Source organism: Pelobates fuscus, chromosome 5 (assembly GCF_036172605.1).
Source record: "Pelobates fuscus isolate aPelFus1 chromosome 5, aPelFus1.pri, whole genome shotgun sequence".
Classification (NCBI taxonomy): domain Eukaryota; kingdom Metazoa; phylum Chordata; class Amphibia; order Anura; family Pelobatidae; genus Pelobates; species Pelobates fuscus.
In genome coordinates this window covers 107263117-107335205 of record NC_086321.1, presented here as the reverse complement: position 1 = coordinate 107335205, position 72089 = coordinate 107263117, and the positions used below count along the sequence as shown (strand labels likewise).

The following is a 72089-nucleotide window of genomic DNA, read 5'->3' as shown; positions in this document are numbered from 1 at the left end:
TCTTTTTGCGGATGATACTAAGATATGTAACAGGGTTGATGTTCCAGGAGGGATAAGCCAAATGGCAAATGATTTAGGTAAACTAGAAAAATGGTCAGAGTTGTGGCAACTGACATTTAATGTGGATAAGTGCAAGATAATGCATCTTGGACGTAAAAACCCAAGGGCAGAGTACAGAATATTTGATAGAGTCCTAACCTCAACATCTGAGGAAAGGGATTTAGGGGTGATTATTTCTGAGGACTTAAAGGTAGGCAGACAATGTAATAGAGCAGCAGGAAATGCTAGCAGAATGCTTGGTTGTATAGGGAGAGGTATTAGCAGTAGAAAGAGGGAAGTGCTCATGCCATTGTACAGAACACTGGTGAGACCTCACTTGGAGTACTGTACACAGTACTGGAGACCATATCTTCAGAAGGATATTGATACCTTAGAGAGAGTTCAAAGAAGGGCTACTAAACTGGTTCATGGATTGCAGGATAAAACTTACCAGGAAAGGTTAAAGGATCTTAACATGTATAGCTTGGTGGAAAGACGAGACAGGGGGGATATGATAGAAACATTTAAATACATAAAGGGAATCAACACAGTAAAGGAGGAGACTATATTTAAAAGAAGAAAAACTACCACAACCAGAGGACATAGTCTAAAATTAGAAGGACAAAGGTTTAAAAATAATATCAGGAAGTATTACTTTACTGAGAGGGTAGTGGATGCATGGAATAGCCTTCCAGCTGAAGTGGTAGAGGTTAACACAGTAAAGGAGTTTAAGCATGCGTGGGATAGGCATAAGGCTATCCTAACTATAAGATAATGCCAGGGACTAATGAAAGTATTTAGAAAACTGGGCAGACTAGATGGGCCGAATGGTTCTTATCTGCCGTCACATTCTATGTTTCTATGTTTCTATGTTTATCTGAATGAAGTGTTATTAGTGTATACATCATGACCCTGCAGTCTCACTTTACAATTCTCTGCCATTTAGAAGTTAAATCACTTTGTTTATGCAACCCTAGACACACCTCACCTGCATGTGACTTACACAGCCTTCCTAAACTTTACAGCCTTCCTGTAAAGAGTCAAATATTTTAGCTTCCCTTATTGCACAGTATATGTAATTTAGACTTCTTTATCCCCTGCTCTGTAAGTAGCCTGCTAGAACTGCAATAGCTTCTTGTATGTCTTCTAATTCATAATCCATAGTTATGACTTGCATAAACATTATTAATTACTGAGATAAAATGTATATTAATGGATTTAATATCACGCTTTATGGATGAACTACAGTCTTAAATTTATTATTACACCATACTATTGATGAACAAATTAATCTATTTTAATGTCATAGAACAACTCTTTGCAGAGGTTTTGATATGTTTGTGGAGAAGTGAGTTTAAACATTTCAGGTCAAAATTACTAAACTGGAAAATAATCTGTCACTTGGCTATTGTGGCCTTAAAATGGAAATTGCTGTATTATTGTATTAGGAATGTTGCATATGCTAGTTTCACTTTTGTGCATGTTTTGCTTGGATTTACACACTTTGCAAGCAACACCATCTAAGTGTAGAGGGAGCTAAATATACAGCAGTTATGAATCATGTAAGAGTGTAGGATAAAAACTCTTAATGAGGTGGTGTCTCACCCCATAGAGCAGGGGTTCCCAACCAAGTCCTCAAGTACCCCCTGACCGTCCAGGATTTAAGGATTACTCAATTGTTTCTATGGTGCTTTGGGGGGGGGGGAACAAAAAAACACTACACTGTGTGCAGAATTATTAGGCAAATGAGTATTTTGACCACATCATCCTCTTTATGCATGTTGTCTTACTCCAAGCTGTATAGGCTCGAAAGCCTACTACCAATTAAGCATATTAGGTGATGTGCATCTCTGTAATGAGAAGGGGTGTGGTCTAATGACATCAACACCCTATATCAGGTGTGCATAATTATTAGGCAACTTCCTTTCCTTTGGCAAAATGTGTCAAAAGAAGGACTTGACAGGCTCAGAAAAGTCAAAAATAGTGAGATATCTTGCAGAGGGATGCAGCACTCTTAAAATTGCAAAGCTTCTGAAGCGTGATCATCGAACAATCAAGTGTTTCATTCAAAATAGTCAACAGGGTCGCAAGAAGCGTGTGGAGAAACCAAGGCACAAAATAACTGCCCATGAACTGAGAAAAGTCAAGCGTGCAGCTGCCAAGATGCCACTTGCCACCAGTTTGCCCATATTTCAGAGCTGCAACATCACTGGAGTGCCCGAAAGCACAAGGTGTGCAATACTCAGAGACATGGCCAAGGTAAGAAAGGCTGAAAGACGACCACCACTGAACAAGACACACAAGCTGAAACGTCAAGACTGGGCCAAGAAATATCTCAAGACTGATTTTTCTAAGGTTTTATGGACTGATGAAATGAGAGTGAGTCTTGATGGGCCAGATGGATGGATTGGTAAAGGGCAGAGAGCTCCAGTCCGACTCAGACGCCAGCAAGGTGGAGGTGGAGTACTGGTTTGGGCTGGTATCATCAAAGATGAGCTTGTGGGGCCTTTTCGGGTTGAGGATGGAGTCAAGCTCAACTCCCAGTTTCTGGAAGACACCTTCTTCAAGCAGTGGTACAGGAAGAAGTCTGCATCCTTCAAGAAAAACATGATTTTCATGCAGGACAATGCTCCATCACACGCGTCCAAGTACTCCACAGCGTAGCTGGCAAGAAAGGGTATAAAAGAAGAAAATCTAATGACATGGCCTCCTTGTTCACCTGATCTGAACCCCATTGAGAACCTGTGGTCCATCATCAAATGTGAGATTTACAAGGAGGGAAAACAGTACACCTCTCTGAACAGTGTCTGGGAGGCTGTGGTTGCTGCTGCACGCAATGTTGATGGTGAACAGATCAAAACACTGACAGAATCCATGGATGGCAGGCTTTTGAGTGTCCTTGCAAAGAAAGGTGGCTATATTGGTCACTGATTCGTTTTTGTTATGTTTTTGAATGTCAGAAATGTATATTTGTGAATGTTGAGATGTTATATTGGTTTCACTGGTAAAAATAAATAATTGAAATGGGTATATATTTGTTTTTTGTTAAGTTGCCTAATAATTATGCACAGTAATAGTCACCTGCACACACAGATATCCCCCTAAAATAGCTATAACTAAAAACAAACTAAAAACTACTTCCAAAAATATTCAGCTTTGATATTAATGAGTTTTTTGGGTTCATTGAGAACATGGTTGTTGTTCAATAATAAAATTAATCCTCAAAAATACAACTTGCCTAATAATTCTGCACTCCCTGTATAGACACAACAGGGTAATAGAGGATAGTCAAAATGTTTTTGGCCTCCTTTCCAACTTGCGGGAGGTGCTTCCCACCTGACTGTACTGTGCTCCATATTTTTCGGGGATTCACGATCTTGACACAATTCTGGTCCTCGGTAAAATACATAATCGCCCTCACAACAGAGGCGGAGCTTCCACTCCTTCCTAAAGCTTGTTTACTTGAAATGTTCCCGAACACAACCCAAGTCTCTGTTAAAACTATTATAGTACATATTCTAATCCCAGTTAAGAAAGCTACTGTATCTTTATGGAAAACAACCACAATACCCACAACGGAAATGGTCCAAGACTTCTTTGTCAAAATCAGAATAAACAAATATAAAGTCACTGTGAATAACTCTTATAACTTAATAAACATTTAAATATGAAAAAGTATAGTATAATGCTCAATAATTATATTGAGTTATGCTCTTTTAGAAGACTAAGTAGGAATTTACCTCTACTTATAGATTAGCAATTCATTCGTTGACGATTATGGGAAAATTGCTATTCCGTAAGTAGAGTAAACACTTACCCTGCTAAGATAAACCACTCCATGTTTTTTGTATTGTATTAAAATGATAGGTCTGGATTCAATGTAATATTTAGCTTCTTACTAGTAAAATTATTTTACTTATTTCATGTTTGTTATAAAAAAAGAACAAACCCACATGTATATTACATGTAGTGACTGATCAAGTGCTTTGTAACATAGAGCAGACGTTTAAAGCATGCAGCCATACTGCCATCTGCTGTTCAGCTCTGAGTAATTCAGTAACAAGCAAACACATAGGTGGGGTTTATTCACTAAACGCTAACTTGTAGTGTATTGAAAAACACATTGTAAAACTTGGGCAAAAATTACAAAGTTGTCACTGTAGTTGAGTTGAAGATTTGTTCCCAAATGCGCAATTTTTCCCCTAAATTATGTCACTTTGTTTTCAATACACTGCAATTTAATTTAGTGAATAAACTATGCAGGGGTTTTTCAGTTTATCACAATTCACTGTTTAGTGAATAAATCCCAAATAGTCAGTCAGAACTGCATCTCAAATAAATCAAGACAAATGCATTTTTTTATGCCAATAGCTGTTTTGGTGATTTATTTATTGAAATCTGATATTTATTATTCCTTGTCCAATTTCTGCCTATTTCCTGACAGTTTAGAGAGTAACTCAGACAGGATTTATTACTAATTATAACATTCTTTGCCGTTAAAGAACTGAATCTGCAAAACATTCTAATTATTTCACATTGCATTCATTTTCATGTCATTTTACATTTCATTATACTTGAAAGATATTATTTAATCCACGGGTATAAAACGAATGTGTTCTGGAGGGCTAAATTGTACACTGAAATAGGTATGGAAGACTGAATGCATAAAACGTATGTATATACACAAGTGCAAACAAGTGCCACACATAGGCACACACATATACACAGACACAGATATGCACACACACTCAGACACACACAGGCACTGATACACACACAGACACACACACTGACACAGATATGTACACACACTCAGAGACACACATACAGAAACACAAACTGACAAAGATATGCGCACTCACTCGGATATACACACAAACACATAGGTACACATACACACAGAACACACACATAAGTAACAATTAACACCCTACTGTTTCCTTATCTTTTGGGTGCAGGAAGGTGGCTTCCCTGGGGTCCAATTGGAGCTTGATGGCCAAGATTGATGGAAGTCTGAGGTTCCAAGCTTCCCTCCCCCACCCTGCTCCTGCCTCCACGCATTTGAGACTCATTTAAGACTGTGGCCTTGACGCTCATCAAGCTCGAACTCCTTCTTTCCGACCGGTGTGCAGTCTCTGGGTGCTGGATTTTGTGTGGAATCCTCAATTCATAGTGAGTAGTTTCCTGGTCTTGACATCCGTGGTGACCAAAAGTTGCTATCCTCCTTGCTATTTCCTCATGGTTGCCATGTGTTTGTAGTACAAAAAGATACTTGTAGCTGATCTCTACATCTCTACAGGACTTCAAGTTCTATCTGGTACTTGAACTCCTTCTGTCCTGATCATCTTTCCTCTTGCTATCATTCCCCCACACTTATCCAGTCCAAACGACATTCCAATGTCCTTGCTGTATATCCTATTAGGTGGATCAGTTAGTTAATGTCCCACTTGTGATGGGAGTCACCATCTCTTGGGATGGAAGACAGACACTATGTGTGGGTCCCCAGATTCCTCTTGTGTTTTGGCACCCTGTGTATATGATGACTGTTGTTACGGACCGCCTTGCACCCCGACCTGGTATCTCCATCAATCGCTGCCTCCTAGCACTTGCGAGCACCATCAGCACCGCACTGGAACACCATAACCACCGTAAACCCCACGAACCACCGCAGCTTGGTTGGGGTTTTGCCGTCCTCCACCCACCCTGTGCCCAAGACCAGGATCCAGCTTCCAGTTGGGTAGGCCTCTCCTAGTTCAGAGAGCATAGCAGGAACAGCTCTTAGAAGAGCTAGTGATTATACTCAGGGGAGTATTGTGATATAGCATTCCCCAGGGTAGATACAGACGTTTCCCTCACACATGAGATGAGACTCTATGTTGAGGGTAAGCAGGAACTCAATTTTAATGGAGGCACACAGACCTTTTATGCAAGTTTCCCAACAAGGGTGACACCCACGTGGACCTTGTTGGGCACAGGGACACAAAGTTAACAAACCAATAAAAACAGAGTTATACAGTGAGACACTCCCATACAATATACACAATCTCTCCCCTCTGCCAGGGAGATAATTAAGGAAGATAATGCATTAACTTAATTATCTCCATCTGAAAAATAAAATAAAACAGTTTAAAACAGTTGAAAATTGGGGTACATATGGGACTATTTTTTTTATAAAGTCCCATAAGTACCCCAAAACACAACATATCCCCATAATAGTTACATCCCCTGAAACCCCTGATCTGGGTGAACAACATATCCAAAATTTACCCAGATCAGATTAGGGGTTCAGAAATGTTATGGAAGTCATAGTTTTGCCCAGGCGCAGGCATGGTCCCATGCCCAAAACACTTCCATAGAATCGCGGCTAAGTGCCTCTGGAGGACCGACCGGGAATGACAAGGATATCAGGCTGAAAATAGTTCCAGGGAATTCACGGTTTTGGTGCATGAAGTCTATTTGCGGTTTTGGTCCATGCGAACAAGATGGCCACCACCACGTGTTCGAATGTCGAATGGCGGCCACTTCGACTGTTCAGGAGTTTGAAGTGCCACTTCGAAAGTTCGAACTGTGGCCATAAAAATCCAAAAAGGCATGAACAGTGATTTAAACCAAGTTTTATCACCCCTTCAGCAACCGGGGCTGGGGGGTGGGAGGGAGAGGGAACCTGCAGTGCCAGGAAAACTGATTATTTTCCTGGCACTGGAGTTTCCCTTTAAGCATGCTTGGGGAACAAAATCATTGAGACAACATGTAGTTCAGAGCTTAGTCCGCCCGTTGGTAGAACAAAGGTTTTATACAGAGAAGGTGTGTCTAGGTGGATCCCAGCCACACCAATAAAAACAATAATACTTATCAATAAATTAATACAATAATTATGCCTCATGAAACAGAGCTGTCTCAGTGCCTGAACCAATGGAAAGTGCTTATGTGATGTAGAAATGCATGTCGGCCTTGTGCTCACAACATTGGTGAAAGTATATGACAAATCATTGCTATACAACTTATCTAGGGGGCATTTCTAGGTGGGTGTACATAGCTGCAGCACGGTGAGCAAGACCATACAGTGGTTTCACAGGACAGGTTCCACTTAGAACAGGCCTCGCCATAGTCGACCAAAGAAATTGATCGCAGCGTCATATCCAAAGGTTGTCTCTGGGAAATAAATGTATGAGTGCTGCTAGAATTGCTGCAGAGGTTGAAGGGGTGGGGGGGTCAGCCTGTCAGTGCTCAGGCCAAATGCCGCACACTGCATAAAATTGGTCTGCATGGCTGTCATCCCAGAAGGAAGCCTCTTCTAAATATGATGCACAAGAAAGCCCGCAAACAGTTTGCTGAAGGGCAAGCAGACCAAGGGCATGGATTTCTGGAACCATGTCCTGTGGTCCGATGAGACTAAGATAAAATTATTTGGTTCAGATGGTGTCAAGCGTGTGTGGCAGCAACCAGGTGAGGAGTACAAAGACAAATGTGTCTTGCCTACAGTCAAGCATGGTGGTGTGAGTGTCATGGTCTTGGCCTGTATGAGTGCTGCCGGCACTGGGGAGCTACAGTTCATTGAGGGAACCATGAATGCAAACATGCATACTGAAGCAGAGCATGATCCCCTGCCTTCGGAGACTGGGCCGCAGGGCAGTATTCCAACATAATAACGTCCCCAAACACACCTCCAAGACGACCACTGACTTGAAGATGAAGGTAAAGGTGATGGACTGGCCAAGCATGCCTCCAGACCTAAACCCTATTGAGCATCTGTGGGGCATCCTCAAACAGATGGTGCAAAAACATCCACCAGCTCCGTGATGTTATCATGGAGGAGTGGAAGAGGACTTCAGTTTCAACCTGTGAATCTCTAGTGAACTCCATGCCCATGAGGGTTAAGGCACATAGGCGTGCGCAGCCTATTGCATTAGGGTGTGCACCCTAAAGCACAAACACACGCCAGATGTGTGTGTATATATATATTTATATATATATATATATATATATATATATATATGCATACATACACACACATACATATACTGCTGTTTGTGTGTGCGTGTGCTGTTAGTGCGCTGTGTGAGGGTGCTGTGTGTGTGTGAGGGTGCTGTTAGTGTGATGTGTGTGTGAGGGTGTTGGTAGTGTGCTATGTGGGTGAAGGTGCTGTTTGTGTGCTGTGTGTGAGGGTGCTGGTAGTGTGCTGTGTGTGAGGGTGTTTGTGTATGTGTGTTAGGGTCCTGTTAGTTGTTAGTGTGCTGTGTGTGTGAGGGTGCTGTTTGTGTGATGTGTGTGTGTGAGGTTGCTGTTTGTGTCGTGTATTTGTGAGGGTGCTGTTAGTGTGCTGTGTGTGAGTGTGCTGTTTGTGTGAAGGTGCTGTTAGTGTGCTGTGTTTGTAAGGGTGCTGTTAGTGTGCTGTGTGTGTGGGTGCTGTATGTGTGTGGGTGCTGTTTGTGTGCTGTGTGTGAGGGTTCTGTTTGTGTGCTGTGTGTGTGAGGGTGCTGTGTGTGCGTGCTGTTTGTGTTAGGGTGCTGTATGTGTGTAGGTGCTGTGTGTGGATGCAGTATGTGTGTGTTGTATGTTTGGAGGGATTGTGAAGGTGGGGGCAGATTAGTAAATAACCCCCTCCCTTCTTACCTTATGTAGGGAGGGGGGATCTTTGCTGTCCAAGGGAGAGTGAACTCTAGCCTGCAGGGCTAGAGTTCACTCTCGCGAGATCTGAGCATTGCGGCAACGCTCAGATCTTGCGAGAGGAACCTGGCGGAGCTTCTGTCTAGAGCTCCCCGGGTCCTCTCCTGCCTCCCTCCATACTGCTGTGGGCTGGTGAGGTAGAGCTTTGATCTCCCCGCCGGCCCATGGAGGCTTAGAGCAGAGCCGGCACTCAGATAATGCCAGCTCTCCATGAGCCGACAGGGGAGATCCGGAGATCTCCCCTGCCGGCAGGGGTCAAGTCCTGGGGAAGAAAGTGTGGGAACTCTCCCAATACTCCCACCCCCCCAAAAAAAAATATACACTCGTGTGTGTATATATATATATACACACACGTGTACACACACATACACTCACACACACACACATACTCAGACACACACACACATATATTCACAGACACACATATACACACACACAGACACATACATTCACAGACACACACACACATTCACAGACACACACACATACATTCACTGACACACATACACACACACTTACAGGCACACACACATACATTCACAGACACACACACACTTACAGACACACACACATACATTCACAGACACACATACACACTTACAGACACATACACTCACAGACACACATACACACACATACATTCACAGACACACACACTTACAGACATACACACACACACACTCACAGACATACACACACATACATTCACAGACACAAGCATACATTCACAGACACACACACACTCACACACAGACACACACACATTCACAAATTATTATTTTTTTATTAAAAATTGTCCACCCAGCCTCCCTACCTGGAGAGCTGGCGTGGACTTGTCCCTGTGGTCCAGTGGGTCGGGCGCCTATCTCCATACAACAAGCGGTGAGGGAGCTGTGTGCTTTCTGTTTCCTCTCGCCGCGCGGGCTGTCTGCTGTAGCTGGGAGCTGGAATATGACGTCATATTCCGGCTCCCGGCATCAGCAAACGGCGCGCGGCGAGAAGAAGCAGAGAGCACAAAGCTCCCTCACCGCTTGTTGTATGGAGATAGGCGCCCGACCGGGGGAGGGTGTCCATCACCTCTTAATCCCCCCCCCCATGACAGGGGGAACACGGGGGGGGAGGAGGAGGGCATTTGGGGGCGGCAGAGTGCCTGCAGGAACAGCGGGAACGCGTTCCTGCAGGACTCACAGGCGTGCCGCGGGGATTAGGGTGTGCCCAGGCACACCCGGCACACCCCGTGTGCACGCCTATGTTAAGGCAGTGCTGGAAAATAATGGTGGCCACACAAAATCTTGACACTTTGGGCCCAATTTGGACATTTCCACTTAGGGGTGTACTTACTTTTGTTGCAAACAGTTTAGGCATTAATGGCTGTTGAGTTATTTTGAGGGTACAGCAAATTCACACTGTTATACAGGCTGTACATTTACTACTTTACATTGTAGCAGAGTGTCATTTCTTCAGTGTTGTCACATGACAATATATAATAAAATATTTACAAAAATGTGAGGGGTGTACTCACTTTTGAGAGATACTGTGTGTGTATATATATATATATATATATATATATATATAATATGTGTGTGTGTGTTTTTTTTATGCTCCCTCCCTCTTGCCTACCTTTTGACAAAGGAGCGTGGCATGAATCTTCATTGATCCCTGGTGGACCAGTGTGTGGTTTTGCCACATTTGTATCTCTGTTTCCATTCAGGCCTATTTCTGGTGAGACAGAGAGTGATATGGTAACTGTAGGCTGGTTGGGGGGATCCTCTGATATCCCCATTTGGGTCTGGCAGCCTCAGTGCCATGCAAAGTCACCATGCATTCCATAGGTTGCCAATCTCTGGTCTAGGGGCCTACCAAGTGTGTAAAGAGTAGTATGGAGATCAGAACAGAAGACTGATATGCTATGAAAGAATGGGAACTTCCAACAGCCAGTAAAAGCAGGAGAATTTGACAGTGAAAGGTGTCTTTTTGGGTGGGGATGAGGGTGGAATTTGAGAAACAGAGTAGATAAATGCAATTGGAAAAACTGAGTGAGGAGATGAGAAGTGAAGATTGAAAAATATCTGGAAAGCAGTAGGGCAGGAAAATGAGAATAATGGGCAGTGAAAGAAAGAAGAGTTCTGTGAAACTACACAATTTGTATAGTTTGCTGCCACCTAGTGGTTGTTACAGAGTTTCTGTACATTACAGGATATTAATTGGAAATACTGGCATATAAGGAGTTGAGCATACTTGTTGGATTTAATTAACAAAGCACTATTGATATGATTTAAATGTAGTCCTGCAATAGAAAAATTAGCTGGGAATACACAAGTAAATGGAGTGGTTGAACTGTTAGTAGTTAAACAGTTAAAAATAATGACATCTTTGTTTTTATCATTCTAGTAATAAGCAGAGTTAGAACTCAAGAAATGTGGTTTAATTCTTTTTTCTAAATAACCGCAATAAGGGAATATGGATCATAACAGCATATAGAATATCAGAAGACAATGTGTAATCTTGGCTGACAGATCAGGGAAATAATGAGGTAACTTCCCAAGCATAGTGCAGGCCGGGTACTGGTCAAATTGAGGTCACAGGCTTAAGGTGAATTAAGGAAGAGTTTAATAAATCTTTAGATTGCAAGGTTACGGGCAGGGCACACTGCCTTGTGTATTGGTCTGTTATTGTACTGTCTTTCTTCCAATTGTACAGCGCTGTGGAATATGTTGGCATTTTATAAATGTGATAAATACAAGTGACTGATGAAAATGTTATGCTATTGGGTCCCTTGCTGGCCAAAGATAGGCTACTTGTGGCTCACGCTGTGGAACATATATGACCTATCCCATACCTACATGTAATATATCCAGAGAGAGCTGGGACCATGTTCTGCATGTTACCCTGTTACCAGCCTTATTTACATCCTTATTTCTGTTTTTTATGCTTTTTGAATTGCGTGAGGTTATTTCACATACACTGCCTGCGATTTCCATCATGTAGGAAACACCTCAAGTAGCAAATTCACGATTTACATCCAATAGCAATGACCGTGAAAAATAATTTAACTTTTGATCCAATTTTTACTTACACTGTCCATGAGTTATTTGCATAATGTAACCATCTTGATTACTGCTCACACTTAGTGTGCGTATCAGCAGCCATGTTAATAAGCGTCTGTCAGAGATTCATTCCTGCATGAAATGAAGGCCTCGAGTTGAAATAGTGGGTGCAGCAGTAAAAGAAAGGAAAACATTAAAAAAAAAGCCCAGCTGGAGATGCTGGTAGATAGTCTGTCGGCATTTTGACAGACTTGTTGGATGGTACATTGGATAGCTGGGGCTGTTGTGTTTTAATGGCTTCCTGGGATTAATAGTTTTTTTATGGCTGTCTAGGGCTAATGGCTGTTAATGAATGGCTAAGGCAAATGGATGGCATTATAGGTGTGGATAGATGGCAGGTGTAATAAACATGGACGAATGACTGGCATTATGGGTGTGGATAGATGGCAGGGGTAATAAACATGGACGAATGACTGGCATTATGGGTGTGGATAGATGGCAGGTGTAATAAACATGGATGAATGACTGGCATTATAGGTGTGGATAGATGGCAGGGGTAATAAACATGGACGAATGACTGGCATTATGGGTGTGGATAGTTGGCAGGGGTAATAAACATGGACGAATGACTGGCATTATGGGTGTGGATAGATGGCAGGGGTAATAAACATGGACGAATGACTGGCATTATGGGTGTGGATAGATGGCAGGGGTAATAAACATGGACGAATGACTGGCATTATGGGTGTGGATAGATGGCAGGTGTAATAAACATGGATGAATGACTGGCATTATAGGTGTGGATAGATGGCAGGGGTAATAAACATGGGCGAATGACTGGCATTATGGGTGTGGATAGATGGCAGGGGTAATAAACATGGACGAATGACTGGCATTATGGGTGTGGATAGATGGCAGGGGTAATAAACATGGACGAATGACTGGCATTATGGGTGTGGATAGATGGCAGGGGTAATAAACATGGACGAATGACTGGCATTATGGGTGTGGATAGATGGCAGGTGTAATGTTAATGAACTGCACCCTGTTCATGTATATTTGCTCTCTCCTTCTACTTTATAAAACATGTTGCTGAATAAAGAATAATAGCACCAAGCACAACATCAATGTCCAAAATGTGAGCTGGTGCTAATCTATTTCACTTTCTAGGACTCATCTCCGCTGTAAGTTTTTTCTCCTCACTTTCTCCTACAGCTCTAAGCTGTAAGGCAAGGGTGCCCAAAAGGTAGATCCCAGGATGCTTTAAAACTAGAACTTCCATGATGCCTTGTCATTCCAAAGTAATGCAAAGACACCCAAAGCATCATGAGAGTTGTAGTTCTGCAACATCTGGGGATCTACCTTTTGGGCAACCCTGCTGTAAGGAATTATGTGGGGGATTTACTCAACTTTTGCTCAACATTTTAGAATAATAAAAGTTTGATTAAAAAAATTCCACGGTGGGGTACTTGATTACTGGAAGTGAAACCAGCTTTTTCTCATCATGAACTCTTAAAATGTGAGCAAGAAATCAAGGTGAAATTGTTCTAGTAAAAAGCACAGCATTGAAGTGCCTACAGGATTTAAATACATTAATATTATCATTTTTTTTGCAAAAGTCACTTACAACATTTTTGCTCAAGCTGGGAGTTGTGTGTCCCATCCACTCTCTTTTCAGACCCTCCTGGTTTCATGTGCTATAGAGCAAAATGTGTAATCAGTAGAGTAAAGATGTGGAAAGCCTTCAAGCATCTCAAAAGTTGAAATGCTTAATTAAATTGCGCTATAACCTTTCCTGTCCTCCCAGTTTCATACTTCAATCCGCTGAAGATTTCTGAGAATCATTAAAGTCTCTCCATGCGTATCAATGTCCTATCAAAATTATAGATCGGGTGCATTAGTAAAATATACAATAATAGCATTAGAGATAAAGATGCTAATAAAATGTCACAACCATCTGCAACAGTATTCTGGATTTGTAAAGATGTATTAATTAAAGGGACACTATACTGTCAGGAATCCAAACATGTATACCTGATACTTTAGTGCAGGGATCATTGATTAAACTTTAGGATTACATAATAACACATACTTGTATACAAAAATAAATCCATGAAATCCAAGATATGCATGCTGGAATGCTTAATTTCAAATGGGGAGAGAGCATAGTCCCCCTGGATGCACCCATTCAAGGAGCTTCTTAATCATTATGCTAATGCAGCATGCTCTCTAGAGTCACCATCAATTCTAGAGCCATTCTACATTGAAGCAGTAAATCAGGGAGATCAGCCATAACATTTGTATGGCCACCAGCGCAGTTGAGCATTGTTCAAACCAACAGGTATAATTGCATAAAACATCAATGTCAGTCAGTTCATAATGTTCTGAGGCTAAAAAGTTTTGTAGGTCACTAATCTTGTTCATAATAAATAAGATCCCATTTTTCCAAGACCCTATCAGAAAATGGATAAGGCAAACATTGGGTTAGGAAGACTCTGATTAATTGCCATGTTAATCTGTGATGATCCCCCTCTTTCCTGGCAAGTTGGTGATCAAAGCCACATACTTCTTGTCTGTATATTTGGATATTTTCTGGAGAATTTCATCAGTAACCATCATTACGGCAGATTAGCAAGAATATGCAGTCCAATTTGGTGTGTAAAGGCTATGCAAAACATTCTTTCAGGAATGCTGATGGTATTAGATGGAACAAGTGGAAAAGCCTACTATCCTGCTCTGCATCTAAGCTGCATCTGTGGTTATTGTAGCGGAGAGCTGATTTCTCGCAGCTATTCTCCACTTTAGATCCAAGGAAGGCTCAGGAACAAGTCATTAGTAAATCCACAGCAGAGTTTCCAGCAGGTAAAACGGTACAGCAATATCCCCACAGCACTCCCAATAACTGGACGACACACAGTTTCAGGAGTAGAACTAGCAATCGTTTATTCCAGGGTTTCTTATAAAGCCTGCTCCCATGCAAGGGAGGGAACTACAACAATTATGATAGTAACCAATAACATTCTTGTTACCTCCCACACATCTCCTCCCCTCAGAGTGGGTCATAATCCCCTTAAGTTGTACAGTAGTTTACCCCAAACTTGGATGTACCTCTAAAATATCATATAGCTTTAATATCAGGGTACCGCTGGGTAGCCCTGATCTGGGTGAATATAATATCCAAAATTCACCCAGATCGGACCAGGGGTTCGGCAGTTACCGGCAAGTGAAGTTTGACCGACCGCACACGAGTTGGTATCCGAAAAGGGTTCCATGAGAATGGGCCCTGCGGTCGGTCTCCGTTCAGTAGTTAAAATAGACATTTACAATTGCCATCCACATTTATATTCGCCTAGATAGTGATTCCCTCATTCGGTACTTTATTACTACCGAATGGGGATTCGTTATGTCTCTCCGTTCGGCAGTTACGGAGCTCTGGAGGTCTCAGCGGTGTTTGGTTGTCTGAGTGTCCGATTTGAGTTCCAGGCACTCGACGACCAAACACCGCTGGGATTTTCATGCGTAAGATGGCCGCCGCCACGTGTACGCATGCCGAATGGCGGCCACCCAGACACAAGGTTAATGCCGGTTAACTTGTGGTTTGGGAAAGAATGTGAGCCTTAATTGCTGGCACACTTCTCTCCGGGGTGGCCCCTCCGTTCGGTAGTTTCCATAAGTATGTAGTACGGATGGAAACTACCGAATAACATATAATTCACATAATAAACAGACGAACAGCAATTTTAACATAGGGAAAAATTATACGGACACAGTCACACAGGCCTTTTGCAGGACAGGCTTACTGCATTCCGCTACACTGCTCCCCCTTGCCCACAAGCCGGCATACACAGTCTGATCCACCACGGATCGGCTTGGGGATGACCGGGGTGCTCACGGATCATTTCTCCAGATCAGTTTGTCGCGACAACCCGTCGGCGTTTCCATTTTGCTTACCCGGGCGGTATTGAATGTTAAAGTCAAAAGGCTGTAGCGCCAAACTCCAGCGCAGCAGCCTGGCATTGTCCCCCGCCACCCGGTTCAGCCAGACTAACGGGTTGTGATCCGTGAGCAGCGAAAAAGCCTGTCCATACAAATAGGGTTGCAATTTCTTCAAGGCCCACACCACAGCCAGGCATTCCTTCTCGATGGCGGCGTAGCTTACTTCCCGGGGTAAAAGTTTGCGACTGATGTAAGCCACGGGATGTTCTCCGCCATCGGCCCCGACTTGGCTTAATACTGCCCCCAATCCAAACATAGAAGCGTCTGTGTGGACAAGAAAACGTTTAGTTGGATTGGGAGCGGCCAAGACAGGGGCATTAACAAGTGCATCTTTCAAGTTTTGGAATGCCTGCTCACACTCCGGGGTCCAGGTTACTTGGCGGGGAAGGTTTTTACGGGTCAGGTCAGTGAGGGGCTTGGCCAGGGCACTATAATTGGGGACAAACTTCCGATAATACCCTGCTGTCCCTAAGAAGGCTAACACCTGGGTTTTAGTCGTCGGGGTAGGCCACTGGGATACCGCCTCTACTTTGGCGGGTTCCGGCTTCTGCTTACCACAGCCCACTCGGTGGCCCAGGTACTGTACCTCGGCCATCCCGATACTACACTTAGCTGGCTTTAGGGTCAAACCAGCCTCCCTGATCCTGTCTAGGACCGCTCCTATATGGGCCAAGTGTTCCTGCCAGGTATCGCTAAATATGGCAATATCATCGAGATATGCGCAGGTATAGTCTTGGAACCCATCTAGGAGACGGTCCACCATCCGCTGGAAGGTAGCTGGCGCGTTTTTCATCCCAAACGGCATGACCTTAAATTGGTACAGGCCGAATGGGGTGACAAAGGCGGACTTGGGGATGGCGTCCGGGGCCAGGGGAATCTGCCAATACCCTTTGCACAGATCAATCGTGGTAAGGTATTGCCCCCTGGCCATCCGGTCTAGTAACTCATCGATCCTAGGCATCGGGTATGCGTCGGATACGGTCTTCTCATTCAGTCTCCTGTAGTCCACGCAAAAGCGGGTCGTGCCGTCCCGCTTTGGTACGAGGACCACTGGAGATGCCCAGGGACTATCTGAGGGCTCAATCACTCCTAACTGTATCATCTCCTCAATTTCTTTGCGCATATTCTCCCGGACCGCTTCAGGGATGCGGTACGGGGTCTGGCGCATGGGGAGTTGACCTGGGGTGTCTACTCGGTGGGTAGCCAGAGGGGTGTATCCAGGTACATTAGAAAAGGTTTCCTGCTTTTCCTGCAGTAGCTGCTGTACCTCGATACGCTCCTGTGGGCTCAACCGATCCCCCAATACAACTGCTCCTAAATCCCCAGCCAGCTGTCCGTCTTCTAACAGATCGGGGAGGGGTAGGCTGTCGCTCTCTTCAGAGGTGGGGGCGCAGATCGCTGTCACCTCCTCTGAACGTTCCTGGTAAGGTTTCAGCATGTTCACATGGATCATGCGTCGCCCCCCATTCCCTGCGCAGTGGCCAATTATATACGTGGTGTCACATCGTTGTTCTACCACTCTATAAGGACCTTGCCAGGCGGCCTGTAGCTTATCGTGTCGAACAGGTTTTAAAATTAAAACTTTCTGTCCGACCTGAAAGCTGCGGTCCCTGGCGCCTCTATCGTACCAGGTGCGCTGCCGCGTCTGAGCTGCCTGTAGGTTTTCCTTTACCGTCTTGGTGAGTGCTTCCAGGCGATCTCGGAGGGCCAACACATATGGTACAATAGGGGTACCGTCCACGCTACGGTCTCCCTCCCAGTGCTCTCTAATCAAGTCTAGGGGTCCCCTTACTCTCCTCCCGAATAGCAGCTCAAAAGGGGAAAATCCCGTAGATTCCTGCGGCACTTCCCTGTAAGCAAACAGTAAGTGCGGCAGGAATTTTTCCCAGTCTCGGTGAGTCTCTGCGAAGGTTCGGAGCATTTGCTTTAAGGTGCCATTGAACCGTTCGCAGAGCCCATTAGTCTGGGGGTGGTACGGAGCACTAATTATAGGCTTAATTTTACAGAACTTCCAGAGTTGTTGGGTAACCTCGGCCGTGAACTGAGTGCCCTGATCCGAGATGATCTCCCTGGGTAGCCCCATCCGGGAGAAAACCTGCATCAGCGCCTCAGCCACCGTCTCTGCATGTATATTAGTTAAAGCTACCGCCTCGGGGTAGCGCGTGGCATAGTCCACTACAGTCAGGATGTACCGTTTGCCCGAGGGGCTAGGTTTCCGGAAGGGACCTACAATATCTACGGCAACCCTATGAAAGGGTTCCTCAATTATGGGTAGGGGGTGCAGCTTCGCCTTATGCTTATCCCCCCTCTTTCCCACCTTCTGGCACGTGTCGCAGGTATTACAGTACCTGCGTACCTCCTGGCTAATCCCTGGCCAAAAGAAACTCTGGGTCAATCGATATCTGGTACGGCTGACCCCCAAATGTCCGGATAGCGGAATATCGTGCGCTATCCGGAGTAATTCGGTTCGGTACCTCTGAGGTACCACCAGCTGTCTTGTGGTAATGGGGTCTGACCCGTCTATTTGTTTACTTGATTCCCGGTATAATAACTGTCGGTCCCATACAAATCTTTCCCCCTCCGCCCCCGGTTGGATAGAGGTGACCTTGTCTCGGTATACCTGTAAAGTGGGGTCAGTGACTACCTCGGCTACAAACTCGTCAGGAGGGGCCCAAGGGATACAGTCTAGGGAAGGGGAGGAATCTCTTACCTGGACCTCCGGCAGTGCGTTATTTTGTTGGGTGCGGGCCTGTTGCCTGGTGACTACTGGGTGTGCTTCTTCAGTAGGTTGTGGTTCAAATGCGGAGGTGAGTTTGCCCAGGTCATTCCCCAGGACTACCTCAGCAGGTAGTTGCGGCATTAGTCCCACTTCCACATTCCCGTACCCCGCACCCCAATGCAAATGTACCCTGGCTGTGTCTAGCCGATACACGGCTCCCCCTGCAACCCTGACAGCCACAGTCTTATTCAGTTTAGCCTTATCTGGAACCAAATGGCTTTGCACCAGGGTGATGGTGGCTCCTGAGTCTCTGAGCCCCTGCATAGGCTTCCCTTCCAGATATACGGTTTGCCTATGGTGCTGGCGGTTATCCGCCTGTGCCTGTAAGGGGTTGGCCTCATGCAGCACTTCCCACTGTTCCACAGTCGTGACTGGAACGGCAGAGCTGTAGGGAAGTGGTACCTCGTCCTGGTAATGATGCGCTGCTGCTCTCGGTGGTGGTGGTGGGGGCCCTGGTCGGATCCAGGTGTTGCGTTCCCTGGACTGCGGACAATCTCGTTGGTAATGTCCCCACCTCTGGCATCGGTGGCATTGCACAGAAGCAGGTGTGCGGTATCTCGGCTGCGCTGCGGCTGGTGCTGGTGGAGGAAGGGATCTTGGTGGGGGTTGAGGGTTAGGAGAAAATGAATTTACCCCCAGTGGCCGCATGGCCGGTTTGTTACCCACTGTCTTGGTTTGTCTGCGAGCATCCATAAAGTCATCTGCCTTTTTGGCAGCCTCGGTGAGGGTGGTGGGGTTACGGTCCCTCACCCACTCCTGCAGTTCTGAGGATATCCCCTCATAAAACTGCTCCAACAGCAGCATTTGTAATAAGTCCTCCATGGACCTCGCTTTACTCGACTGCATCCACCCAAGGGCTGCCCTTTCTAGTCGGCAAGCCCACTCCGCATGTGAATCTTTGTCCACCTTTTTCAGTTCCCTGAAACGTCTCCGGTATGCCTCTGCTGTTATTGCATACCGGGCCAAGATAATCTCTTTCACCCGGTTATAGTTCCTAATTTCCACATCTGGTACAGTGCGGTAGGCTTCCGCTGCCCTTCCTGACAGCCGTCCCGCTAATATGGGTACCCACTCTTCCCTTGGTATGTTATGCAGTGTACATAGTCTCTCAAAGTCCTGTAGGAAGGCATCTATATCCTCCTCTGCTTCCACATACGTTTTAAAAGCTTGGTAGGGAATTTTGGGCTTACCCTCTTGTGCTATAGCTCCTGCGGTACCTCTTTCTGGTGTTTGTGGTCTCCTGTTTCTCTTTACAAATTCCTGCACCTCTGTCATGGTTTTAGAGATGATTTCTGTGGGTGGGTTTTCCCCATAGAAGGCCAGTCTGTATTGTAATTGCCTTTGGAACTCCTCCTGTTCTGTTTCAGGTCTTTGTTCCGTGGCCTGGACCTCCTCTGCTCTGTATTCTGCCATTACTTCGGTGATAAGCGTTGCTTTGGATTTGCTGCTGGCAGAAACACCTTTTGCTTCCAGAAGATCTTTCAAGGTGGTTCTTTTTAGCGTAGAAAGGTCAATCTCCATCAATCCTTGTTCCTCTGTGAGTCTGGATCCCAGCGCTGCCAACCAATGTAGCGGAGAGCTGATTTCTCGCAGCTATTCTCCACTTTAGATCCAAGGAAGGCTCAGGAACAAGTCATTAGTAAATCCACAGCAGAGTTTCCAGCAGGTAAAACGGTACAGCAATATCCCCACAGCACTCCCAATAACTGGACGACACACAGTTTCAGGAGTAGAACTAGCAATCGTTTATTCCAGGGTTTCTTATAAAGCCTGCTCCCATGCAAGGGAGGGAACTACAACAATTATGATAGTAACCAATAACATTCTTGTTACCTCCCACACATCTCCTCCCCTCAGAGTGGGTCATAATCCCCTTAAGTTGTACAGTAGTTTACCCCAAACTTGGATGTACCTCTAAAATATCATATAGCTTTAATATCAGGGTACCGCTGGGTAGCCCTGATCTGGGTGAATATAATATCCAAAATTCACCCAGATCGGACCAGGGGTTCGGCAGTTACCGGCAAGTGAAGTTTGACCGACCGCACACGAGTTGGTATCCGAAAAGGGTTCCATGAGAATGGGCCCTGCGGTCGGTCTCCGTTCAGTAGTTAAAATAGACATTTACAATTGCCATCCACATTTATATTCGCCTAGATAGTGATTCCCTCATTCGGTACTTTATTACTACCGAATGGGGATTCGTTATGTCTCTCCGTTCGGCAGTTACGGAGCTCTGGAGGTCTCAGCGGTGTTTGGTTGTCTGAGTGTCCGATTTGAGTTCCAGGCACTCGACGACCAAACACCGCTGGGATTTTCATGCGTAAGATGGCCGCCGCCACGTGTACGCATGCCGAATGGCGGCCACCCAGACACAAGGTTAATGCCGGTTAACTTGTGGTTTGGGAAAGAATGTGAGCCTTAATTGCTGGCACACTTCTCTCCGGGGTGGCCCCTCCGTTCGGTAGTTTCCATAAGTATGTAGTACGGATGGAAACTACCGAATAACATATAATTCACATAATAAACAGACGAACAGCAATTTTAACATAGGGAAAAATTATACGGACACAGTCACACAGGCCTTTTGCAGGACAGGCTTACTGCATTCCGCTACAGTTATTTATTTGAACATGCTTTATTTCCCGTTCAGCAGCACAGAAGAGAACACCAACAATGTATAAAATGACCTTTAGATAAAAGTTAAGTGGCAGAGCAATATTGTCACTATTCAAGAGAATGTTTACAATTGCTATGTAGAGAGGTACACCACAATAACAGTACACATATGCAAATAGTACAGGAGCAGATGAAGTAAAGCCAAACAATCTATTAAATATAAGGCCAACAACTAGAGACATACAAAAAAGAAGAGGCCTGACTGTTATCCATTTTATTATTTCAACAACCTATTAAACCTATTTAGTTTAGAAAAACGTCGCCTGAGAGGGGATATGATAACATTATACAAATATATTCGGGGCCAATACAAACCATTGTGTGGAAATCTATTCACAAACCGGACTTTACATAGGACACGAGGCCATGCGTTTAGACTGGAAGAAAGAAGATTTCGTCTAAGGCAAAGGAAAGGTTTTTTTACTGTAAGAACAATCAGGATGTGGAATTCTCTGCCTGAAGAAGTGGTTTTATCAGAGTCCATACAGATGTTCAAACAGCTACTAGATGCATACTTGCAAAGACAGAATATTCAAGGATATAATCTTTCAATGTAGGGTAATAACTGCTTGATTCAAGGATAAATCTGACTGCCATTCTGGGGTCAATAAGGAATTTTTTGTCCTAGCTTGTTGCAAAATTGTGCTTCAAACTGGGTTTTTTTTTTTGTTTTTTTTTTCTCTTTTGGATCAACAGCAAAAAACAGGTGTGAGGAAGGCTGAACTTGATGGACTCAAGTCTCTTTTCAGCTATCTAACTATGTAACTATGTAACTATGTAACAAAGCTATTGAACTATATTTCTGTGTTCGTTGTCACTTTAAAAAAAAACTTTCCCACTCTCTCACATTGTACTCCTTAACTCCTATTCTCTTTCAGCTTGGTATAGTTGACAATAGACAGTCTTTCTGTGTTAGACGTGACCCCTCCAGTTATATTTCAGATGATGAGCTACATGTGCTCATGCCTGGGGCACATAATGAATGGCTAGATTCAGAGGTGTAACAATGCCATTTGGAACTTGGGGTTTGCTGATGGCAGTGGCCTCTTTCAGCAGGATAACGCACCCTGCCACACTGCAAAAAATGTTCAGAAATTATTTGAAGAACATGAAAAAGAATTCAAAGTGTTGCCTTGGCTTCCAAATTCCCCAGATGTCAATCCGATTGAACATCTGTGGGATGTGCTGGAACCAGAAATCTGATCCACGGGCTTAAAAGGATCTGCTGCTAATGTCTTGGTGCCAGATACCACATGACATGTTCAGAGGTCTTGTGTAGTCCATCTTCGATGCATCAGAGCTGTTTTGGCAGCACAGGGGGGTTCTAGACGATATTAGGCAGGTGCTTTAATGTTGTGACTGATCAGTGTATGTATATGCACATTTTTGCTATAAATGCATTGTCTTGGAATCTGTGTATATAGTGAGTGTATGTAGCCATGAGCAGGGTTACATATAATGTGAACAGTGCTTATAGTAAAAAGAGTGTAGTTAATTTACATAAGGCTCTTTGAGGTATAAGGGGAGTTTAGGATTAGGGATTCAGTTGTTTTAGGTTAAATATTTATATACAGAGATACTTAGGATTATTGAGTTTAGGTTTACAGTTGGTTTACATGTAGTAATGGGGCACATAGGGTGTTTACATGTGTTAAACCTAGAATTGTGGTATTTTTGGGGGTTTGAGTGGTTAATGTTTAGACTAGAGAGAGAATATATTTATGGTTTTGGGGGGGTGAAAATTAAGGGTTTGAAAAAGTGGTGTTTAGAGTATAAGACTTAAAGAATGGAATATAGACTTGAGTTTGAATGGATAATTGCAAAGTTCTCTCCCTCCTATCAGTGCTTGTTAAGCTACAGGAACTGTCAAACAGTTTGCATCCCTCAATGCTGTCCATGATCCTCCAGCCATTTATTTAATGAGGTTGTTAGTGGACAGATAGGAAGTGATCCCTTCCACTTCCTGTCCAGTCTCATGCACAGACACTGGAGGAACTGGTACAGCACTGATGTTTACACCTTCTTCAACTGTTCCAGCAGCTCCGCTATCAAACATAGGAGGCTGAGTGGACTACAGAGGACACATGTCAATGCTTGCTGTGATTATGTCTCACCACCACCCACTTAATCTGCAAAAAGGCACATTACAAGTGCTGAAAAATAGTGCCTGTAGCAAGTGCTAACTCTGCCTAATGGGAAATTCAGCCTTGTCTTTAAACCTATAGTCTAAATGTACACAATTCAGTAAACAGTTAATTTAATATACTTTGGACCTGATGCTTAAATATCCATTATATATATATTGTTCTTTACCGTACATATGGGCATGACAAACTGCAGGTGTGAAAATTAATATCTTTATTAAAGTAATAGTGATTTTAACACTTACATAAACATCACAACACAATACAAATTCTTTGCACCAGTTAAATGGTGACCAAATGTCTGCATATGTAATCTCAACATATCACATGTTATCCTTAAGCCATGCTTACAAACCAGAGACTTTATTGTTCCCTTGGTGACTTTATGACATTATCATGCAGGGCTGTGACTCTGGCTACTTTGGTTTTTTTCGGTTTACAGGACCGCTGGTGAACGAGGAGTCTGTCTGGCAGGAATGTACGTCCACAAATTTCACATGGAAGCAACTGGTTCTGGGCACTCTGCCAGGCAGCCTCATTTAAAGCACCAACATCATACGAACCTTTAGCTGAGGAGAACAAAAAGAAAGGTGGTCATTTTTCATTTTAGAAAAACAATGTAGGAAAATATTTTCAGGAAATACCTGCTGACCAAACACTAGCATAACAAGACACTGTGCTTGAACAAGATGTTCTGGGTTTTTTCTCCTGAGAATTAATTGAAAATAAAAATGAATTTTGTTTATTCTGCATTGTTCAGAGAGGAATGTTCTAGAATCAGCTATGTCTTGTTCACATTATTTACACAAGAAAAACAAGCAAGGCTATTTTATCTAAATATATATATTATTAGTACTATTATAGGACATAAAAAAAAAAAACTAGCACTAGGTTAATTTATTACTGTATATATTGTATTATAAATATTCCGTATTTGTGTTGTGAAACCATTCCAACCTTTACTAAATTCAAACGGAAAGTCTTAAATTTCCAAAACGTCTTGATTACTGTCTTTTTAATCTTAATCTTTTTGACTTTATATTTTAACTTCATGCATCCAGTCACACTATGGAAAAGTGTATATTTTATCTATATTTGCAGGAGATTTACAAAAACCTTATACCTGGGGAAATACTGAATCTGTTTCTTATTTTATAATATTCCAAAAATGTGAATTCACCAACAGGAAAGTCTTAACATTTCAAATATTCTTGGTTGCTGACTTTTTAATCTTTGTTTTGTTTTTATATATTAACTTAATGTAACCAGTCACATTATGGAAAGTGCTTTTTTTCCCAATTTTCAGGAGATTTACCTCGAGAATCAGTTGTGTTCCTTTCTGATTTTATTATATTCCAACAGAGTGAATTCATGAATAGACATGTGCAATTTGTTTCGTTCCGAATGTACATTCGGCCGAATTCCATGCAATTCGGATGCTTACGAATGTCCGAAGTTCGAATTGCCAAATTTCCGAAGTGCGGAACCGAATTGCCAAAGTTCCGAAGTAGGTTAGGGGTAGGGTTAGGGTTTAATCTTGACCTTTTTGACTTTATATTTTAACTTCATGCTTCCAGTCACACTATGTAAAAGTGTATATTGTATCTATATTTGCAGGAGATTTAAAAAAAAACTTATACCTGGGGAAGTACTTGAATCAGTTTTTTTATTTTATAATATTCCAAAAATGTAAATTCACCAACAAGAAAGTCTTAACATTTCAAATATTCTTGGTTGCTGACTTTTTAATCGTTGTTTTGTTTTTGTTTTTATATATTAACTTAATGTAACCAGTCACATTATGGAAAGTGCTTTTTTTTTTTTTTTAAGGAGATTTACTTCGAGAATCAGTTGTGTTCCTTTCTGGTTTTATAATATTCCAACAGAGTGAATTCATGATGAATAGGTGCACTGGCCTCAACCAGTATGAACAGAATAACTGGAATCCAAATGAATTAACTCCTATTTAGAAGTGGTACTTACAGTACAAGCCACCAGTATGTCCACCAGAACTCAAGTCTCTGCTATTATAGTAACAAAATGTAACAGAGTTGATACTGGCTGGCCCCACTGTGAAACGTCCTTAACTATTCAACTATGCTGTTATAGTAAATCCACAATTCTCTGGAAGCAGCTCAGTCAGCATCTAATAAATAATAAAATCCTAATTTATATTTCGTATAGTGCATTACATTTTTTTTTCTAAATGTAGTGATATTGAACAAGAACTTCAATAAAGATAACTATTTTAATATTCCTTTATTTTTATTTTTATTTATTTTTTATTGCATGCTGACAAAGGTGTTTCCAGAAAATTTAAGTTGAATGGTGATCAATAAGATTTTCCATAAAATACTTGCTGGAATCAAGATGATTGTTACATTACTCTATTAGGAACCATGGAAAATAGAAAATCTACAATACAATAACAACAGAAAAACATTGCAATAATGCTATAACTATTTAAAATGGTGAGTAAATGCAAAATTGTCACACTCACAAACCAAAATTGATTGTAGGCGTTATCATAAACCTCAGGACTTGTGGAGCATCATGGCAGATATAAAGGAGAAAAAATATAAAAATAATAGTGCAGAGTATCTTGATAAAAGTGAACACTTTAATATACAAACACACTTACAAAAATGAAGTGGAAAACAGGCACATCAATAAATCCAATCTCGGGATCCCTGGAATCAGGAACACCAAAATGACCAATATCCAGAATATAAAAAGATGTGAAAGTAAAAATAAAAATACAAAAAAAATAAAACCAAAGTCAAAAGTTCTGCACTAAAATAGAAAGCCCTACGCGTTTCGTTCAGTAACCTGAACTTCCTCAGGGGCAAGTGAATCTCCTAGTCTGCATGCAACGTCCTTCAAGTCCCGATCTCCTTTTAAACTCATCTGAGTTTGGCGCGCAGTAAGTCCCAGCCTATCCACAGCATACTTCCGGGTTCAGCATTTTCTATACTTCCGGGTGCGTCCCAATGACGTCACCGGAAATGCGACTCCGGTTTCATTCTTGGACTAAACCGGATATGATGATGCGTTCCATTCGGCAATTTTGCGTTCCACCACTCGTCAAGGGGGCGGAAAAGAACCATAATACAAAGAAACAATAATTACCAAATCGAAAATCGATCTCATATCCCATAAATTAAATAATTCACCAGGATATCAATAAACAAACCTTCCTCTATATAAAGTTATTTAAATACATAACACAAATAAAAATTAAAATAAAACAGCTTAAGACATATACATAAAGTCTTAAAGGAACAAACCCATCAAAAAATAAAACAGCTTAAAACATATATACGAAATCTTAAAGAAACAAATCTATCAAAAAATCATATATTAAAGAAAACAAACCAAATCAAACTCTACATTCAGCCCCCTTGGTTGCATAGTTTGCAAGGTGTATATCCAGTATCCCTCTCTTTTCCTCAATAGTAATCCAAGGTCACCGCCCCTTTCATCCAAAGACACTTGTTCAATAACAGTACATTGGAGGGTACTGAAATTGAAAAAAGGGCATTTATTACAGTGCACTGGCACTGAGTGTGTTACCATTTTCTTTTTGATATTATTTCTGTGCTCTTGGAATCTAATTTTAGCCTTCCTCCCCGTCCTCCCCACATATTGCAACCCGCATCCACATGTGATCAGGTATACAACATGTGTTGAGGAGCAGGACACCAAACTTTTGATTTTGAACTTCTTTTTGGTTTGAAAACTACTGAAACTCGAAACAACTTTATGTTGGTGATTGCAACTAATGCAGTTGCCACATGTATGGAAACCTATTTTATTAATGACCTTTTTATTCTCCAATCGGAAAGTGCTGGGTGCCAGGATTTGTTTAAAATTCGTTCCCTTCCTGAAAATGATTTTCGGAATTTGGGGGATCTGCATATTTAAATAGTCATCTTCAATTAATAGACCCCAATGCTTCTTAATGATTCTCTGTACATCAAAGGCCTTCGAGCTATACTGTGTATTAAAAGAGAAATCGAACATAGGGTTTCTAATGTCCGTCTTTCCTTTATTCATTAGAAGATCATTTCTATTTATGTTTCCCACTCTTTCAATCTCTGCATCCAGAAGTTCCAGACTGTATCCCTTTTCTAGAAAACGATTCTTCAAAACATCTGCTTGTGAATAAAACAGATCCAGATCACTGCAGTTCCTACGCATCCTAATGAACTGGCTCTTAGGAACCCCCTTGAGCCAGTTTGGATGGTGTCCGCTTGCAGTGTCAATAAAACTGTTTGAATCAGTAGCCTTAAAAAATGTTTTAGTCTTGATTGCTCCACCCTCAATGAAGATGGATAGATCAAGAAAATCTATACTGGAAATGCCTATCTTGGGTGTAAAGACCAAAGAAAGAGAATTTTGATTAACATACAGAAAGAACCTTTCTAATTCAACCAAAGGACCACGCCAGATCACCAGGACGTCGTCTATATAACGCCTCCAGAGCACCAAGTTTGCACCATATGGGTTGTTGGACCAGATAGACGATCTTTCCCAGTAGTCCATAAACACATTAGCATAACTTGGTGCAAACTTGGTGCCCATCGCCGTGCCCTTTACTTGAAGAAAAAATTCCTTGTTGAAACTAAAAAAATTATGGGTTAAAATAAACCGAATAGCATCCTCCAAAAAAAATCGAAAAGCAGGTGTTAGATTGACATCTCGTTCTAAATTATTTCTAACTGCCTCCACACCGAGATCGTGATCGATCACAGTGTAGAGAGAGGTCACATCCAAGGTAGCCCAAACAAAATCTTCCGCCCACTCAATAGATTCCAACTCCTGGATAAGATGTTTGGTATCCCTGAGGTAAGATTTTGCTCCCTGAGCATATTGTTGTAGATGGAAGTCAATATACTCAGATAACCTAGAGGTCAGAGAGTCTATGCCACTGATAATTGGCCGGCCAGGGGGTTTTTCTTTACACTTGTGTATTTTCGGGAGAAAATAAAAAGTGGGTACCTTAGGAAATTCCGAAAAAATAAAGGAGTAGGTAGACTCATCTAGAGTGCCTGATGTTTTAGCCGTATTTAAAAGGGTTTTTAACTCTCCATTAAACTTGAAATTCGGATTGTATGTTTTCTAGAAAAGGGATACAGTCTGGAACTTCTGGATGCAGAGATTGAAAGAGTGGGAAACATAAATAGAAATGATCTTCTAATGAATAAAGGAAAGATGGACATTAGAAACCCTATGTTCGATTTCTCTTTTAATACACAGTATAGCTCGAAGGCCTTTGATGTACAGAGAATCATTAAGAAGCATTGGGGTCTATTAATTGAAGATGACTATTTAAATATGCAGATCCCCCAAATTCCAAAAATCATTTTCAGGAAGGGAACGAATTTTAAACAAATCCTGGCACCCAGCACTTTCCGATTGGAGAATAAAAAGGTCATTAATAAAATAGGTTTCCATACATGTGGCAACTGCATTAGTTGCAATCACCAACATAAAGTTGTTTCGAGTTTCAGTAGTTTTCAAACCAAAAAGAAGTTCAAAATCAAAAGTTTGGTGTCCTGCTCCTCAACACATGTTGTATACCTGATCACATGTGGATGCGGTTTGCAATATGTGGGGAGGACGGGGAGGAAGGCTAAAATTAGATTCCAAGAGCACAGAAATAATATCAAAAAGAAAATGGTAACACACTCAGTGCCAGTGCACTGTAATAAATGCCCTTTTTTCAATTTCAGTACCCTCCAATGTACTGTTATTGAACAAGTGTCTTTGGATGAAAGGGGCGGTGACCTTGGATTACTATTGAGGAAAAGAGAGGGATACTGGATATACACCTTGCAAACTATGCAACCAAGGGGGCTGAATGTAGAGTTTGATTTGGTTTGTTTTCTTTAATATATGATTTTTTGATAGATTTGTTTCTTTAAGATTTCGTATATATGTTTTAAGCTGTTTTATTTTTTGATGGGTTTGTTCCTTTAAGACTTTATGTATATGTCTTAAGCTGTTTTATTTTTATTTTTATTTGTGTTATGTATTTAAATAACTTTATATAGAGGAAGGTTTGTTTATTGATATCCTGGTGAATTATTTAATTTATGGGATATGAGATCGATTTTCGATTTGGTAATTACTGTTTCTTTGTATTATGGTTCTTTTCCGCCCCCTTGACGAGTGGTGGAACGCAAAATTGCCGAATGGAACGCATCATCATATCCGGTTTAGTCCAAGAATGAAACCGGAGTCGCATTTCCGGTGACGTCATTGGGACGCACCCGGAAGTATAGAAAATGCTGAACCCGGAAGTATGCTGTGGATAGGCTGGGACTTACTGCGCGCCAAACTCAGATGAGTTTAAAAGGAGATCGGGACTTGAAGGACGTTGCATGCAGACTAGGAGATTCACTTGCCCCTGAGGAAGTTCAGGTTACTGAACGAAACGCGTAGGGCTTTCTATTTTAGTGCAGAACTTTTGACTTTGGTTTTATTTATTTTGTATTTTTATTTTTACTTTCACATCTTTTTATATTCTGGATATTGGTCATTTTGGTGTTCCTGATTCCAGGGATCCCGAGATTGGATTTATTGATGTGCCTGTTTTCCACTTCATTTTTGTAAGTGTGTTTGTATATTAAAGTGTTCACTTTTATCAAGATACTCTGCACTATTATTTTTATATTTTTTCTCCTTTATATCTGCCATGATGCTCCACAAGTCCTGAGGTTTATGATAACGCCTACAATCAATTTTGGTTTGTGAGTGTGACAATTTTGCATTTACTCACCATTTTAAATTGTTATAGCATTATTGCACTATGTTTTTCTGTTGTTATTGTATTGTAGATTTTCTATTTTCCATATTAATCTGAGGACTGTGAGGAGTCCTTATCTACAAGACTTCAGTACAAGGGTAATTGTTTTTAGAGTTTTTCTCTATCTATTTGCCCACTAAGTGTGTGTCTTTTCTTTTCCACGCTCTGGTGTATCTGGACATTTCTGTATTTAGTTATCTATTAGGAACCAAGCTAGATTCATAAGATCAACAAGAGTATAAAACCCCAACACCTGTCCCATATATGTACACAACTTTCCAACTAAATAAGATCTTTGTGAAGATTATGTCGTAAGTTAATACAAAAATTTAGAGAAACTAAGAACACGATTATGTGACATGCGTGACATGTATGTAAAAAACAACCAATGAATATTCAGGCATCTGATACAACTATTCTCTGCTTACAATGCAGAATATATATTTGCATTTTACTTACAGACAATGAGATCCTTTTAGTTTTTTGTGTATGGTCAAATAAAAATGTGCCATATGCCCTGTTTTAATGGCTTCTCACTCTATAGAGCAGGGGTAGGCAAGCGTCGGCATTTCAGGTGTTGTGGAATGTCGAAGGTTGCATACCCCCATTATGCATTATGGCAAAGCATCAGGGGAAATGAAGTACACAATATCTGAAGTGCCGAAGGTTGCCAACACCTACTGTAGAAAGTGTTGCAGTATTTACAGTAGCTGCTTGGAGTATTTCTTCTGTGCCAGATTTGCATATTCTTAATGTAATATTTTTTTTTTACTAAATACGTTTTATTTCTCTTTTTTTGAAGACAGAACGCATTTAAAAACCATTAGGATCCAATGTCTGGTTTTTCTTTTTTTTTTTTTTTTTTTTGTTCTCCAAGATTTATTTTGTATACAGCTAATTCTACCACCCTTTAAACTTCTATTAATCATGAAGACTAATTACTTTCTGTAAATTCGTATGTTTAGTGTCATCACAAATTGAATAATGATAGCTATAATATAAACACGTATTTCTTGGCTACAATAGCATGGCTGTAAATACATGTATTAATATTCCTCCTGACTGTATAATTCAAAATCCTGGTTATAACAGCTAGTAATGTTAACTGAAGGAGTGCCTATAAAATGAAAATAATGTGTGTTTTTTACAGAGCTGTATTAATAATGTGCCATGTATGTGTAATTGTAGTGTTTGCAATCTATGCATGAATGTGACTGCCCTCCAGCATTGGCCTATTGTGAACTAACAGAGCCAATGATGTATCTTTCTAATTGGGATGTCTCATTTCCCAGCAGTTGTAGTTAGATGCCCCCAGGATGTGCTTAACCCTGCTTTGTTCATTATAGAACCCTACAGCCAGCTTGGCATCTCTTTCCAATTGTTTATATTTTGTTTATTTTCTCTCTCTTTCTCACTTTTATTTACATGTCCTCTACAGTGTATCCTTTCCCTGGATGTGTATTTCAACATTTATATCAATATTTTGCTGGTTTTCTTGATTAAAAAAATATATATTTTTTTATAAAGCATGATGTTGAACTGTTGCTATTTCTACCATATTGCACTCTACAGCAGCCACTGGCCATTTAAATTATTTGTTAATCGGCATGTATGTCTAAATATGAACTAAAAGCATCCTAATAACCACAGAGAACCAATGAATAGACTCCTCACCCGGTACAGAACTTAAGCAGGTGGAGTATCTCAATCTACTTTCCATTCCTGACACTATAAAACGTGTAATGGTGTGATGTGAAAGGGGTCCCCAAACCTAGGTCAAAAAATATTGTATCTTATTTTAATCACTTCATGTCAGATAATGCATCTGAACTGTCATGGTATCAAAGGATTTGCCTTAACTCTTGTCCTGAATAGGCTGATAAGGACTTAGTCATATGTCTTACTACACTACAATATAATACAGAACCAGATACAGTCTATACCCATGGAGCTATAGGTCCATTCTATGTACAGTGACTCCTGCAAAACATACCACAAAGGAAATCTCAGTGCCATTGTAAGTGTGTGCGTCTTATTTTTGTTTCTGACTCTATATCATTATTATTATGACTCTATATTATTATTCCAGAATAATGCTAACACTATATCACAGAGATAGATTTAAAGGAACATTACCAACCCCATAACAGCAACAATTCAGTGAAATTTATACCGGGCAGTATTGTCAAGGCTCCATTTTACCTATGTGGACCAACCATTGAAAGTATGGGCACTATTTCTCTCAATGGGCAGATAGTGATAGGCTGAGAGTGTCAGCTTTATGTGCGCATGGAGAGATTATTTGGTTTGGCCAAAACATTTTTCTGAAAACAAAACATTTTTCGGGACAACTGGATTTTTGCCAAATGTCGATTCAGCTTGGCAGAATTTCAGCACTGAAAACACAGTTCAGGAACCGAATCAGACATCAGTGTACTGCAAAATATATGAGTAATCTAATAATAACAACTTTCCCGCCATTTTGTTTACAGATCAAGTGAGACAGAGTAACAAATAGAGGGAAAAACAGGAGGAGATGTAAAAAAAAAAAAGATATTGATATAAATTCATATATATATATATATACACATATTTATTAAATATATCAGTTTTGATTTTTTTTCTTATTATTTGATCTGTGAATAAAATCAGCATTTAGTGACCGTCTTCTAACCATCGATAATCTTTTTTACCCATCAGTAATCTCTTTTTTTCATGCCATGGGTGGAATTCAGAAGCACGACAAACAATGAACATTGGTTTGATTCGGGTACTTTTTTTGCTCATTGTTTGCAAATTTATCCAATCACGCGACTGTCTTAAATTGGGATGAAATGCAGTTCAGACTAAAATGAATCTTCATGTCACTTGATATTCTTAGCCTATCACTGTTCACCCAGCAAACCTTCCTCATACTGTGTCAGCCTGGAGGAAGGAAGTAAAGGGGCAGCATTGTTGGGTGCTGGGGATCATGTTGGTAGTTTACCAGTATAAAATTGGTTTAACTCCTGAAGATAAGACAGTGTCCATGCACTGCTGCCCCCATAACAATGTCGTTAAGCTGAAGTTGCTGTGGGGGTGAGAGTGTTCATTTTAAACTTAATTTTAAAGCTTTCTTTATATACTATGAGTATTTACTATTCCTTTTATTGACAAATGTGCCACTCAATAAATATTTTTTCTCTCATGTTGAATTTATTAGTCTTCGTCAGAGCAACATGCATGTGCACTTAAATTAACTTATGACCTATAGTTGATGAGCAGAAAGACAAACAGACAAAGAAATGAAAATTGTTGCCATTATTCATACCTCCAATTGGTCTAACCTCTGGCTTTTTAGGTTCAGGTCGTTGTAAATTCTTGGGTAATTTTTCATTCTCCAGATGCCATTTTTTTAAGCACTGAGGCTCGTGGATACTGATAGATTTAGTGCCAAATTCACGTCCGCAGATGTAGCAGACAACAGTTGGAGGCTGTTTTACCACCGGGGTCTGAAAATAAAAGTTCTGTTTTATAAATCATAATACATCAGTCTTAGCATGCATTGAATTTGAAAACAAACGTTGACTATATTATAATGCAAAAAGAACAGACTTTTTTAGAATGTTATTTGCCTGTAGGAATAGCCTTTCTTTTCCAAAGACTCTTGGTACCAGTTTTAATGCACCTGGATGTGTTTCAGTGGTGGATTTATTTAGTTTTACATTTTTTCTGTGCTAGGTCACTTATCATTCTTACATAGATCCTGAATTTAGAATCTGCTACCTTTGTCACATAATAGCCTGCCTTCATTTAAATATCACTCATTTGTAAAACATCATTGATCTGATCTGTATGTGTGTCAGTGTGTGCATCTGTTTGTCTGTGTCTTTGTATCTGTATGTGTGCCAATGTGTGTATATGATTATCTGTATGTGTGTGTGTGTGTGTGTGTGTGTCTTTGTATATGGATGTGTGTCAGTGTGTGCATCTCTGTCTGTTTACCTGTATGTGTGTCAATGTGTGTATCTGTATGTGCATCTGTTTGTTTGTGTAGCTGCATGTGTCAGTGTGTGCATCTGTATATCTGCATGTGTGTCAGTTTTTGTCTCAAACGCACAAATACTGCTCAGTGCTAAATACAATCCTGAAAGAATAGGCAAATGTCAGCGCTAAGTTTTACACCCTTTAAAACTGTTCCTCCAGGTCCACTATAAGGCTGACTGAACTACAGAAGGTATGACCAATGCTCCTTGTACTTATCTATCTTACGAGCCTATTTAAGCTCCAAAGGGCATATTATACATGCTGAAAACAGGCACCCCTAGTGGTAGGGCACCTGTATTCAGGTGCCTACTCTGCCTAATGGGAAATCCAGCCTTGCATACAAATATAAAGATAAACAAGATGAACTACGGAGGGAGAATGTCTCCTGAGAAAAAAGAAGTGGTGTTGCTATATTCTGAGCCACACATAGATTCTAAACATATTCTGCAACCAAAGCCAAAGAAAATATATACTGTAAACATGCATCAATGTCAATTACTGCATGGCTGAATGTGTTAGAGACACATATATTCAAGAGAAGTGAGAGTGCTCTGATTTACTAGCCAACCAACCAGAGAGTTCTTGGTCATATATACTGAGCATAGGATGGGAAGCCTATAAAAGGTCTTCCCAGCTGGGAGCACTCATTCTGCAGGGAGCCTACCAGGGGTGAAGATTGATTATTTTTTGTTCCAGTAGGTTTTTATTTTTGCAGCTTTTTTTTATTATTGTTTTTTTTTTTTTTGTTTTCTTGATATTTTGGCATTTGCGCCTTTTATATTTTTTATTAGTGGCTTTGGGAATTATGGGTCTTTTATTTGTCTTTTTTTGGGAGTGGAGAAAAGATGATTTTTTTTTTTTTACAGGTTTTAGATTTTTTTTAGTCCCCTCTTCGCAATTATTAATGTGATGGATCATGGGGGTATGTAGGGACTTTATTTTAGGGGATGGCTAGAGGACCTCTTACCACTCAGGGTGGACTTAATATTATTTGGGGGTAGACAATTGCATGTCCATCCCCCAATTTATAATTAAGTAGGACCCCCACCCACCGACTTGGTGGGGGTAGTGGGTATTGTCACAAATGCACCCTACTCCAAGCATGCACGCAGCTTGGTTCTGGTGGTAAAAGTGTTAAACTTAACTATTTGTCTGCACTAGACCGGGAATCATTTTTAAAAATCCCCCCTTATCACCACCCACACTTAATTATAACAATAAAATATCGCTGTTTTATAACGCTGCCACCACCAAGATAATTTATAGATGGGTGCCTTCATGTTTCGGAAGCAGGAAAAATGGGCAAGTGAAAAGCCTAAATGACTTTGACAAGGGCCAAATAGTGATGGCTAGAGGACTGGGTCAGAGCATCTCTAAAATGGCAAGTTTTGTGGAGTTTTCGTGCTATGCAGCAATTAGTACCTACCACAAGTGGTGCAAGGAAGGACAACCAGTGGACCAGTGTAAGGGTCCTGGGTGCCCGAAGCTCATTGATGCGTGTGGGAAGCGAGGCTAGCCTGCCTGGTCTCTTTGTTGAAAGAGTTAATGCTGGTCATTATTATTATTATTGCCCTATATAAAGCGCCAACAGATTCCGTAGCACTTTACAATATTATAAGAGGGGGGATTTAACTATAAATAGGACAATTACAAGAAAACTTACAGGAATGATAGGTTGAAGAGGGTCGTGCTCAAACAAGCTTACAGTCTATAAGAGGTGGGGTATAAAACACAACAGGACTTGATAGAAACGTGTCAGTACACACAATGCATTGCAGTTTGCTGCTTATGGGACTGCGTAGCCACAGACTGATCAGCATGCACATGATGACCCTTGTCCCCATGGCATACTAAGGGGGGGGCAGGTGGGGTGGTCCACCCTGGATGCCACTCACTAGGGGGGGTGCCATGATGACCAGGGCCAACTTCAGGATGTGTGAACTGTGCAGCCGCACAGGTCGCCATGGCAGGCGACATAGCTCACACATGCAGGGACAGGCAGCTGAATTACTTCAAAACCACACTGGCCCCACGGTAGGAAATTGGGGGAGGGGCTAAAATATGGAGGTGGAGCCAATTGCCAATTGACAGCATGGGCGGAGCTTAACACAGCCCCCACCTGCTGCCGTTACTGCTGCTCGTGTGTGTGTGTGTGTGACTGGCTGCATGTGAGTGTGTGTGTGTGACTGGCTGTATGTGACTGTGTGTGTGTGTGTGTAGGAATGCACCTCAATTCCAAGGCTCAAGCTACAGATGCCATTTGGTCCAGTCTGTATTAAAATTGGCTAACTTGGATCATGATATGCTTTATGTGTAAATTAACTTTGTCCTACATTCAGTTCTCTTTCTTACAACAACTAGCCCCCACCGGAGTACTTCTGTAAACTGCTTATCTTTTGACATTTAGAAATATGTCTCCTCCTACATTCCTTTCCTTGAAAGCAAGCATGTATAACTGTTACTGTATAAAGCTGATCTTCCCCAATTAAAGCTAGAAGCAATTCTTCTGGATTCACAACTATCACGTGTCGTGTGCCTTATTGCTTCTCCAAGCGCTTGAATTGATTTAAAACATAATTAAAGGATGATTTATCCTTGACACTGGCTGCATGTGACTGCGTGTGTGTATGTGTGACTGGCTGCATGTGACTGGCTGCATATGACTGTGTGTGTGTGTGTGACTGGCTGCCTGTAACTGTGTGTGTGTGACTGCGTGTGACTGTGTGTGTGTGTGTGTCTGTGTCGGTGCCCTGCCAGAGTGATAGGAAGGTGCACACTGAGTGTGCACTTCCTGTCAGTCCGGCCGGGTACAGGAAACAGAAACTCCTGAAGGGGGGTAAGAAGAAGAAGGGGCAGTAAGAAGAAGAAGGGGGGAGTAAGAAGAAGAAGAGGGGGTAAGAAGAAGGGGGAGCAATAAGAAGAAGGGGGGAGTAAGAAGAAGAAGGGGGGAGTAAGAAGAACAAGGAGGGAAGTAAGAAGAACACAGGGAGGAGGGGGGTAAGAAGAAGGGGGGAGTAAGAAGAAGAAGGGGGGAGTAAGAAGAACAAGGAGGGAAGTAAGAAGAACACAGGGAGGATGGGGGGTAAGAAGAAGAGGGGGTAAGAAGAAGGAGGGGAGATAAGAAAAAGAGGGGGGTAAGAAGAAGAAGGAGGGGAGATAAGAAAAAGAGGGGGAGTAAGAAGAAAAAGAGGGGGGAGTAAGATGAAGAGTGGGGAGTAAGAAGAAGAAAGGGTAAGAAGAAGAAGGGGGAGTAAGAAGAAGGGGGTAAGAAGAAGTAGGAGGGGGTAAGAAGAAGAAGGGGCAGTAAGAAGAAGAAGGGGGGTGTAAGAAGAAGAAGAGGGTGTAAGAAGAAGGGGGGAGTAATAAGAAGAAGGGGGAGCAATAAGAAGAAGGGGGTGTAAGAAGAACAAGGGGGAGTAAGAAGAACAAGGAGGGGAAGTAAGAAGAACACAGGGAGGAGGTGGGGTAAGAAGAACACAGGGGGGTGAGGAGATCACATGGAGGGGGGGAGAGAGAAGAACACAGGGAGGGTGGAGGGGGGGGAATGATAAGAGCACAGGGAGGGTGGGTGAGTGTGAGAAAAGACCGCTAGGGGAGGGTAGGGGGAGAGGAGAGACCACTAAGGGGCAGGGGAGAGCTCTAAGGGACAGAAGCTCTATATGACAGGGGGCAAGACAGGGAGCTCTTTCACACTACGCGCACACACACACATTGCTTCCCTTACACACAGAGAAACACACAATGCATCCATTACACACACACACAATGCAACCCTTACACACAAAGACAATGCATCCTTTGCACACATACACAGAAACACACAATGCAAACCCTTACACGCACATGCAAACACACACACTGCTTTTCTTACATACACACAGAAACACAATGCATCTCTTACACTCTATGCACACACATACAGATACACACCTTGCATCCCTTATGCATACAAACACAGATTCACACAATGCATCCCTTACACACAACCAGAAACACACAATACATCCCTTATATACAAATACACACTGCTTCCACTACACACAAACACACTGCATCACCTACACAAACTGGTATCCCTATACACTACATACCATAAACACACATATTAGATCCTCTACAATAACACATAACACATCCCCTACACACTCCAATCCCTGTGAGCGACCTCATGGGTGGGTGGAACATATAAGTGGACTTATGAGTGGGCCTTATGGGCATACTCACCGTCAGGCCCTGGGGCCCAGACCTTGAGCTGTGTAAGGGGCCCAAAAAAAATGGAGCTGCTTCCAATTCTCCCAGAACATTGAATTTTGTGACCACAGTTGCAAACAGCCTCCAGAGATCCTGTTCTACACCAGACCAGTGGAGCCAAACTGCAGCCCATCAGCATCCTCATCGTGTTGTAAGTAGGCAATCTAGTATATTATTAGTGACACTAATCTATAATTTACCTCACATTAAAGGGACACTATAGCTTAATGAAGTGGTTCTTGTGTCTATAGCTGGTCCCTGCAGGCTTTTTAATGTAAACACACACTGTGTGCAGCACTGGCGTTAGTTCATATGGCAGATCATATGGGTGGGGCATTGTAATGTCACATGGGGGGGCGACAAATGGATCTAAAACATTTTTGTGATGTCACATGGAGGGGGGGAGGGGGAGGCATGGGAGTGAGAGAGAGGAGGAGGCATGATTTAATCTTACAATAAATCCTCTAAGCAAACCTTTATAAATTTGGGGGGTCAGCTCTGTTTCCACAGTTTATTGGTGTTTACTCTGATGTCTGTATTAATATGGAGGGATTTCTAAGTAGTAACATCAGTGTGTGTCAGCAGGGCTAGCCGTTGGGGTGTGCACGCTGTGCGGTCACGCAGGGTGCCATGACAACAGTGGCGCCCGGCGGCCAACACAGCTCACATGTTGGGTACACTAGCACATTTAATTTAAAGGATTCGCTGGTGGTCCACTGGTGCGCACCAGCAGTAGGTGCAGTCAGATCATAGCCTCTCCCTCGTGGTTCCGGCGCTCAGTCAGAGCACAGGCTCACAGATTCTCAGCCTGCGCCATAATTTTTTTTTTTTTTTTTTAATTTTTACGCTGTGCCCATGTCCCATTTTAGAGTATTTTACCAGGCTATATAATCCAAATACCCCATAAAGCCATACCATTTCTTAAAGAAGACATCCCAGGGTATTTCAAAAGGCATATTTTGAACCTTAGCGTGGGATCATTTTTCCGCTAGCTTGTACCAGGTGTAGTGGTAATAAGCGTTTTTTCTGCCTTTTTGACACACAAAGTGAGTTTGCACAGTATATTTTGCAAACCTTATGTATACTACCACTGTATAATACCTCATATGTTGCTCAGCTATGTCTGCTGTGTACAAAAATACCCCCGTATGTACCTTTGCCAGGTATATGTGGACATCGGAGGGGCACATTTGGGACACAGCCATTCCATTTTTTTTTCAAACTTTAAATTTTTACGCTGTGCCCATGTCCCATTTTAGAGTATTTTACCAGGCTATATAAACCAAATACCCCATAAAGCCATACCATTTCTTAAAGAAGACATCCCAGGGTAGTTCAAAAGGCATATTTTGAACCTTAGCGTGGGATCATTTTTCCGCTAGCTTGTACCAGGTGTAGTGGTAATGAGCGATATTAAATGTATTTTTTTACTTTTTAAAACGCTCAGTTAGTGAGTCAGAGCACAGGCTCACAGATTCTCAGCCTGCGCTCTGACAACATTGAAAGTCAGAGCCGTGAAGGAGCGGGTATGGCAAAGAGCTACTGATAAGCATAACATCAATATCCGTTATAAAACCAGGAAAAGGTGGGCATGGATGGTGAACTGATTTGGTGGTGCAATGGGTCACTTGACTTGTTTTGCCCCCCAGGCCTAAGGCTGCCAGCCCTCCCCTGCCTGTGACAGTCTAACTTTGACTGTGTAATGCTGCCCGTAACTGGGTGTGTGTGACTGCCTGCTTTTGTAGACGGGGCAGGGGTTTTGTACTTTGACAGGGGGCGGGGCTTAACACAACACCCACCCGCTGCTGTCTCTGCTGCTCATCTAGGGAAAGCAAGAAGGAATTTCTGCTTCTCCAACTTAGATTCCAGGGGTAGCTATAAGGGGGGCTGAACAGGATATTTGGGGAAGGGGGTGCAGAGGTTTTGTAAAAGGGGGCAGGACAGGGGTTTTGTAGTCAGGTTAACACATTTTACAAATCTGTGCAATACATAAAAAAAATAGAAAGAAAACATTTTAAAAAAAATGTGTGGGTATTTTGGAGGGTGGATTGCAGGGGGGTAAGGGAGCTGCCAAAATAAGGATCTACCCGGGTGCCAAATGCTCTAGGTACGCCCCTGACCTGTCCACCACAGAAGGCACTATGAAGGGGACCTACACGATATTAGACTATTGGTTTTAATGTTGTGGCTGACAAGGAAAATTTTTCATTTTTCTTTATTACTATATTGTGCTATCTAAGTACATTTAAATACTACTTTCCAGACACCCAAATACTTAGATTATGGTGTTTTTTATTTTTTTTAACAAGTCATGTGGTAATGAAGGGGTTAATAAAATGATAGGGCATTATTTCTTACACTCCAAATCAGAACAACAGAAGTCTAGAGAAAAAGCCTTTGCAGCTGGTTTGGAACTGGAAGGAGTATAATTTTCAAGTACAAAATTAGTTTTAGGGAATTGCGTTTTGGCAAACTAAACATTTTGTGTCTGCAACTGAAACTCATGTTACCCCTAGAAAGCTACGAGAGAGCTTGCACATGTTACTTCTAAGTAGCGTTAAGGAAACTTCTTGCACCATAACCGATACAAGAAACAAGTGGTTTTTGGGATTTCAGCCTGCCAATAGTTTGTGAAGCTAAATGGAAGGTTTTATTTTTTAAACAACAAAATAAACTAGGATTATCAAAAGAGAGTACATTATATACCCTGGAATTGGAACTTAACATTTTGTACAGTACACCATTTCTTTACTTGTGATTCCAGTAAAGCCATTAAAGTCCTGAAATGCCCATGTGGAGTTACATATACTGGACACGGCTCAAGAGCTGTCAAGTTCATTTTAAGCATAGAAGAAAAGCGTGCATTGTGAAAGGAAAAAGATCATATAACACATGTTGGCAAAAAGACTGCTGGGTATTTCAAAATGCAAAATAAAATGACTTCATTACATAATCCTTAACCCCTTAAGGACAGAGCTTCGGAAGCTTGTCTTTCACTTTATGACAACGGCATTTTTTGCATTTTTTGCTGTTTGCGTTCAACTGCAATTTGCATTTAACTAATTTATTGCACCGACGCATATTATATACCGTTTTTTAAAGGACAGAAAGGACTTTCATTTGATGTAACATATATATATATATATATACATGCTTATTTATTAAAAAAAAATACAGAAAAATGCAAAAAAATGAAAAATTTTGATTTTTTTTTACAGTTTTTGCAATAATAATGTGTGCCTAATTAGTGCAGGTTAAGGAAAGTAATTAAAAATAAATTCATTTAGTTGTTCTGATTTACAGAATATATAATGTGTCTGGGATTTTAAGTTTTTTTTGGTAGTTACAGGTCACAAAGCACAAGGAGTAAAATAAACTTTTAATGTGGAGCGATTTTAGAATTTGGTATGTTTGTCTTGTAAGCTTAATAGCCATAAAAGAAAACAAAATTGCCACACAAAAGTATATACTTATATAAAGTAGACACAACAGGCTATTTACCTAAGGTTCTTTTTTTTTTTTTGTAAATATCTTTTTATTCGTATTTTGGGGTTGCATGTATTTTCATGAAACGTAAATAACAGTGTGGACACGCAGGTCCAGTCTGTAAAGAAAACAAAAAAAATATGCAACGAATATTTATGCTGGGGGTACAAATTACCCCTATCAACTATACTTATTTCTACCTAAGTGGACTCGCAGGTCCTTTTAGTTTGCCTGGGAACAGGGCTGAGCGTGTCTCCGGCTTCCCCTTGCATGTGCCGTGATTATGGTTTTGGCCGACTCTGGGGTTTCAGGGGTGTGTAGCCGGGGTCTCCCGGTTCATAGGTGGGAGCCCTTCTCTTCGTGGTATGAGGGAGAGGGAGTCGAGGGGGTTCTGTTCGTCGGGCTCGGCTGATGGCTAAAGGTATCTCAGGATGTCGTCCCTGACTTACTGCTTCAGTCAGTCCCCCTTCCCCAATATCTCTCTGCTATGTGGGCTTAGTGTATCTCTTCGGTGTGTCCGCCTCCCCCTATACCGATTTGGTACATAGCACTTTACCCCACTTGGTAGTCAACCACTGCCTGGAGAGCCTGATTTCTGATGCCTGTCCCTGTCTGGCCTTGCAATCTAGCATATTCCTTTTACTTAGTTAGTGCACGCATCTCCGTTCCCTGGTTCCCGGGAGGGGGAGGGGGTGGGGGGGAGGAGGGGGGGCAGGGGGGGTCAGGTATGTAGGAGGGGGGAGGGGGGGGGGGTCGTGTCTCCAGGTGTGTGTCGGAAGTGTCGTCCGCGTCTATGACTGTTAGCGTATCAAGTCTTGGAAGTCTGGTTTACCGGTCGTTAGGATCCAATGGGTCCAGATGGTCTGGTACGTTTGTGATTTCCCCTCTGCCTGTAGGGTGAGCTCCTCAAGCGTTCTGAGTTCCTCCATACGTTGGAACCAGTGTGCCATCGGGGGAGCGTATTGTTTTTTCCAGAATACTGGAATCAGGCTTTTAGCCACATTGAGGATTCTGACCGTAAGGGATTTCTTGTATACGGATGCTTTGGTTTTGGTGTGGTGTAATAGGAGTGCTGCAGGGTCCTTCGGTGGTGGGGTGTCTGTAAATCTCTGGATGATTTTGTGTATGTGTTCCCAGTAGGGTTGGATAAGTGGACATTCCCACCAGATGTGGATGTAGGTTCCTGTGTGGCTTGTGCACCTCCAGCATGTATCGTCTGTTGTGGGGTCGTAAGTGTGTGTTTGGAGCGGGGTGCGGTACCATAGGCTCAATGTTTTTTAGGCTGTCTCCTGTGTCCCGCTCGACGAAGAGCAGTGGAGTGTGAGTGTGCAAATCTTGTCCCATTGGGCTGTTGTGAATGTGGTGTTAAGTGCTGCTTCCCATTTTCCCATGAAGCTTGGGGGTGGCCTCCTCCTCAGTTGCATAAGCATACCATAGAGAACGGAGATGCCCTTCGCTAGGGGATCTGGGTCCATGCAGATGTCTTCGAATTCCGTCAATGATCTGGTGGCGTTATGTGTATGGAATAGTGTGTGCGTGAACATGTGTAGTTGGCGGTACCTAAACTGTAACATGAATGAGTTATGTGCATTCCCTGTCATTGCTTCGAGGGTTTTAAGTTGTCCACTGGTGGTCGCGTGGTGGAGTCTCGGAGTCTCCTGTGTCAAGAGTCTAGTTAGCGTCTTTGGTTCCATCCCCGGAGGGAAGTTCTCATTGTGGGTCAGTGGAAGTAGTGGGGATGGAGTGGTGGTGAGTGTTAGTGGGATGGCTATTCTGTGCCAGACTTGCATTGTGGCCTTAATTAGGGGGTGTGGAGCCGCCAGTCGTCTGCCCTGTGGATGGTCTAGCCAGGGGAGGATCGAGATGGGTTTGCCTATCAGTGCCGATTCTATGTCTTTCCAGGGTTTGGGTACACCTGTTTTGGTCCATTCCACTACTCGTTGAATATGCGAGGCATAAAAGTATCTTTTAAAGTCAGGGAAGGCTAGCCCTCCCTTCTCTTTCGGTAGCGTAAGTGTGTCATGTTTTATCCTTGCCTTAAGTTTGTGCCAGGCGAATTTGAGGGCCATGGACCTGAGGGAATTAAAAAAGGCTTCCGGGATGGCGCACGGGACCGCCTGGAACAGGTACAGCACCCGTGGCAGGATGTTCATCTTGAGTACCCCTATTTTCCCGAACCATGAGAGCCGCACCTGCTCCCAGTCCCGAAAGTCCTTTCGGAAGATGTCTAGTAGCGGTTGGAAATTAGCTGCGTAGAGCTGGGTGGGATCTCTTGGGATGTTCGTCCCTAAGTATCGCAGGGTTGTGCCTGACCACTGGAACGGGAGTTCCCGCTTCAGGGTTGTGGCCGTGTGTGCTGGTATTGAGATATTAAGTATGGTAGATTTGGAGTAATTGATCTTGAAATTCGACAGTACCCCGTACGTGTCGAATTCCTGTAGTATTGCTGGCATTGTGGTTTCTGGTTCGGTGACAAAGAATAGCAAGTCATCAGCGTATGCTGCTACTGAGTGTCGTTTCCTCCCCACCACTAGACCTGGTATTAGAGGGTTGTTGCGGATTGAGGTCAAGAATGGTTCCAGGGCTAGTATAAATAGGAGGGGTGAGAGGGGGCAGCCCTGTCTAGTCCCATTCATTATCGAGAAGGGGTCTGTGAAGGCTCCGTTGACGCATACTCGCGCCGTTGGTGTGGAGTAGATGGCTCTAATCCAAGACATCATGGATGGGCCCATCCCCAGCCGCTCTAGCACTTGGAACATAAAGTCCCATGATATTCTGTCAAAGGCCTTCTCTGCATCGGTTGAGAGCAGGAGAAGGCCCGTGTTACTGATTGTAGCAGCATGGATCAGGGCCAGTGTCCTGGTCGTGTTGTCTCTCGCTTCCCGATGTGGGGTGAAACCTACTTGATCCTCGTGGATCAGGTCCGGGAGGTAGGCCTGCAATCTCTGCGATAGTACCTTGGTGAAAAGTTTGATATCGCAATTGAGCAGAGATATAGGCCGGTAACTGGCACACAATTCAGGGTCTTTCCCCTCTTTAGGGATTAAACTAATGTTCGCCGCCAGGGACTGCGGCGGAATGTGGTTCTCGTCGCGAATCGCGTTGAGGGCTACCAGAAGGCGTGGGAGAAGGAGTTCGGGGAAAGATTTGTAGTACCTAATCGGGAGCCCATCCGGGCCTGGGCTCTTGCCCTGTTTGGTTTGTTTAAGGGCCCCTGTTAGTTCTTGAAGTGTGATGGGTTCGTCTAGTTCCGTGCTCGCCTCTTGTGTCAAACTGGTGCCTATACGTGATTGTAGGTAGTGTGTTATGCGGGCTTTCTTGTCTGTTAGTTCCCTCTCTGTCAGGTGTGATTCTAGTGAGTATAGGTCCGCGTAATAGGTCCGTATGGTGTCGGCCATGTCTCGTGGCATGTTCTGGAGGTGACCCCGTTTGTCCCTGATTTTGGGGATGTATGCTGTCGATCTCTTCTTGGCAATCATGCGGGCAAGGAGGGCTCCACATTTGTTGGCGTTAGTATGGAAGAACGCCTTGGAGTGAGTGTATGCTCTATGGTAATTGGTGTTGAGGAGGGAAGAAAGTTCCCTGCGTAGGGCTGTCAGTTGTGCCCCGTCTGATGGAAGGTGGGATTGCTTGTGGGTGTCCTCTAATTTGCGAATGTCATTCAGTAGGGTGGTGAGTCTGGCGGTTTTTGCTCGTTTGAGGGCAGCACCTTTAGCTATAAAATGTCCCCTCATCACGCATTTGTGGGCTTCCCACAGGCAGAAGGGAGTGGTGTCAGGGGTGTCGTTCTCTGCGAAGTATTGTGTCAGTCGCGTTTTCGCTTCTGTCTGGGCTACTGGGTCGTTTAGGAGGTAGTCGTTTAGTCTCCAGTTATTGCATGTGGGTCTGAATAGCGGGGATGTCAGTGTCAGTTGGATTGGGGCATGGTCCGACCAGGTGGCCGTACCTATTGTGGATCGTCGGATTTCTGTCAGGTAGTAGTGTGGTATTAAAAAGTAGTCTATTCTTGAGTAGGTGCCATTGGGGGTCGAGTAGAAACTGTAATCACGGTCGTCTGGATGAGTCGCTCTCCAGCAGTCTACTAATCGGTGGACATGAAGGGTTTTGTCAATGTCCTTCAGTATGTGTCGGGGTATCGAGGAGGTGCCTGTGGATGTGTCGAGGTGTGGATTCAGGGCTACGTTTAGGTCACCCCCTATAACCAGACAACCCGTGGCGAACTTTGTTATAGTTCTGGTCACGGAGCCTAGGAAACGGTGCTGGCGTCTGTTGGGGGCGTAGAGGCATGCGAACGTGTAGGGTCGGTCTGCTACCATTCCCTTGACACAGACGTAGCGCCCCTGTGTGTCCCTTAGGACGTCGGTGGGGTCGAAATGTAGGGATTTGTGTATTAGGATCGCCGTACCTTTAGTTTTCCCTTCCGGGTTGTTGCTGAGGAAACATTGTGTGTATCTGTGGTCCGTGAGTTTAGGGGCTTGTCCCTCCTTAAAATGTGTTTCCTGGATTAGGACAACCTGTGCCCTTTGGCTGTGAAAGTGTCGGAGTGCTGTGGAGCACTTTTCCGGCACATTCAGGCCTTTTGCATTTATGGAGAGGAGGTTAATCTCCGCTCTCTTGTGGGTGGTATATGAGTGCGAGGTCATGTCGTCTCCGGATTGTCTGTACGTGGGGAGGGGTAGGTAGGTGTGGTTGGGGGTGCGGGGGGGGGTGGGTGACGGGAAGGGTACGCTATCGGCGTTCGCCTGTAGCTGCCTCTCTCCCTCTCGGGTCCCCGGGACGGGAGCTGCGCGCTCACAAAAGCAACAAAATAAAACCGTGAACAATCAACAGTTTAACCAACTATACAACCTACTAAGGTGAAGGTGTGGGCTAGGTGGGAGCCGACTCGGCCGAACCAGTCGGTCCAGTCGGGTCCCCCCGCCGTGAACTGTACACCCCTGTCCGGTGGGAACGTGGCCTATCTCTTTCCTTCCCCTCTGGTCGGTCTCCGTCTGGGGGTCGGAAGTCTAGGTGGTATATGAGCGTGTCCTTCCAGAGGACTATGTATGGGAGACTTCTGTCTGTCCTGTGTCCTCCTTCCTTGCCCTTCTAAAGATTGTCTTGCCAGCCTCAGCGGTCATTATCGTGTGGGAGACCCCTCCCTCGGGGTTCCCGTTACTACTAGGGTGACCGGCCTGTTCTGCTTAGCCATGGCGGTCTCGGATAATCTGTGAATTTCTAATGTCCCTCATCGCATGTCCCCAATCTGGCCCGGGGGTCTGGAAATTGTGTAGTTTTGGTCTAGGAGTTCGGGTGGGGAGCCCGTAGGTATACCGTGGCATGTATCCGGGTAGTGGAGGCCCTGGGGAGGGGGGGGGGGGGAAAGAGGGCCAAAGCAGGAGTAGGGGGATGGGGCCCAGTAGCTCAGGTAATGGAGGTGGCCTCTCTGGGTTATGCATTCAGGGGGGAGGGGGGGGGGGGGGGAACCAACAATCCCTTCCCTGGCCACCCTCCAAATCCCCCTCCCCAAACAGCCAAAGTGTCCCATTGGTCAGTCCAGGCCCCGGTAGTCCCACTTCAAGAAGAGTCCCTGGTGCATATCAAGTCCCCAGCCCGCTCCCCCTCCCCCCCCCACCCCAGCAATGCAGCAAAAAACACAAAGAACAGTGTCCCTATGTATTGTCTGTGTGTTTGTGTGGCCAAGGGCCTAGGTGGATGTAGTTATAGTTACGTGCTCCGCCGGCCCCTCTTCGTCTTCGTGGTCTCTTGGCGCGGCTAGTGGATTGCTCCGGCCGGTCTCGCAGTTTCCGTCCGGGTCCTCTGTCGGCGCTGTGATTGTGGCTGTCCCCGTGGTGGTGGCGGAGGGCCGTTATAGTAGTCAAGTGGATCCGGCCAATTCATCTGGAGCGGGGGCAGGTGGAGTTCGTCTGTGAGATCTTCCAGATCTTGTGCAGTACGGATCTGCCGAGGGCCGCCGGTAGTGCTGGCAACAAGGCCTGTCGGGAATGTCCATCTGTACCTGATGTTCTGGTTGGCCAGAGCTCTGGTCAGCGGTTTCAGAGCTCTGCGGTATCCCAGGGTGGCAGGGCAGAGGTCTGGAAACAATTGAAGCTGTTGTCCGTTGTGTGTGACCTCCTTTCGGTTGCGGGCCTCGTGTAGGATCTCTTCTTTCAGGGCATATACTTCCAGGCAGCAGATCACATCTCTTGGCGGGGCCTCTGGTGGGCCTCTGGGTCTAAGCGCCCTGTGTGCCCTAACGAATGTTATGGAGGTCCCTTCAGGGCGGTTCAGGAGGCCATTAAATATAGTCGTGAGCAGGCCCGTTAGCTGCGCGGGGGTCTCTTCCCCTTCCTGTAGACCCCTTATCCGTATATTATTTCTGCGACCCCTATTGTCTAGGTCCTCTATATGTCGTGCCATGGCCTGCATTTGGGTCAATTGTATAGCTTGGGTCTGTGTCTGGGAGGTTTGTGCTTCTGCCAGTTTATCGTGGTCTGCCTCTATTCGGGCCATGCGGTCCGCCATACCTTGTATGTCTTCTCTCATTAGTTGAAGGTCTGCCCTGATGGATACCTGAAGGGCCGTGTTAGCGGTCGCCAGGTCTGCCCGGGTGGGTAGTTCTTTCAGGAGGCTTAGCCAGTCCGGTGGTGGGGCTGCCATGTGGTCTCCTCTCTCTGGGGAGTGCGAGGTGGGAGTAGAGGCTTCAGACTGCAAGTAGGCCTCCGAGTCCGCCTGGGAGGTCGGGTCAGGTGTCGCGGTCAGGAACTGCCGCATGGAGGCATGCATCTGAGCTTGGCGGGTCCCCGAGGGTCTGGGGGTACTCCCTGGTTTAGAGTGTTTTCCCATAACGGGGTGAGGCGGCAGATATTAGGCTGTTTTCGGGCTTGGTCGGAGGAGCTCGAGGTTTATGCGACCATTCCGTTCCGCTGCCAGGCCACGCCTCCCTACCTAAGGTTCTTTTGACACTTTCTACGTAGCCATTTTACCGCCAACCTCTGCTAAATATTGGAGTAAAATTGTGTTTTTTGGGGGTTTTCGCACACAAACTTATAACAAAGAACTTCTCATGTGTATTTTGTAAAGTTGGTGTGTGCTATTCCTGTACAAAGTTTTATTATGTGTTCAGTTACTTCTGCTGAGTACAACGGTACCCCCATTGTATGTCTTTGGCACTATTTCGTGAAGCTACAGTGCCATATAGGAGACCTGTCCTTTTCAGTATTCAGAGTAGAATTTTGAGAGACGGATTTAATGAGCCTATGCTTCCATTTGGGGTATTATAACAGTTTGACTGTTCAAAAAAACCCCACAAAGGCCTACCATTTGTAAAAGTAGACACTCCAGGGTATCTCATAAGGTGCATATTGTGCCTTAACATGCCCCCATTTATTTACCATTACATGCCAAAGTATGTGGTAAAAAATAATTTTGTGCATTTTTTACATACGGATTGCATTTTTGCTGGGCATTTTGTATATTTCATATGTGCCACTAAGTTCAAACCCCCCAAATTATGCTCAGCTAAGTCTTCTGAGTAAAAGGACACCCCCATTGTATGTCTATGGCACTGTTTCGTGAAGCTACAGTGCCATACAGGAGACCTGTCCTTTCAGTATTCACAGTAGAATTTTGAGAGACGGATTTAATGAGCCTATGCTTCCATTTGGGGTATTATAACAGTTTGACTGTTCAAAAACACCCCACAAAGGCCTACCATTTGTAAAAGTAGACACTCCAGGGTATCTCATAAGGTGCATATTGTGCCTTAACATGCCCCCATTTTTTTACCATTACATGCCAAAGTATGTGGTAAAAAATAATTTTGTGCATTTTTTACATACGGATTGCATTTTTGCTGGGCATTTTGTATATTTCATGTGTGCCACTAAGTTCAAACCCCCCAAATTATGCTCAGCTAAGTCTTCTGAGTAAAAGGACACCCCCATTGTATGTCTATGGCACTATTTTGTGAAGCTACAGTGCCATATAGGAGACCAAGCCATATCAGTTTTTACCGAACTTTGAATTTTGACGCCGGGCCTATGTGCAATTTCCAAGCATCTTCGCAGGTTTTAAATTCAAACTACCCCACAAAGGCCTACCATTTCTTAAAGTAGACACCCCAGGGTATTTCAAAAGGCATATTTTGAACCTTAGCGTGGGATCATTTTTCCACTAGCGTGTACCAGGTGTAGTGGTAATAAGCGTTTTTTTCTGCCTTTTTGACACACAAAGTGAGTTTGCACAGTATATTTTGCAAACCATATGTGTACTACCACTGTATAATACTTCATATGTTGCTCAGCTATGTCTGCTGAGTACAAAAATACCCCCATATGTACCTTTGCCAGGTATATGTGGACATCGGAGGGGCACATTTGGGACACAGCCATTCCATTTTTTTTTCAAATTTTTAATTTTTACGCTGTGCCCATGTCCCATTTTAGAGTATTTTACCAGGCTATATAATCCAAATACCCCATAAAGCCATACCATTTCTTAAAGAAGACATCCCAGGGTATTTCAAAAGGCATATTTTGAACCTTAGCGTGGGATCATTTTTCCGCTAGCTTGTACCAGGTGTAGTGGTAATAAGAGTTTTTTCTGCCTTTTTGACACACAAAGTGAGTTTGCACAGTATATTTTGCAAACCTTATGTGTACTACCACTGTATAATACCTCATATGTTGCTCAGCTATGTCTGCTGAGTACAAAAATACCCCCGTATGTACCTTTGCCAGGTATATGTGGACATCGGAGGGGCACATTTGGGACACAGCCATTCCATTTTTTTTCAAACTTTAAATTTTTACGCTGTGCCCATGTCCCATTTTAGAGTATTTTACCAGGCTATATAAACCAAATACCCCATAAAGCCATACCATTTCTTAAAGAAGACATCCCAGGGTAGTTCAAAAGGCATATTTTGAACCTTAGCGTGGGATCATTTTTCCGCTAGCTTGTACCAGGTGTTATTAAATGTATTTTTTTACTTTTTAAAACTTTTTTTACTTTTTAAAACTATTTTTTAAACTTTTGTTTTGCTTATTAATTTTTTAAAGTTTCCTAAACTTTCGTAAAACTTTTTTTTACAGATTTTACATTTTTCTAAGCTTTTTTTTTACGTTAACCCCTAACTAGCAGTAAGCAGCACTAACAGTAAATTCCCCATTTTCCCATAACTCCCACCCACCCCAGCTAGCAAAATATTTAATTATACAATATTTAAATTAGTTAATTAAATAAATGTAACCCCTGAGGGTTAAAAAATAAATAAAAGTTAACCGTCAGGGGTTAAAAAAAATTAGATCACAGTATAATACTGTGATCTGTATTTTGATCACTGTAGGCAGTGATCGACTGGCAGGGAAGGGGTTAATTTTTATTTGGACTGGGTAAAGGGTTTATTTTTATTTTTTTTTTTTACTTAAACTTATTAAAACTTTTTTTTAACTTACTTTTGTAACTTTCTAAAGCTTATTTTTAAACTTTTTTTAACGTTAACCCCTAGTTAGCCTAATACTAAATTCCCCACTAACTTCCACCCTCCCCAGCTAGCTACATTTATAATTTTAAAATATTTAAATTAATTAATAAAATAAATTTAACCCCTGAGGGTTAAAAAAAAAAATCAGATCATAGTAAAATGTAATCCCTGCCAATTGATCACTGTAGTCAGTGATCAATTGGCAGGGAAGGGGTTAATTTTTTATTAAAGTGGGTAAAGGGGGGGTAAAGGGGGGTGGGATTTTAAATAAACTTTATTTTTTTTGTCACCAGGGGGCAGGATCATCACTGATCCATCTCCCTGCACTTCACACTGAACCCGGAAGTGCAGGGAGGCGGAGGTGAGTATACAGAGCACATGTGCCCGCTCAGACATGCTGTCAGAGCGGGCACATGTACTGGGGCAGCCGGATCCGGTGCTCCCGGTCTGCCTCTAATGCAGAGGCAGACCGGAGCACCATTAACCCCACGATCGCCGCGATTGCGGCGATCTGGGGTTAATTTTAACGGGTGATGGACGAGGTCCGTCACTCGTCATTAACGCATTCCCCTGAGTGACGGACCTCGTCCGTCACTCGTCGTTAAGGGGTTAAACCGGCTCTGGCATGTTTTTTTAACATATAATTCAACAAAATGTTGTTCAAAATATGCAGTGTTTTAAATATAAATGTAAATCAGAACCTACTTTATCTTACTGTCCTTTCTGGAGAAGCAGAATAGATCACTCAAAATGTTAATTAGCTCATAAAAAAATTATAATTATAAAACAATCCTTCTACATATACAGTAATAGGTTTAAAATTCTGCACATCTTGAAAAAGAAATACAACTATATAATGATTCAGTGCACATAAAGCCTTCGTAGTTATTAATTTGCTCAGAAACAATGACATCTGGGAAGATGCTGTCCATGAATTATTTGCACTTTAACCACTACAGGGAGCTTTAGCAGTTATGGTGCTTTTGAAAGTCAGCTTCAAGGGACACTGAAAGTACCAAAAAAACACCATTTAACGTAGTGCTTTTGGTCCATAGACCCGATCCCTGCAGTCTGACAAATGCCTAAATTGTGAGCAACCGCAATATTTACATGTTTCAGTCAGAATGCCTCTAAAGACACTGACTAGTGAAAACTTTCAGTAACAGAAAGTCTTTATGTTTGGCCGAATACTGTGAATGCTTCTCATAGAGAAGCACTGTATTCAATGAATGAGAAGCATCTGATTGGCTGAGCACAGTTGCACGTGTACTACATGAGACGCATTGATTGGCCCAAGATCATTCATCAAGATGATCTCAGAAGAGTAAGGGCAGCACTGAGATCAGGACTGCGCTGGACAAAAGATACGTTTATAGGTGTTTTTTTATCCTTAACAGTGGTCAAGGACAACAACAGAAAGAGGAAGAGCAATACTCTATCTTTATCAATAAATAAATAGTTTTTTATATTATTAGAGTGTTCCTTAATGCGGATAAATATCAAACTGGGATCAAAGGATGCAAAGTGTGATGAATACATGCATTGTGGTAAATGATGCAATGTATAAATAATTTATTAAAGCAGCTTAAATTTGAGTATGGAATATATTTATTTTTACTACCAACAGCCAAATGTAAATTCATTTGAAATGAACCTGTGTTCTTTGTTAACTTGCATGTTAAAATTTTTTTCTTTTTTTTCTTTCAAAAAACACCTCACTTTTTAAGTAAAATCTCTGTAGTTTTTTTTTCTTTAGAACCTCTTTACGTAAATACAGACAGATGTACCACTAAAGGTGAGATATGGAACGATCCAACACAATCTCTAGCTTCGAAGAACATTTTTAGGTTTTGCTAATACAGTATTCTATGTATATAAAAACATTGAAAAAAAAAAGCAAGGACAGATAAAACATTTAATTTTGTATCTGATAAATACAAACCTCTACCAAAAAGCAGAATATAAAACGGTGTTTAAAGAACCAAAAGGCACAAGTGCTTAAACATAATTCAAATTAAGCTCATTTTTGCACTTCAAGTTCAAGTAATGGAAAAAACAATAATGCTTTCTTATATTCCGTTAATGGCATGAAAAGTGTGCGTGCTTGTGTTTACAAAATTTGTAGCCTTTTCTGGATTAGACTATGAGCTAAGAAATAAAATAAAGAACAATTCAGCCGTATGCACAGATTTATAAGCTTGAGCTACCCAAAAAGCAGTGTCTTGGCTCTGGAACAAGATGCTAAAGAAGAAAAGAGTCCATTGTTGAGAGAGACAATGTTTATAGCTGTGATACATCTGCTATCATTAGAACTTCCATAGGTCTCTGCTTGAAAGTGACTAATAGCAATTTATCAGAGTAGTGTTCCATGTCTGCATTTTACTACCCTTAATATATATACTGAAGCTACTATCAATAAAACTCTTTAGGAACCAGAATGTCTGTATGTGTTTCCTAGATTTAAATATGGTCACTACGACACAAACTGGTCTAAAATATTTGTGTAGTCTTTATATCTTCAAAGGTCCTTATACAAATAGCATGCATGGTAAGGTACGACGTGAGCTAGAATAATTGGTGTATTATGTGTTAGCTGTTTTAAAATCATGTAGATAGAAAAGAGGTCAGATCTACATTGCTGTGATCAGCAATCCAGAGAGTCTTTGGATTTGGAGAAAGCAGCAATAGTGATGTCGCGAACTGTCCGCCGAACCGTTCGCGAACATTTCGCCGGCGAACAATAGCGTGTTCGTGGCGAAACGAACATACGCAATTTCCGGTCCGCCCCCTATACGTCATCATTGAGTGAACTTTGGCCCGGAACCTCACAGTCAGCAGACACTTCCTGGGAGGGAGGGTTTGCTGCTGATTGGCTGGAATGTGTCTGCTGACTGTGAGGTTCCGGGCCAAAGTTCACTCAATGATGACGTATAGGGGGCGGACCGGAAATTGTGTATGTTCGTTTCGCCGCGAACACGCTATTGTTCGCCGGCGAAATGTTCGCGAACGGTTCGGTGGACAGTTCGCGACATCTCTAAGCAGCAGTTATAAAGAAGCCTAAACAAGGAAAATAACTATTACTGGTATTTCTAGGTTAGGAGCAGAGCCATGCTAAGTCTGGAAGCTTGTTAGGTGGGATTGAAAGAGTTCAGAAGAAGTGAGGAAAGAAAAGGACATCCCTCAAGGAGGTAGTAGAATTTTCACACAAGACGTGTGCACAGTGTCAACAGTTTTGCCTGTATAGAAAGAATATAGAGAAATTAGTTAAGCTTGAAAATAGATGAATCTATCACCAACACAGTAAAAAATCTTATTAGTCTAATAGTCCCTGGCACCCCGTGTATTCCAATTGAGAATAACTGTACCATAACCACTTATCAGAAAGGAGAAATCAGCACAGTCAGAGTACTATTTGTTTATATAGCAGTTTCTAACAGGTGGCCTCAGAATATCCAAATAGTACATTTGTCATTATGGATGTGGAATTCTCTGCCTGAAGAGGTGTTTTTTTTTTTTTTTTTATCAGAGTCTGAACAGATGTCTAAACAGCAATTGGATAAATATTTGCAAAAACATAATATTCAGGGATATCATTTGTAATTAGTAGGATAATAGATTTTTGATCAAAGAAGATATCTGACTTCTATTCTAGGGTCAAGAAAGATTTTTCCCTAGTTTGTTGCAAAATTGGAAGCACTTCAAACGTTTTTTTTTTTTTTGCATTCTTTTGGATCAACAGCAAAAACGAATGTGAGCAAGGCTGAACTTAATGAATGCATATCTCGTTTCAGCTATGTAATGATGTAACTATATATTAAAACTGAATTTTTGTACACATACACTAGGGATTTTTAAAATTAATTCAACTTTGAAAACTTTGCCTAATGTTTAAATACTTTATTCAACAGGATCTTACACATTCACAATTCTTCACTAAAGTATGAATATTAGAGAACTCAATTTTTTTTTAACTTTTAGCAATGGAAGACAAAACTGAAATTGTGAATGTAAAAGTTGGTAGTAGTATTCAAATGAGATATGTCCATACTCCTGCAGGATTGTCAACAATGCAGGGATTGATTCTTCAGGAGTATGGATGTATCTCATATTATATGGTTTTCATAGAGTTAGAAGAATGTCATGTGCAAATACACTATCTGTGGGTTTAGAGATGTGGGTATACATGATATTTCAGGATATGTTTTAATTTTATACACTAGTGGCTCCAGGGTCAGGGCAAAGATAAGCGGAGATAGTTGACATCCTTGTCTTGTACCATTTGTAACCTCTAAGAGGTCTGATAGGAAACCTGAGTTTAGTAAGAGGAGTATAAGGCTAGAATAGGTAAGACGATGAAAAGCCATATTTTTTGAGGACTTCGGTCGTGTATGGCCATTTGAGTATCTTGAAGGCATTTTTGTTTTATAGAGCCACACGTGTACTTTGTATTATTTCTATGAGGTCCAGAACTCATCTGGTGCTATCTGACTATTGCCTTTGTGGAACAAAGCCTGCAAGCTAGCAGCGCCATTTTGGTGCTACTCCATGGTGTTTTGTCAGGCCAACAGAAAGAATGCTATGACATACTGTTTAAAATGTACATAGTTATCTCTGTATTGAGTGCGCCTGTATTATGCACAGTGCAGTGTTTGTGTCTATGTACAGACAGCAGCTCTATATGCAAGCATAAAGTATAGCCAGGTGATGTGTTATATTGCTAGATTAAAATGTATTTTGTAGAGGGGGCGGGGCCTGACAGCAGAGCTGGCCAGACATACTTGCAGAGAGCTCTGGCACAGCTAAGCCTAAAAGCAACGAAACTCGTCATAATTGTGGTTTTTACAGACCAACATAACGGAGGCTCATTGCTGCATCGAGTGGGAGCTCATGGACACCAAAAAAGTGACTTTCCGTTGAGATCTGCCACACTCAATACCTAAGGCCTAGCATGACAGGCAGCCTGATGGCTGGGAGAAACAGCAACATGAGAACCAAACCGAGCAGCAACTATACCAACACCCCGCATCACCCCCCTCTGGACCGGTGGGGGTCATCCCGGTCCCAGTTGGAAAAACCCTTAGACCTACAGCAGGGGAGTACCCGGCCGGAACAAAGCTCGCATACAGTAACCAAGATGGCCGCCGAGCCACAACCTCATGAGACCCTGCAGGCCTGGAGAGAGGGCTTTGAGGCCAGGTTCAATAAGATCTGTGAAGATTTTTGGAGGCGATTAGAGCGCAGACCCAAAGCGTTTCACTCATCCGCCACAATGTCACATGATGTGGAAACGGCAGCCCCCCGAGATGACATAAGACAGGGGCCAAGTAAGGAGAAGCGTCCACCCCGCCGCCCGCCTTACCAGAGGTCTCCCCTGACACCCAGGCGTAAAGCAGCCCCACATGGCCGCAAACCCGTCTTACCGAAGGAACACACAGGACTTTGGGGCTGGAGGGGCCCGAGCATGCAGAAAGGTGGACTCAGGACCCCCAGAGTGGACAGCCCAATTCAATGCCCACCATCACGTTCCTGGCTCTTCAAAAACAGGGGAATCGGATGACTGGTGACTGAAAAAGCTCTAGATAGCCATTACTGGCTCTGATTTATACTAACGTTATGTTATAGGCCAGGCTTCTGAGCTCCTGTCTCCTTGTTTTTTTTAAATTTCCTATTTGATTCTTCTCTATTTCCTAGCTATCATAGTGCAGGGAACGGCAGTAGGGCAGACATATAGCTCCAATAATAACCGACATTGAATAGACATAGCCTGTTCTCATCCTGCATTGTCTATAACGCTTAGCTCTCCAGGCATAACACGTTCCATGTATATCGGAACTTTAATTAAAACATATGTATAGCTCATTGTCGACACACATGTCTTGGCCACAATACAGGATAACGTTACTATTTGGTTTCAAACAGAGGCGAGGGTGGCTTACTTGATCGTTCCCCGAAGGCTACCATAACGCTGCTCAGTAAATGCACTTCTAGACATGCGGCCTATTGCTTTAAAGTTAACCCTCTTTGCTGAGGCCTGCATAGCATAGCACTACTGTCCCAAGCTCTAAGGGTCACTGGCCTGGGGCATCCCTAGGGATTTACTCATGTCTCCAACTGCTACTTACTACTCTTATAAAATGTGCTGTTTTGATCTGCCATGAAAAGGTTATGTTATTGAAACGCTCGCATCGGCACTAAAAGTTGAAGCACGTTATTACCATTACTGTTTGACTATTATAAATTAGCATGACTTTTATTACTAATCACACTTGCTTATCTTCTGGCATTCATAGCACCAACATGTTAACATATAAAATAGTGCAGCTCATGTGATTGTAAGCAAAGCTTTGTCTCATAGGTTGCATACTCCTGCCGAAATGTCTATATAATGCCTATAATCATACAAAATGTACAAAGCAAGTCATTAACCCTGTTATACCTTTTTAAAAATTGTGCATGTCTTTCTCATTGCTCTACTACATGTAAGCTATCTATTGTGAATCTATTGTCATTGGCTGTTGGGGCATGACAAATTTGTAGGTATTTTTTCTGCACTACAAAAATAAAGAATAATAAAAAAAAAAATAGATTTTGTAGGTTAATTAAGTTAAATTCTGCACTGTAAGTGACCTCCAAGTTGGAGTCGGCAAGTCTATACTTGTAATTACATGTAATTTACTGCAGCAAAGGGTGTTAATGTAATCAGGTATTTCTCTGAAGGGACAGTGGGTCCAGATATATTCCTGGCTGATCAAGATAACCTTTTATGTTCAGGGTGGACTTGCACAGGAGAGGAATAACTATTGTAATAAATTACTTTGCAACCAAAGCTTTCCTTTGTGTTCTGTTTGCCCAGCCCAGTTTTGTATTCCCATTGGTGTAAATGTTTGTGCAATGTTTTTTTTGATCTATGTAAGCTGGATGTTTCTACAATAAACGGTCTCTTTTGAGTTCCCAAGAAGAAGCTTGTTTGTCTCTTCCTTGAAGTCTAACAGGTATATTGCTATTTATTGTCCTCTATATAGTAGTTACTCATAGAGTATTTCCAGAGGACTAGATAGATAGAATATTCTATAGTAACCAGATACCAGTGCAGTATATTTTGCATTGCCAATGTATATGCTACCAAAGCTGAGTCCTAGCATTTAGTGCAGCAGTTAGTGGTGCAGGTTAGGCAAAAGAAACCCACGGACGATAGCATGCCTGAACTGGTACACTTCAGTGCCAGAGACGTCAGGGCCATATCATTACAAGTGTAGAGGCTAGTATCTTGGCAAACAGTTTCTTATCTGTGTTGAGCAGAGATATGGGCCTAAATATGGTGCACGCTGTGGAGGGTTTGCCAGGTTTGGGTATGGTAATTATTTGAGCCTCTAACATGTCTTTAGGAATGACTCCTGTATTCTGAAATGAGTTATAAAATATTAGTTAGATGGGGAACTAGCATTTTGGCCAATGACTTATAGTACAAATTTAGGAGGCCATCTTTACACAGCTATTTGTGTGCTTGAAGGGATGTAATGGCTTTTTGAATTTCTTTCTCCATAAATGGGAGATCAAACTGGGCAGCCTTTTGACGATTTTTTTGTGGCAAAAACTGCCTTTAAAAAGTTTTCAAGTTCTTGCGGGTCAGGAGAGTAAGTGTTGGGGTCAGAGTGGAGATTATATAAAGAGCTATAGAAGATAACAAACACTTCCACTGTTTTCAATCCGTCCTGGTCTTCTATAAAGGGAATTATGCTTTTCTGCTTGCCTTGCTCATAGCTTACTTGTCAGAAGTCTTCCCACTCTGTTTCTTTGTGTGTAATCTCGGAGCTTCAGTTTTCTATATTACCTTTCTGTGTGTTGCAGTTGTAAGGCCTGTAGCTTGTTTCTGGTTTCTTTGAGTTGCATGTAATTTGTGTCAGTGAGTTTGTCTGTAGTGAACATGAGTGTGTCAGTGAGCAAATGTATCTGTGTTAGTGAGCTTGTCTGTAGTGAGCATGTGTGTGTGTGACAGTGAGTTTGTCTGTAGTAAGCTTGTATCTGTGTGTCAAACTGTGTGTGTGTGTGTGTGTGTGTGTACCAGTAAGCTTGCCAGTGTGACAGTGATCTTATTACTAGTTAGTGAGATTGCCTGTCAGTGAGCCTATTTGTGTGTATCAGTAAGCTTGTGTTGCTTGTGCGTTTGTGTTAGGGAGCTTATGTGTGCCAGTGAGATTGTCTGTCTGTGAGCCTGTGTATCAGGGCCAGTGAAATTGTCTTTGCCTACATGAATAAATATGGTTACTGTATAAATTCACTTTTTTACCCTTCCAATATTTTGAATTAAAAAAGAAACATAACAATTATAAATGTAATATATATAACATATACATATATATATATATATATATATATATATATACATATGACATATATACATATACATACATACACACACACAACACAACACACAATATGTTGCACAATGACTATATGATGTAATATGTATATCGTATATATAAATACATATGAATTATATATACATATACATACATACATACATACATACATACACACACACACACACAATATGTAGCACAATAACTTATAGGGCATACATTTTTTCCAGGGCTGCTTTGTATTCCCAGTCTGGCACTGACTGTAGGCATGACAATATAATAATGTAAATACCAGGGGAGGAACAGGTAAAAATAGGTTTTGAGGCACTGGAGGATTTGTTAGACTGCCATGAATCTCAAGGTTGCTGACTCAACTGCTTTCATGGGACCACTAATGTTAGGTCAAAGGAGGCAAAGACGCTATCAATTTAAAGTTGTCTCTAAATTTTGCATCCAAACCTTATATCTTATAATAATTTATTCTAGACTTTTTCTTTCTAAATAACGGATTCCAGTGAATGCAAAATTTTACGGCAAAAAAGCTAATTCGAAAATTCTCTAACTCAGCTTCCATCACAATTTCCTTTGTAAGCCTCAAGTATGATTTCTTAAAACATTATACAACTCTCAGTTAATATTTCTGTTTAAACACGAAGTAATGTAAGACTATTGGTTCCAGACCACAGGATATTTAATTAAATAAAAACATATTTAATTTTCTTTACTCAATACCCTACAAACTTCTTTGCAAATTACCACTCAAATGGCCATGTATATTGAAAAATTAAAGAATTTGTTTGCGTAACATGTGAGTGATCATTTGTAGAATGCCAATTAATTCACAGATAGCCAGGAAGTTATCTTGGATTATTACCTTATCTGTCGTGTTTTCCAGGGTTTCCTTATTTTGTGTTTGTTTATTTGTACTTAAATTTTTGATATTTGAACTTGTGGCTTTAGTCTTGCAGCTCCTCTGGTGGACTACAAGTCTGTCACTTGCAAATGACCGACCACAATTAGAGCATACTAATAGCTGGCCCTTAAAACTCTGCCACGCTGCTTCATTTTGCTCTTTTTGGCTTCTTCCTCTAGAGGTTTCAAGCTGAGGCTTCTGAGGCATAGGTCTCCTTTGTCCTTTAGGTAACTTGTCATTCTCCATTCTCCATTTCTCAAGACATTTTGGTTCGTGTATAGGGAGAGATTTAGTGCCAAACTCCCTTCCACATATGTAGCAAATTAAGGTTTTTGGCATTGAGCTGTGAGAGCTCTTGGCATTGTAAGATTCACTAGTTGCTGTAGATTCTGTCATCGTTTTGGAATTTGATAATGCCTTGCTAGCTGTAGAGTTTAAGGAGCCCAAGTTCTTACTGTTTGGTTTGCAACCCTTTTGGTGCACAATGAGTCGTTCCGGAAGGAATGTACGACCACAGTTCCCACAGGGCAAAAGTTGTGCCTGGGAACTAAGCCAGGCTGCTTCATTATCATCGGTATCTGCCCCATCAGTAGAAGTCTGAGGTTTAGTTGGGACTGGTCTTCTCAAATGCTTTGGTAAGTTTTCATTTTCTGTCTGCCATTTCTCAAGACACTTGGGCTCATGAATAGCAATAGATTTTGACCCAAATTCTCTTCCACAAATGTAGCACACTTTAAATGCTAGCCTTCTTGGAGGAATAACCGGTCTGTTTTGCTGACCCTGGGACATATTTTTTGAGGTTGATCTTTTTGCTAGGATAGCCGTCTCTGGTCTAATGGTTCTTTGATGACGTGTAAATGAGAAACTGCTTGGCGCATTAGCTAACTTTACACTCTCACTTTGGCATTCACTTTTGGACATTGAATACATTAAAAGTGTAAACCCGCACTAGACTATTTTCAGGGTTTTTTTTCTCAGTTTTTCTTTTTTTTTTTTTTTGTTCCTGTGTTTATATTACAGTTTGAAATGTCCTTTTACTTTGAACAATTTATCATAAGTTACTGCAAGAATAAGTATTTTCCATTGTTTTCTGTTTTCAGCTTTAGAGAACTGTAATTGCTCAAAAAACGTTTCTTTCATTTAAACTTCATACTTTGATTTCTTTCTGAAATACAATAGGCACACAGAAAAATTACTTTATTTTGTATAACATAAACATTAAATGCATATATATAATCTGAGTTTTCAGACAAGTGGTGGCACTTATTTTCGAGCCTGAATGCTAAATGATATGCAGAAATCAAGCAACAGAACTAATAATACCAAAGTAGTTGTTATTTAGTCTATTACTATCTTATTAGTCCTTCCTCCTTCCCGCTTCACTTCCCACGTATACCATAAAAGTTCATGCCTCTCCCATTTGTTTTCCCAATCCTTCCTGCACTATATCAAATTATTATCCCCTTCATGTATCATTTTACTCGACTCTCTACATCAGCACACATACTCCCTTCCATTTTTGACACACACACACACACACACACACACACACACACACACACACACACACACACACACTCACTTTCCATAAACTGCCTCCTTCCATATAAGATCCACTTTTAAACTTATCTTGTTTTCCTTCTTTATATCAAAACAGTTCCTTCATTCTGTTGGTTACCTTTTTTTATCCTCCATGTGATTTCCCATCTCTTCTACTAGATCATTCTCCTACTCATTCACAATGCAAATTCTCAGAACATAACCACCAATGTGTCCATCAGGCTCCTAGTCTGCTCAACTCTATGTACAGAGAATGTTTATCCTACTATTCAAGTATCAGTTTACATTCTGCTCCCATCAGTTTTGACTGATCCTGTCAATTAATTGTATCTTTTCATCTGTGATTCTTTATTTCTCATTTCCTATCTGCTGTGGTTCTCTGCCCTGGCGAAGGGCTTTTTGTGCTCTGAAGCAAGCACTTGTGACAGGTTATTGGACAATGATGATGATACTATTGGACATTATGTACTATAGAGCTCAGTTTTGTTGAGGCCTGTGGGATTGAAGGTGCACCCCTGCCATAGGTATACCATAAAAAAAATAGTCACGTACAGTTATATCCATAGCATTAAAGGTATAGAAAATAAGTATTTTACTAGGCACTGGATTTTGCAGCTGTACCACCTCCAAGTGACACACAGACTTTTTACAAGGAACATAAGAACAGACCGCATTCAGTCAAAATACAGGTGTCTGGGGGCAGGGCCTGACTGCCAAGCCAGACAGTCGCAACATGTGTGAGCTCTGGCACTTACGCTATTCTTTGCTACAGATTACACTTTGATTGATGATCCTAGCTGCCTATGAAGCGCTCCTGGACCGATTGGGGTGAAACCTACGCGTGTTCTGATGTCTTCGGGTGTCCACGCTGACAAAGTGCTGTGAGCTGATTTGGCGGTCTAGTAAATCTGGGTGAGTGGAGAAGTAGCCAACCTCTGCCCCGCCTTGAGCTGCAAGTGGGCACCCCGTTCCTTCCCCCATCTGGACCAGTGGGGGTGATCCTGGTCTACTCCCCAGGCCCAGAGGCTCCTTTACTCTGCAGACGCCATGGTCCCCCGATGCAGGAGGAGATACTTATGATATCCTGCAACACCTCAACAAGCTTTTCAAGTCCTTCTGGTTACAGCTGAAGGCACGCATGGGACCCAACATGCAGAGTGAGTGGACTTGTGACGGAGAGTGACCCCTTCCATGCTTGGGCCCAAGTGACGTGTCGACAGAGACTCATGACACATGTAGTGAGATTGCACCACAAATCAAGAAGGGGACTTGGGACCTCTGCTGACCATACGGGGCTTGCCCGACTGCACACCACTACTTGAATGGGAAAGTGGGCCTACTACCGGTGCACCTATGGTGGGACTGTGTTCAACCCCTAGAGGGAGTCGGCTAATATCAGAAATATCAGAATACCTACCTATTTCTAGCATGGTGTCTCGGCAGTACTTCTGTTGATCACACTTATCAAGAAGTCACTCTGTTTCTATAAACTCATGTAAAGCATCCATCCATTTGTAACCTGTTGGGGGAGGGCTGCTGGGAGTTTACACTAAGCTACTTGCAATCCTCTACAGTTATTCACTGTTTTCCCTTTCAGCTAACTTGTTCCTCAATGTTATACTCCTGATTTGTAAGCATTGTTGACACGTGGTTTGCCATGCATTTATGCTACTCACTTCATTTACTCTCCTATAACTCCAACAAAAACTGTGCAAAGGCGATCCATGTCATGTCCTTTTATCAGTTGAAAAAACAAAACAAAAAAAAAAACAGGTATCTGATTGGTGGAGCCACTTTCTGGTCAGGGGTGGTTCTCATTATCGCTACAGAAAGAGTTGTGTAATTTAAAAAAATATATATTTTTACTTCCAATGTATAACTTTTCAGTTGACAGATCTGCTTTGGTTAGCTTATTTTATTTACCCTGGTGGTGCATGTTGGGGTTTATTCACAAAACAAAGAATTTTGGTGAAAGGAATATAAAATTCCACAACTTTAAACTAAGTAGCTAAGCAGACAATATTCCCAAAGTCAGGTTTATTGCAAACTTGGCTATGCTAGCCTAAATATTTTATTTAACGATTTAGTGAATATGTCCCTTAAGAAGGGGAACTTTCTTAGTGGACTAACAATAATAACATTGCAGCATGGAGGGGATTAGCCCATGTCCACTTTTTTTATAACATGAAGACATATACTGTTGTTCAATTGAAATAAAATATATGGACAAAAAGTACTGTTTAGCAGACAGCTAAAGGGGCAATTTAGGAAGTCTGGGTACTTTAATTATAGCAGAAATAGGCAATAACAATTTATTTTGGGTTTAAACTTCAGTAATTCACTCTTACAAACTAGTCTCTCCCTCACAGTTACAGGGGCACTGCAAACCCAAACTGACTTTTTGTTGTGACTAATTGTTTTTATATTACTCGTTTTCTGCTTGCAGTTCTACCACACTGTGTAGCATGAAACACTGTCATTTAAAAAAAAAAAAAAAAAAACACATTAAAAAAATGCAAAAAAAAATTACTTTAGTAGTCCTTACCTTCTGCATTCCATGGTATAGCTTTGCCCATAAGCAGTAACGTTTTCTGTCTGGTATAGTCAAAAACAGCCAGTGAACTCCTTTGCCTGCTACAGGGGAATATGCTTTAGTTTTCAGGTTGCTACGGAAACTATAATGCAATGATACCGTCTTGTAACCCAGCAACCTATCAACAAAACAGATGAAACTGAATTCTGTTCAAGTGACTTGCAATTAGTTTAGCAAATAAATAAAACAATTGTAGGAACAGTGATGCAATTGCAGAGTGATAAAGTATAGTTACATTACAGCAAATAGAGGAATGTAATTAGTTACACTTTACAAGCTGGGTGCTATTGTATTAATGTGTAGTGTTTCAACACACACATTGTATCCCATTTAGTCACTGTGGAGATGGGCCTGTTTACTAAAGAAATACAGTAATGGGGTTCCATACTATTTAAGTGAGCAATTTGGATTAGGTCTTTGTAACTGTTATATTTCCAGGGTGTGCAGTTGTTCCCATATATATGTTGTTCTTCGTTGCCCCACCATGTCCTATGCTGGTAGCTCCATCATGCATCATATTGCAATTAAAGTAACACAATAGACAGGAATTGCATACCTCCCCCAGACCTGTGCCTAGCTCCATTGTTTGAAATGGAACATGTAGATGTATGTGATAGCTATGCATCCCATGTTTTATTCCATGTTTCATCAAAATGGTACTGTGATGAGGGCAAGATTTACACCACAGACACCTGAAGGCACAGAATCCCCCCCCCTCCCCCCCCCACACACACACACACACACATACACCTTCCAAACGAATAGACTAAATAAACTTGGACTTTTAAATACAATAGGAATTGCTGTTTATATACATAAAGGGTGTGTGTATAGTGTGTGCGCATGTGTAGCAGTGTGTGTAAAGTAAGTGTATGCATGTATGTATGTACGTAAGGGGGCTGAAACGTCGATCAGAGTTTTTATGAATTTGCAATAAAGAAATCGTTTTAACTTCAAAGAAACCATGAGTGCAAGCCAGTTATTATTATATATATATATATATATATATATATATATATATATATATATATATATGTGTGTGTGTGTGTGTGTGTGTGTGTGTGTGTGTGTGGGTAGTAGCAATAAGAATTAAAGGAAATTTCAGTACCTACCCTATTTCTCCACAATGCTGGGGATAGCCCAAAAAGACATTTATTAGAAACTATAGTCACCAAAACAACTTTTGCTTAAAGGGACACTTTAGGCATCCAGACCAGTTCAATTAATTAGTTATTAACTGCAATAATTACCTTTATGGGTTAACTCTACTTTTGGCCGCCTAACTGATGCTGGATGACCTCACGCTATGCATGAGGACATCCAGTGTCACCGGCATCCCCATAGGAAAACATTGCATGATGCTTTCCTATAGGGAAATCATATTGCTAGCGCGGCCATTGCCGTCCATTAGGTCTCCACCGCCGGCTGACGTTGACACATAGTGTACATAGAGCACCCCTTCCACTCAGAGCACCGCTCACACACGCGCACACACACAGCACCCCTCACAAACACAGCACTCCCAACGCATACAGCACCCTTACACCTGACCCCTGGCAAAGACAGCACCCCTCACACAACCACAGCACCCCTCATACACATAGAGCACCCCTCAAAAATACAGAATGCCTTACACAGAGCACCCCACACGCACATAGAGCACCCCTCACACACATAGAGCACCCCTCACACTCATAGAGCACAGCTCACACACGCACACACAGCACCCCACGCACACACACAGCACCCCTCACAAACACAGCACTCCCAACACATACAGCACCCCTCACACAGGCCCCCTCGTAAACACAGCACCCCTCACACACACAGCACCCCTCACAAACACAAGTTCCTACTATTGTACATGCCTGCCTGAGCTGGGAGTCCCTCCAGGTATAGCTTTCTCGCATCGTCCACAGAAGCGGAGCATCTCCCACTGGGAACGGCACGCAACACCAAATCCCTTTGTTTACCCTTGACAGGAGAAGGACTTGGCCCTACAAGGTTCCTGAGTCCCTGCCCTGCAACCGTCTCGTCTAGCCGCACTTCTTGTCAACCTCTATGCTCTCCCACACAAGTGCTTTGGCTGACTCTGGACTTTCCACATAGGGCATTCGGCCTGACTTGCTGAGATGTCCGTCTTTCTCTAGACACCACAACTTCACACTTTGGTGCCCTCCGATGCCCGTAACCATCGATTCCCATTCTGTATTACATATCCTGTTCCATTTCTCTTGTTTTACACCTTACTTAGCATTTATTACTAAACTAAACAGTGGTATTCGTGCGCAGTTCCCAGAACCAGTGGTTCATATAGTCATGTAACACTAGCTTGCTATGGTAGTTTATAGCCTACTCTCTACATATCTAACTGATGTCTATAGCTTGATAACCCAGCAGTAAGCCAAAATCCTAGCATGATTTATTAATCTTTTATCACTACACCATGTAGTCAAGCATGTCCTAATTTGTTAGTTTATACGCCAGCAATGTTTATGTCTAGAAAATCTTACTAATCTCACTTAGCTGAACTTACTTTTGACATATGTCCCTAACTTGAATATACTAAAACATAAAATTTGTGCTGTATTCTCACAATGCCACATGTCTATACTATTGTTATTGTTGATGTGCCTGCCCTGACTGTTGGGGCATTGCAGGACTATTTATAATATTCTATAAGCACTGCAAAAATAAAGAATTTTAAAAAAGTGCAATTAAAATTGTTTTATTTGATATATTGCCAAATCAGCAATATATTAAAAATTAATCCCTCGTGTGAAGTTGCTCTCTGTGCCGGCTTTGTTCTTGTTTATGGTTGTGTGTGTGTGTGTGTATATACATTTTATCCATTTGTCCCTCCATACCTATTTCAGTGGACGATTTGAAACAAAGGAGTTTGATACCCCCGCTTTATGGTCTGCTCAGCTTCACTCCCAGCACCGTACAGTGACATCACCAGACTAACTGTCACCTTCAAACACTGTCTGACCCAAGGTGTATGTATATGGCTGAATTACCATGTCATATACCAAATGAAGGGATGGGTTTTTCTATTTTTTTTTCTTTTTACATTTTTTCATTTAAAAAAAAATAAAATCTATTTCAGTTAAAAACTTGCTGAAAGTGTCATTACATTAAAAAAAAAAAAAAATGTTTTGAGGTGACAGTTGTCCTTTAAAGCCAAGGGCAGGATCAGCAGGGCATAGTTAAATACCCAACATGCCAGTTATCTAATTAATTCAAAGGAGCACAGAAAGAAGAAAGGGATCAATCTTAGGGAAAAGGTGTACAGTCAATTCCTCATTGAGACCTTTTGGTGTCAGTCTATCCAAAGTGTAAATCTAAAAACACTTTTTTTTAAAAGTGATTTCTGTCTGTCTCCCTCTCTGGTTTCAACAGGAACTGCATTGCTGGCCTGGAATTTAAAGGGACACTATAGTCATCAAAACAACTTTAGCTTAAAGGGACACTATAGCCACCAAAACAACTTTAGCTTAATGAAGCAGTTTTGGTGTATAGAACATGCCTCTGCCGTCTCACTGCTCAATTATCTGCTATTTAGGAGTTAAATTACTTTGTTTATGAACCCTAGTCAGAGATCCCTGCATGTGACATGCACAGTTTTTATTTCATGCAGGCTGTGTCAATCATAGCCAGGGGTGGTGTGGCAAGTGCTGCATAAACAGAAACAAAGTAATTTAACTCATAAATGGCAGAGAATTGAGCCGTAAAACCTGAGAGGCATGATCTATACACTAAAACTGCTTCATAAAGCGAAAGTTGTTTAGGTGACTATCGTGTTCCTTTAATTAAGCAGTTTTTTTTGGTTTTTTTTATAGATCATGCCTCTGAAGTTTTACTACTCAATTCTCTTCCATTTAGAAGTTAATGGCTGTAACTGATACATCCTGCATGGAAACAAAATGGTTTGATTTTCAATCAGATGCAACTTACTCTGCAAAAATGTATCTTCGGCTCTGTAAATGGAACTTTAATTACATACAGGAGGCTCCTGGGGGGGGGGGGGGGTCTAACAAGCTATTAACAGAGCATAAGATAAGAAATTCTAAATTGAATAGAATTTGCAATAAAGGAAGTGCAAACCTTAGACAGGAAGTACTTAGAAATGCTATGTAAGTCACATGAAGGGAGGCATGACTTGGGCTGCATAAACAAAGGGATTTAACTGTTAAATGTCAGAGAACTGAGCAGTGAGACTGCAGAGGCATGATCTATGTAAGTAAACTGTTTTGTTAAGCTAAAGTTGTTATGGTGACTATATTGTCCCTGTAAGCTGAGCAATATTGTGTCTTAATTCATGAAAATGAGCTGGAATTGCTTTCTACATTTTTTTTAGTACTTATGTAGACTTATTTTGGGTATGCAATGGCACATTTTAGTCCCTTGCAAATTTCCACCAGACCTTCATCTTATTTTCATGGTATATTCAATTTACCATGACTTTATGAATACTACAGTCTATAAAAATAGATGTATATTGAATACGGACATTTTAGTCAGATAGACAGGAATATGATGTTTAAATTTCACAGTGCTCATCTTGACAATGAAGCTGTTCCCAGAAACCTTGAATCAGGGACACATGCAGCACATACAAGAGGCACTAATTTTTTAATCCTTCTGACCAAGAACTTACTGTGACTTTTTTGCCCTAGTAAAACTGTGTATGGCTTTGATTCGCATATTGATTTGTTTAAGTTCTTTGGAAAACTGAGACTCAAAGGTTATTGTTTTAACTCTGTTAATGAGGATTGTCAACCCAGGGCTGGTGCATGGAATTTTGGCTACACAGGTAAAGCTGCATTTTGTTCCCCCCTCTCTCCCAGCTCCAATGTGCCTCTATTTCTACCCCTCCCCATCTCCTCTGTGTGCTTCTTCCCTCGTCCCTTTTGTATATCTTTTTCCCCCCTTCCTCATCCCTTCTATGTCTTTTTCTTCCCCTGTCTGTCTCTTTTGCCCCTTCCCTTCCCAATCTCTTCCCACCCCCAGTAATTTGTCTCTTTCTCCTCCCAGCCCCACTGTGTCTCTCTCTGTGTCCCCCCCAGCCACGCTACACAGGAATGACTGACTGAATGGAGGGGTGTGTTGTGCTGTGCACTCCCCACTTCCGGTCAGCAAAATACTGCACCTCATTTGCCAGTGGGCTCTATGGTGGCAACCTGTACTACCTTATGGTGGTGCCGGCCCTGGGTCAATCTATCACAAAGCTTTTCCCTTAATACGACAATATAGGCACCCTGACAAGTTTATCTCAATAAAGTGGTTTGGGTGCCATGCCATGGTTTTTGCTTGTTAATAGTTGCTTAAGCATTTCTTTAATTTATGGGTGTGACGCTTCATGGATCTCCACTATCATTATGGAGCGATTTGTAAAACTATATATAACCCTTTGGGCTTGCAATGTTACTTTTAGCCCCCGTTCTTTGAGCCAGCATGTCTGCTAATATGAGATATTATTGAATCTGTTATAGAGAATATTTTGAAGCTAATTAAAATGTATTTGTTTTCTATGCCAATAAAAAGTTGATATTATTACACAGTGTGTTAAATTAAAATAAAACAAACCAAAAGGCTCTGGTCTAGCTTTGTATATCTTTGGCTATAATTGTAATTTTTGTTGTTGTAACACACAAGTTTCACAGAAACAAAACAAAAGAAGATAAGGAAGGTAAAGGCAATCAGTTGAAGATTGTCATAAAACGATAACAAAGCTTTTTGAAACACAAGTTAAAGTAACAGCATATGCCAATATTTAACAACATAGGGGAGAAATTACAAGGGATGAGAAAAAACAATGTACATCTGAGTATGGACTCAATGTAATATTTTTGGATATGTTTTTAAATGATTTAATATTGTTTTTATAAACTTTTAAAATGATTTAATATTTTAAAAATGGTTTCACATGTATAGCTTGAAGGGAAGACGAGACAGGGTGGAATCAATGCATGTCTATGAGAAAATTTCAGCATCTCTGTGCAGAGGAGTAGCCACAGGAGGTATCCCCAGGGGCAATGTAAAAACTGCCTTTTCTCTGAAAATGCCAGCAGTAAATGATTATACTCCAAAGAACAACTACATTAAGCTGTAGTTGTTCTGGTGACTATAGTGTCCCTTTAAAAAAGAAGCATAGGGCGTTGCTTGGAGCTCGAGCTGAATGGACGTGGGTCTGTGAAGCTCCCGAGGAGTAGGCGACACGGGGTGCAAATAACCGGCCTAAATAGCGTACAAACCCAACACAACAAAGGTACAACGTACTGTGATGTCCCAGAAACACAAAAACAAAACGTTGAAAGCCGATAAGGCGTCCTTTCTCTTGGCCAGAGCCTCAGCGCTAAGAGCCACCTGAGGGCCTGCATGCCTCTCAAGATGGCGGCGACGCAGGTTCCCAAGACAGCTCTCCTTCAACTCCAGCATCTCCCAGCTTAACTCTCCAGATGACAGACCATCCTGATATGCTCTTAGTCAACAAGGCTTATAGGCTCTGCAGGCCTAAGCACTTACCGCCGACAGCTGCTAAAGATGTTATCAAGAGAGTACACTTTTTCCATGCCAAGGAAAAGAGCATGAAAGCATGTAGAAAAGCAGGACTGAACTATACAACAACATTTACGTTTTTGCAGACCTCTCCGCTGCAACACTACAGTTCAGAAAGACTCTGCAACCCTTAACATCCACCCTACAGGAACACCAAGTAAACTACAGGTGGGGATACCCAGCTAAACTGTTGGTTTATCACCAGGACTGCAAACTTCTAGACATGTGCAATTCGTTTCGATCCGAATATGTATTCGGATGAATTTCGGGCAATTCGGACATTCGGGCACTTCCAAATGTCCGAATTGCTGAAGTGCCGAATTGCCGAAGTGCCGAATTGCCGAGGTCCCGAAGTTCCAAAATTACTGAATTTCCGAAGTGTCGAAGTGTCGAAGTGTCGAAGTGTCGAAGTGTCGAAGTGTCGAAGTGCCAAAGTTCCGAAGTTCCGAAGTTCCGAAGTGCTGAAGTGCCGAAGTTCCGAAGCACAGTATTGCCTAAGTACTAATATACTTACCCAGTGAAAGAAGAAACATTTTACATTGTAAACAATTTTAAATAAAAAGTATACAAACATAGCCAGGATTCACCTGTAAGCATTTGCAACACTTACAACAATCAAGTAACATACATTCATATAAAATGTAAATTACTTGGCCAGTCAATGTAATGACAGGAATGAATAAGTAGATAACTCCCTAATTCCCACGGCAT

General features: G+C 42.0%; 1 protein-coding gene across 1 annotated transcript; it reads right to left on the bottom strand.

Moving 5' to 3' along the window:
• Nucleotides 1-23569: 23569 nt before the first annotated feature.
• On the bottom strand, nt 23570-64935 carry LOC134612556 (zinc finger protein 474-like). The gene is made up of 4 exons (XM_063456940.1): nt 64770-64935; nt 60626-61829; nt 33473-33653; nt 23570-23920 (listed from the first exon to the last, which is right to left on the bottom strand). The coding sequence occupies exons 2-4, from the start codon at nt 61592-61594 to the stop codon at nt 23715-23717; spliced, it is 1356 nt and encodes a 451-aa protein (XP_063313010.1). The 5' UTR covers nt 61595-61829; nt 64770-64935; the 3' UTR covers nt 23570-23714.
• Nucleotides 64936-72089: the final 7154 nt, after the last annotated feature.

Excerpts from the sequence above, each read along its gene's own strand:
- LOC134612556 (XM_063456940.1), bottom strand. The coding sequence starts at position 61,594 with ATGTATTCAATGTCCAAAAGTGAATGCCAAAGTGAGAGTGTAAAGTTA. Across the intron at positions 33,654-60,625 it reads TGGAAAACACGACAGATAAG|ACCCCGGTGGTAAAACAGCC; the intron begins GTAATAATCCAA and ends TTTTATTTTCAG. Across the intron at positions 23,921-33,472 it reads AGAGGTTAGACCAATTGGAG|CTAAAGGTTCGTATGATGTT; the intron begins GTATGAATAATG and ends TGTTCTCCTCAG.